This window comes from Amphibalanus amphitrite, unplaced genomic scaffold, assembly GCF_019059575.1.
Source record: "Amphibalanus amphitrite isolate SeventyFive unplaced genomic scaffold, NRLGWU_Aamphi_draft 001658F_arrow, whole genome shotgun sequence".
NCBI lineage: Eukaryota > Metazoa > Arthropoda > Thecostraca > Balanomorpha > Balanidae > Amphibalanus > Amphibalanus amphitrite.
In genome coordinates, this window is record NW_024883151.1 from 105 (window position 1) to 71,472 (window position 71,368).

The 71,368-nt window shown below is 47.6% G+C and overlaps 2 protein-coding genes and 4 non-coding genes across 11 annotated transcripts; 4 read left to right on the forward strand and 2 right to left on the reverse strand.

Annotated features, from left to right (window-relative positions):
- The first annotated feature begins 8,997 nt into the window (after positions 1-8,997).
- Trnam-cau lies at positions 8,998-9,070 on the forward strand. The gene has a single exon. It is a non-coding gene; the product is annotated as a tRNA-Met (tRNA).
- Positions 9,071-13,790: 4,720 nt separating this feature from the next.
- LOC122374444 (cyclin-dependent kinase 14-like) lies at positions 13,791-33,442 on the forward strand. The gene is made up of 10 exons (XM_043353211.1): positions 13,791-14,142; positions 15,972-16,058; positions 21,192-21,347; positions 26,188-26,378; positions 28,103-28,194; positions 30,416-30,590; positions 30,892-31,078; positions 31,393-31,488; positions 31,654-31,934; positions 32,237-33,442. Exons 1-10 carry the CDS (start codon positions 14,076-14,078, stop codon positions 32,432-32,434), a joined length of 1,530 nt encoding a protein of 509 aa, XP_043209146.1. The 5' UTR covers positions 13,791-14,075; the 3' UTR covers positions 32,435-33,442.
- Trnac-gca lies at positions 16,961-17,032 on the reverse strand. The gene has a single exon. It is a non-coding gene; the product is annotated as a tRNA-Cys (tRNA).
- Positions 33,443-38,181: 4,739 nt separating the features above from the next.
- Positions 38,182-38,254, forward strand: Trnam-cau. The gene has a single exon. It is a non-coding gene; the product is annotated as a tRNA-Met (tRNA).
- Positions 38,255-39,419: 1,165 nt separating this feature from the next.
- Positions 39,420-39,492, forward strand: Trnam-cau. The gene has a single exon. It is a non-coding gene; the product is annotated as a tRNA-Met (tRNA).
- A 22,338-nt stretch (positions 39,493-61,830) lies between these two features.
- On the reverse strand, positions 61,831-70,844 carry LOC122374447 (TAR DNA-binding protein 43-like). 6 transcript variants are annotated; one of them, XM_043353225.1, is made up of 6 exons: positions 70,482-70,844; positions 68,397-68,408; positions 66,829-66,998; positions 64,549-64,695; positions 63,336-63,987; positions 61,831-63,183 (listed from the first exon to the last, which is right to left on the reverse strand). In XM_043353225.1, exons 1-6 carry the CDS (start codon positions 70,714-70,716, stop codon positions 63,002-63,004), a joined length of 1,398 nt encoding a protein of 465 aa, XP_043209160.1. In that variant the 5' UTR covers positions 70,717-70,844; the 3' UTR covers positions 61,831-63,001. The 6 variants fall into 6 exon arrangements, with proteins under 6 accessions (XP_043209160.1, XP_043209158.1, XP_043209159.1 ...); XM_043353223.1 differs by having other exon boundaries at positions 68,364-68,408; XM_043353224.1 differs by having other exon boundaries at positions 63,336-63,999; positions 70,482-70,843.
- Between the last annotated feature and the right edge of the window lie 524 nt (positions 70,845-71,368).

A 71,368-nucleotide genomic window follows, 5' to 3' on the forward strand; every position in this document is an offset into this window, starting at 1 on the left:
TAAAAAAATGTTTTTGCCAGCGTCAGATGACCGACTCTTGTTACTAAATAACTACGAATTTAAATATTCTAGGAAGTGAAAAGTGAAATGTATCAAGTACGTAATTCATAGCTGCATCGGTCTACACATCCACTGTGTGTGCAACGCTTTTTGTACGACGCTTTATTAGTTTGGCCATAGATGACATGAATCGATGGCACTGGCCTACAGAGCAGACTTTTGTTAGATGCTTCCCCATGGTAGCTAATGCCATTCTCATTGAAAAGTTCCAATATTGTTCTGTGTCCACTGTCCAGCCTTTTGAGATAGCTGCTAGTGGGATGGAATTACCTCCACCCGTAATACGGGTTGAATATCGCAGTCGGCTTCCCTGCGATGGTAGACTGCACCGCATGTCCCGCCTGCTCCGCGGTACAGTCGCCCTGCAGGCACCGGCGGCCGCCAATCGCCGGAGAAAAACACGGAACAAATAGTGCATGGACGCGTTTCGATTATTAAATCTTCATCAGCATGACATAATCACAGAGAAAACAAGATATAGCACACAAACATTCAAGCTCGTCACAGTGCAATCGTCTTGATTTTAAAAATTTCTTGCATATGACATATTCACTACTAATCCACCTGTAGGAGAATATCCACGAAAAATGATAGCAAAATAGATCACTGACATACATATGACACATGAATAACAACAAATTTATACAGTACGATCATGAACAAGTAGGTACTTATACAAACTAATGACGCGTCTTCTTTAAACTATACATCGCCGCTGGTTTAGCCCATTTCATCGAACCCACCCTAATATTAATCGTTTCGTTCATTGCTATAAATGCCGCCTCTGTCGCCTTCCGATTGTCTTTGTTTTTACATAATGCTATAATTTCCGCCCCGCCCCATCTTGGTAAATGATGGGGCGGATGGGGCATCTTGGTAAATGATGGGCAGCACATCATGGCATCGTTCACGAAATTAAAGTACCCCAAAGGATTTCTAGTCAACTTGAAAAGAAAAGCTATCAATATTCGAAAGCGAAGCGCGACAACAAAGACGAAGAAAACCGAACGATATATAACACTTCCCAATTCGAAACCAGCCGAGATGATAGCGAAACAGATTGAAATGACTGGATTTAAAATAGCTTTCTCTTCGGGAACAAAGGTAGGGGATATACTGAAAAACCACGCAAAAAGAAATGGAGAAGAAAAAAGTTTAGTGTATAAGATTCCTTGTGGTTCTTGTGACAAATCATATATAGGGGAAACCGGGAGGGGCTTAGACGTTAGATTAAAGGAACATAAGCGGGACATGCGAAACAACGCGGAACATAGCGCGGTAGTAATTCATGCTCAGAAAACACATCATTTACCAAGATGGGGCGGGGCGGAAATTATAGCATTATGTAAAAACAAAGACAATCGGAAGGCGACAGAGGCGGCATTTATAGCAATGAACGAAACGATTAATATTAGGGTGGGTTCGATGAAATGGGCTAAACCAGCGGTGATGTATAGTTTAAAGAAGACGCGTCATTAGTTTGTATAAGTACCTACTTGTTCATGATCGTACTGTATAAATTTGTTGTTATTCATGTGTCATATGTATGTCAGTGATCTATTTTGCTATCATTTTTCGTGGATATTCTCCTACAGGTGGATTAGTAGTGAATATGTCATATGCAAGAAATTTTTAAAATCAAGACGATTGCACTGTGACGAGCTTGAATGTTTGTGTGCTATATCTTGTTTTCTCTGTGATTATGTCATGCTGATGAAGATTTAATAATCGAAACGCGTCCATGCACTATTTGTTCCGTGTTTTTCTACTTGTCTATATCAATATACAATCGCCGGAGAGTTACCTTACCAGTACCAAATGCCTAAAGGGAATACTGCACCCATCGGAGAACATGTTAGACAGTCGAGGGCGCAGGAACATTCTGCATTTGACAATTTTAACCCTCGCCGGCCGAGGGGGGGAGGGCGGGTGCCGCCCCCATAGGTTTTTCGCGATAGCCCCGAACACGCTGGCTATAGGAGCTGAAACTTGGCATACCTGACCTTTGATTCAAGCCGGATCTTTTGACACCAACCGCATTTTTGAGTCAGGTCAGGTCACTCACCTATGACGTCATAAGTGAACCTCTGCACGGTCTTCAGATGTCGCAACTTCGCAACGCCCTCACTGCCAGAGGAGATGTCACAGGGAAATGAAACTTGCAGGATCTAGTTTTTAATCGTTTGGATGGTTGGCATGAGTGAAGACGTTATAGTCAAAATTGATGTGAAAATGATCAATAACATGCCAAAAATTGTATTGGTATTGGTATTGATCATTTTCACATCAATTTTGACTATATTGCAGGATCTAGTATCCATTATGAGTCTCACAACTTGTATATCTCGGATTTTTCCTAGAAGTCATATGAGGTCAGGTCATTTTCGTGACCTCACCATTAGGTATAAGTCAATGGGAAAAAAATGAAAACTGCTATTCTGGCGCCGGGAACGATCTCCAACTATCTCAAGCACACAGAATCGTGATTTGATGCACTCTTTGCAAGGTTAGATGCGTCACTTTTGCAATGTTGACATTGCTCATCAAGGTCATATTAGGTTTTCGTCAATAACTCTTGATCAAATTGAGCTAGCGAGTCGGGAAAGCCACCAATGGACTCAGGAAGACCTGCCGAATCGAATGAAATGCGACATGACCTCTTTCGACCAACTTCGTGACCTGGGAGTGCTGACCTGACCTTGACCTGAGGTCAACACCCTAAGTTGACCTGACCCAAACAAAAAGTATATCATTCGACACGCCTAAGAGAGGCAAACACGATGCTGCCAAACTTGCGGCTCTGCGGCCGTTTTTTGCGAAGTTATTCACCAAAAACTGAACCGTACCTTGGGGCACTTGACCTGACCTCAGAGGTCCCCGGTTGACCTAGGACCTTAAAATCGGGTACCAATCTCTGCGTCTCGTAACGGCGCACACGCTCGTTTTTTTCCGCGACGCGCTAGCTCTACCAGGGGCGAAACGGCGAGGGGGGTCGTACCCGCCCCCCCCCCCCTCGGCCGGCGCGTATGTAGAAAACCAATAGGTCCGTCGAGGGTTAACTGTGATATAAACAATAAAAACTATGCGCATTGAACAATGAACATAGATTAGCATAGTAATTTGAAGAAACCATCGCACCGTACCTGACCTATAAATACATTGGAATGCATATAATTCGCTTTTCAATATTCAGCTTAGCTTGAAACTGCAGGTGCCATTTGCAGCCTTATTGGCCTCGATGGTGCTGTGAGCGGTGCATGGATTAATGGATATCATAATTTCAGTTTCAGAATTGTCAGTTCAATCCCCACTGTCCTCACGATCCTCACGAGTCAGCCCCCTCCCCCCCCCAAAAAAAGAAATCCTCACTTAGGCTGTGATTATTTGCTGTGATAAAATTTAGTCTCGAACAATGTGCATTGATCTGTGCAATGCGCATGCCACGCACAATGTTACGCAAAAACGAAGGATCCATGAACCGAATCAAATGCGAATAAAATTTTAAAGACCCAGCCATGAGTTTTAGGCCAGCTTAGCTAACAGAAGTATGTACCGCGTGGGTGTGTTCGATGCCGGAGCAGCCTCCCACACCATCGTCTGGCCCCGGCGCCACTGACCTCACCCGGCACCGAGCGCTGCCCACGTGCAGGCATTTCTGACAGAACGAGCGTACAGAGACCCCACCGCGGTGTCGAGCCGAGCGCCCATTCAGACTCGGCGAGGTGAAATGAAACGAGCCGACGTGCCAGAGCGCGAGAGCTGGGTAGGGTGTTCGGCGCACAAAACAATTTGTAAACGACATCGAAGTAGATACCTGGAGAATATGTTTGAATTATTTCATTTAGCAAAAATCCATGCGTAGTCAGGTATACCACTTAAGTTGCGTCTGCGGGGAGTGGTAGAAATTAAATGACTGGCCCTTGCATGGTGGAATGGCTGTTCTGTTGCTCATATGGGCTGTCCGCCGGGTCGCATAGCGTTATTCCCGCTCTTAGCCTTAGCTACCTCCATGCTCCCCTTCCATCACACAGAGCTGGCTGGGCTACATCCATATACCAGGCTCTTTTCCAGCACGCAGCTGATCGGTGAGCCCCATATTCGCAGAGCCAACACTCGTGGGACTTGACCCACATTTTGCCAACGATCTCTCTCCCCCAGCTACCACTGAATGGAACCCTTCAGCTGCCGACGAAACCAGTCCGCCTTATTGTCCCTCCTGCCGGCAACGGCGGCCGAAACAAGACGTTATTGAGCTCAATGGGCTGAGAAAGTGATTTCACGGCCCGCGAACGGGCCTGATAGAGTCGTTCCCGGTAACTACACGGCATCGTTTGGAGGTCGCACCGGTGCGCCGCAGACGACCCGGGCAGGTCACGTCCCCGGTCTCCGGAGTGGGGCGCGCTCAGACCGGTCCCAGCCCAGTGACCCAGCGCGCGGGCCGATCGATATCAGCCAGCCCAGAGCGGCGCACCCGCCGGCACCAGCATCAATTACCCGGCTATGGTTTATACCCTGCGCCGAGGGCAGAGAGACGTCACAGCCGGCCGACTGGTACTCGGTCGTACGTCTCATGTCCGGCTGCGCCGACTAGGGCTTTTGTGCGAGCTCTAGATCAAAAGGATTAAATGGAAACGGTCTAATGTACTGGACGGCCGCTGGTGGAACAGGTCATAAATACTGGTCAGAAATGCCAGAGATGTTAGCCTCAGCAATCCAACTCACAGAGGCCTACGTCAAAGGCGGATTCGGTTTCAGATTATATTGTTGGCGATGCGCAGAAGATACCGTGGGGACTCAGGGATGAGGGAGTTACTTAAATCCGCAATTTAATGAAGCTTTGCCAGGGCTCTTCCAGCAATAGAATATACAAGTGTATGTACAAATAAATGTGCTGTAAGTAAATGATGGAACCGTGTGAATCTTTTGCCAGTGGCAGTATGCATACACAACACCACTCTGCTAACCTGAAAATACCACGCAGCTGAGAGCAAAAGAAAAACTTCCAGAAACCTCACCATATCAACCGGTCTAGGAGCAACACAAGACTATTGCACAGAAGAGGGGCAATAAATCGCCTGGACTGCAAAGCGGCTCCTGCGAATGGCATTAGAACACGACCTGAATACTGGCGCGGGAGATACAAAAACGACGCGGAACTGGGTCGATCGATGACGCCGAGGCTGCGAACAGCTGATGTAAATGGTATTTAAGAGAGTCGTGACCGCCGACTGAAGGATCCCCAAGACAGCGCAGACGAAACAAACAACCCGGCCGGAGAACCGGGCGAGCCACTTCCGCGCCAGTGTTTGTGCAGCGACTAAACACTGAACAAACAAGAGCGGAATTGGCGCGGGCCACTGCGGGATTGTCTCCCAGTGGTAACATGCAAGGAGCTTCACGCGAACAACGATAAGACGCTGCACTACGACATAAACTTCAATGCGAGCTTGATAATAAAATCTAGTATCCATTTTCTGCAGGATTTTGGCAGCAACAGCTGATGTGAGGCATAAACTTCAAGCAAAATTGACAATATTTTTTCCTGCAGGAATTTGGGGACAAAAGCTGATGTGAGGTTTGTAAAAATATTTGCTTTTCACGTCGTTAGATATTCACATTGATTTAAGATTTAGGTATAACTACGTTTATGGCGATGTTTAATGCAGTTAACACGCAGTGAACATTTAACTGCATACTTTGGGTTCTGATTCGAGATATGCGCCACTAAAAGCACTGCTTTTAAGAAAAAGATTGAACAAAGCCAGCATGCACTGACTGAGATCGAGCTCACCCATAACTGAACGCGACGCAAACGACACGAATACCCGGTCGTTGCAGCAATGCCACTGTGCAGCACCGACACTGCATACATACTGTATGCACCCGGAAGTAGGATCGCGTGACGGTCTGTATCTAATCCCGACGAGTGAGAGGGTACTCTCAGGTGGGGGAGGGGGGGAGGTATGTCGGGGGATCGATCGCCAGTGGGCACAGACCGGGGTCGCGAGTCGAGGGCGTGGCTAATGCGAGTCGTCTGTACGGTAACCACACTAATTAGGATTACTTGTGATCGCTAGGGAGCTTGGGGTGAAGAAGTAGCGTTTTTATGCTAGAATAGAGGTGCTGATGATTACTGGTTTGTGTTTGTTTTATCAGTATGGGAAGAGGTAATCAAGATACTATGTGATATTGTAATGCCAGTGATATGTCTTTCTAATTGAAATGCATAAACACATTCAATCAGCATGCAACTCGTCATCGTTCATCAAAACCTATCACAGAATATAAGGCATTCTGACTTGAGTGTTCAGTGTTTAGTTTATGTTCTGAATCAAGGCAAGCAAACAACTATACACAATAATGCATTGTGCTGTGCATCAACTGTCAACTACCGATAAGCAGAGCCTCTCCCTACCGATTCTCTACTTCATGCCGTCCCGATATCTGCCTCCCCTCCTTCCCACTCCCATTCACCCCCTCCCCCCTTCACGTCCCCCCAGATCCAGCCACTCCCACACCATTTATCGTGCGTCGTGCGACAGGCTCACCACGACCACTCATGCGCGAATCACGCGTGACAGTGGGGCATGGGCGTCCTGCCAGCCCGCGGCAGAGCGGGGCTCTTTCAGACACCCAAGGACAGAGAGTGGAGGTGTGATGGAGATAACGTGCTGAGATTGCGGAGAGGGGAGAGAAGGAAGAGGAGGAGAGGGAGAGGAGGGATGGATGGAAGACGGTGTGCGTTGCGTATGATGAAATGCAGGACCGATGAGACGATGAGATCGACGGTCTTGTCATTTGTCGAATATCTTATATGTTCAAATCATGCTGTGACAAGAATCGAGGGCTCGAGGATCGATAAGCGTGTCTCAAGGACAGAGAAAAACGAACGCCTTTTTTCTGCCGCGACTTACATTTGCGATCTATGAAGAATGACTCAGATATCTGCTTATTCAATATTCACTCATAGCATGTGGTTCTTCAGGCATGCATCAAAAATTGAATCTTCAGCATCCTGATTTCTGTCAGCCCTAAAAAATCACTACATTCGCTGCTCTGTCTCTCATTGCGAGTCTCGAGCTCAGTTCTCTCCTCACAGCATCATCCCACCACAGATGCGACTGTCGGCTCGTAAACGATTGGCGTGTTGAATTGGACACCGACGACGCCTCGTAGGTCAGGTGACGGTGCTGGGGCCTGGCGAATGGTTACTGGCTAGGACGAGCACACCAGATGCGAACCATTGAAGAAACTTGAGAGGGGATGAGTAATCTGAGTGGGCTGGCCGCTGGGAGATGAGCTTCGCGGGAGAGAAGACTCAGGCGTTCGTTATGTCACGTGTCCCAAAGGGCCCGCGCCACGCTGAAGCTCTCGATCCGGGTCACTGGAGCGGAGGTCAGCGGTGGTGCCACACTGCATCTCCTGGGCGTCACATTCGGTCGTCTCCTGCACTTCGATGCCCACTGCAACGAGCAGCGTGAGAACGTGCGACCCCATACGGCCCAACTCCGTCGCATGACTGGTAGGAGCTGGGGTCTAACTGAGCGGCAACTGAGAGCTGTCGCGAGCGGCTATGTCCGAGGCAGACTTGAGTACGCGGCAGGGGCATGGCTACCTGCTTCGTCGGAGAGCCACCTCACACTGGTCGACCGGGAGCTGAGAGCGGCCGCCAGGGTGGTGACGGGCTGCCTGGCGTCGACCACGTCGCACGCTCTAATGGCGGAGGCGGGGCTCGCAGCCGAACACATGTGCCGTGACACCATAGCGGCACACCAGCTAGCTACTGGCGGCCTCTCTTCCTGTAGAAAACCCGATCAAGAGTCATGGCGGAGGCGTCACCGCCAAGACGTCTGGCGACAACCTTCAGCTTACGGGACAGAGGCCGAGGGAAGCCCGCCCGCATGCCATTGGAAGGTGAGCCTCTCGTCATGTCATCGAGGAACGGCTCCACGCCTCCGCTCCGCCATGGCAGGATGGTGAAAAGGTGTCCTTCCACCTGGAGGTGGGCCCCGACGGCTCCAGGGGCCGCCCGCCGGAGCTGAGAAGAAGGGCAGCGGAGGGGTGGTTGGCATCATTACCGGCGGACGCCACTTGGATTTGATTGGACGGCTCCGCCGAAGAGGGAGTGTTCCGCGGCGGAAGAAGAGCGCGACCAGGGCGCGCGCTATCGTCAGGGCGCGATTGCGACCCTGACGATACCACAAGAGAGGTTCAAGTGTCGCAGCCGGCCACTGCTCTGCTCAAGCACACGATGAGAGCTCTTTGCACTTACGGTCGCGCTGGAAGACCTGATCTCCATGCCAAACCGGGACACGACACTCCCTTTCATCATCTGCTTAGACTCTAAGGCGGCACTGGCCTTCCTGAAGAGCGGTCCTGCGGTGCAAGGGACGCCAGTGGCAGCCGACATCTGGAACATCCTGCAAGGTATCAGCGCTCCTGGCCAGCCCATCCAGCTGCAATGGGTACCGGCGCACTGCGGGCTGCCACTGAATGAGTTTGATGAATGAGGGCCGATGAGTTCGCCAAGGAGGCCAGTGTTCTTCAAGACGACACCCCGATCGACATCGCCACGGAGAATGGCTGCCCTACGCATTGGAAGGAGGCCTGGCCGGACGGGTGGCCCAAGGCCATCTGGGTTCCCGTCTCCCGGGCCCGGCGCGGTGGATGGAGAGGGCCGCCTCTCCGCAGTCGAGCGGACCGGCCACTGGTTCTGTACGGAGCCGCGCTCCACTGTACCGGTCGCCGATCGACGCCCGGCCGTATGCGACCAGTGCAGCTCCGTGGAGTGTCCGGTCGGGCAGCACTCTGCCGAGTGTGCCGAAAAGATGCGGAGACTCCGCGGACCGTCCTGCCGCGCTGCTCGGCGTTGGCGGGGCGACGGCTTTATTTATACTCTACCGTTTGTCCGACTGCGTCCACCGCGCGGCACCCCAGGCCTCGATGGCGCAGTAGGCAGCGCGTGAGTCTCATAATCTCAAGGTCGTGAGTTCGATCCTCACTCGGGGCAGAGTTTTGTTTGATGGCACAGAATCTCATATCTTCCTCTGACTTCAGAGCCGCTTGACTGTAAGCTGCGTGTAATCAACTTTAATCTCATAATGAATACGCAAGCAAACAAATGGAACTGTAAGATCAGCCTTATTCCTAGTATGATGCACTCAGCAGTAAACAGAGCTTTAGCTACCACGGTCATAAAGTAATAAAAAAATGGGCCAGGATTCCGCCAAGATGTGTGTTCTGATGCTACCGTAAAGTGGGGCTATTTGAGACAGTGGGGCTATTTGAGACGGTATTTAAAATCGCTATAAAATGAAGAGCGTTTGATTTTTATGTGATATTTTTGCTCAGGAAGGTGTGGAATCGAGCAGTAAATTCGCCTGAGCAAAAATTAAGCATAAATTTCAAACGGTTTTTATTTTATAACGATTTTAAATACTGTCTCAAATAGCCCCACTGTCTCAAATAGCCCCACCTTACGGTATTGTTTTTGCCTGTGTTTGAAGCTGGGCTCTTTGACACTAGACAGCCCACATTGTAGCAGACTAAGCTCGGCTACAGGCGCGGCAGTCTCCACTCAAAACCCCGTCTTAAATCAAATGTAAAAAAATCAAATGTTTACCTGTAATGAACAAGTCACTTGGCAGTTGGCACGCCGCACCAGCTGCCCGCCATCCTCCAAACTCGACCCTGAAGTATATCTTAAACTTCCCGGACAAAATGGTGAGTGTAGACTGTAGGTGGCTCGGTAGCAAATACGTTTGCATGAACTAAAATGTTGCAGGCTTTTCGACCTACATGTTTCGCTTATCACGGACGGCATCAGAGCCAGCATCAATGTCCTAAGGTCCGGTTTGGAGAGATGAGATGACAACTGCTAGCAGTCAACAGGGATCGTGCACGGCCACGGGATGGCAGCTGGTGCGGCGTGCCAGGTGACTTGTTCATTGCAGGTGCCTTTTTACATTTGACATTTGAGACGGAGTTTTGAGTGAAGACTGCCGCGCCTGTAGCCGATCTTACATAGTTAGTCTGCTAAAATGTGGGTTGCCTAAGAGTCCCCTCAAGACTCTGAATCCAACGATCTGAGCTCATAACTCGGCGTGACCTTTATTCTGACGCATTGTGTCACTGAACTGGAATGTTGGTGAATGCGCGATAAATGAGCGATAAATTCAGATAGATTACGCATCAAATTCAAATCAAAATAAACAAAATCGCGTAAGAGGCGCTAGACCCTAAGCAAACTCACCCATTTATTAGCACGTTGTTATGCTTTCAGCAACAGTCATCACACATGTCACATACCATATAAGCACTGGCGGATCCAGGGGGGGCCACGGGGGCCATGGCCCCCCCCCCAAAGGCCTAAAGTGGCCTGTTTGGCCCCCCCCCCAAAACGCCAGAAAAATTGCTAAGAAAATATACCTTGATGGAGGTTTTTAGCCACTTGGTGAAGTAAAGCTTTCCACAGCATAATATGAAAGCAATATAGTAGCAGTGAGGGTCAGTCAAAAGTTGCGCGAGCGGAGTCGACCTTAAAAAAAAGACTGTTGTTGGCACGTGTTTATGGCGCGGCAGCTGGTAGTTGGCGGTGTTTCGCGTGGTGTGGCATCACTGGCGGATCTGGGGGGGGGAGGGGGGGGGGGGCACGGGAGCCTGAGGTGCCCCTGACAGGCCCGTGGTGCCCTTGCTAGGCCTGTGGTGCCCCTGGACCCTGGCAGGCCTGTGGTACATACCTCTGGCGGGCCTAGGGTGCCCCTGCTAGGCTGCTGATGCCCCTGGGACCTGACAGGACTGTGGTGCCCCTGACAAGCCTAAAGTGCCCCCAACAGGCCCGTGATGCCCCCGACAGGCCCAAGGTGCCCCTGCGTGATGCCGTGATGCCTGCGAGGCCGGTGGTGCCCCCTGCGAGGCCGGTGGGGCCCCTGACAGGCCCATGGTGCCCCTGCTAGACCGGTGGTGCCCCTGGCAGGCCTGTGGTGCCCCTGCTAGGCCGCTGGTGCCCCTGGGCCCTGACAGGACTGTGGTGCCCCTGACAGGCCCAAGGTGCCCCTGCAAGGCCGGTGGTGCCCCTGTAAGGCCTGTGGTGTCCCTGACAGACCTGGGGTGCCCCTGACAGACCTGGGGTGCCCCTGACAAGCCTGTGGGGCCCCTCACAGGCCCGTGGTGCCCTTGCTAGGCCTGTGGTGCCCCTGGCGGGCTGGTGGTGCCCCTACTAGGCCGGTGGTGCCCCTGACAGGCCTGTGGTGCCCCCGGGCACCAAGGGGGTCATGACCCATGTGGCCCCCCTTGGATCTGCCACTGATGCATAATATATTGATTTGTAAAGGCGTTATGGCTTATGCAATATGCAATTGCAGGCACTTGGTATCCCTCACTTATCCCTCATTGGGGCTCTGGCGGGCTCCTGAGGGCCCACGTCTATCTCCGGGAGCCCATATAGACAGGCTCCTTTGGGTCCTTTCAGTACACTATAGCATAAGAGGTCTCCATGCGAGTCCTATACATACATCTGAGGGCGTACCCTGATGTCTGAGGTACCCAACTGCAGCTCCAATGGTCTCTTCTTACACTGGCGGATCCAGGGAGGGGGCATTTAGGGCCATGCCCCCTTCCCAGAGGCCTAAAGTGGCCCGTTTTCCCCCTCGCCCAAACGATAATGAAACATAGTTCAATCAGGGCGTGGCCCAGGAGCCGAGTTAGACAGGGCTGTTTTACCACCTCCCGGCCCGCAAAGGGACCCAAGCACTGACTCGAAGCGGGTTAAAGAGACCCTCCCACCTTCAAAAAAGTTAATAAATTGGCATGAAAGTGATGTCGCTAGGTTCAGAAAGGGCGAAAACGAATATCTACCAAATTTTATCGAAAAATATTCACCGGTTTTCAAGAGATTAGACTTTTATTTTTGTTTACTTTTTGGGATATCCGCTGCTGTTCCTAGCGACTTTATTTGAAAGTGCGGCATTTGTTGCGCGCAAAGCAGCCTATACCACCGCATGCTACCAAACGTTTTAGTAAAATATTAAAAAATCATTAGATCTCCGCTGACGTCACACATTCAGAGGGGTATCCAAAAGCATTAGCCCCTCTGAATCAAAATGCTGCAATTTTGAAATTCAATATTTCCGATTTAAGGCATTTCTCGATGTTGTGAGTGCGTGCCGAAACCGGTAATTGTGAGCCAGGGACCCCATTTTGGCTATCTCAGCTCAAATCTAATGTTAAGGTGGGAGGGTCCCTTTAACTGGTCGATAAAAACAATGGTAAGTGTTCACAAAGTAATATAAAGGCATGGGTCGGGTGGGTTACCATTTATATATTTTTCTTTTTAGTTAAAAAAATTCATAGTGTCAGGGCTGTGACGAAAAATAAGTGGCCTAAATCCGATGAGAAAACAGGATTTGGGGGTACCCTAGGTTTGGCTCCTGCATGAGTTGCCCCCCCCCCCCAAAACGCAAGCCTGGATCCGCCAGTGCATATAAGGTAGTTATTTCATCTGTTGCCTTCTTGAATAATGAACGCAATCATCGAAACCGTCATTAGCCCGCTGCCTAAATGTATCGTGAATGGTTTTAATGACCGCGGATAATGGAATGACGGTGAACCACGAATAGATGACAGGTTGGCAGTTATCAGACATCATACTTTGACGCACGTCGCTACTTAAGTGCCGCCTGACATAGTAACTTACATAATTTGCTTAGGAATTGGGAGGCCAATAACGTGTTTGTTTACTGGAGAGGGTGGGTCAAATTTGGTCAATACAGCTGCTAAGGGCACTTCGATTACGATACAGAGGGCAACATTGCAGCTCACAAAGTAACAAAAGCTACTAACTTATAAGAAATGGTAAAATTTTAGATAAATTACGTCGTTAACAATGCCATTGCACGCAATTTGCAGATCTCACCATAGGTCGGCTGATGACGCTATTTACGGTTGGCTATAAAACTCTTCGCCTGAGTCTTTTTACCTTGGATGCTCTCATCATTTTGACACCGTAAGCCAGTTAATTCTCCACTGTTTAGCTTCCAGGAGCCCATTTGCAGCTCAGCGCACAGCGCATTATGATAACATCACCCGGGGGCGCCATTCTCCCAACTCAACTCTCCCAACTCGGCAGGCTTCTCTCCCAACTCAACTCCAAGGATCCTATTCCGCACTTTGCCTGCAGTTTGTTCACAAACAGGAACATATCACCATAAACATGGGACACTTGATCGTATCTTTGTTTCTTTATTGGAATAGGATATTCATTCTATACATTTGCAAAACATTAGATAATAAAAGTGTACAACTGCAAAGGAGATAAATATGTGAACCGACTACAACAATCAACATACCATTCTTCATTTTCCTACGTCAATCAACTGGTCACTGTCGGTAGGCTTCTTAGGAATGGGCGTGATAAGCACTGACAGTAGACCTATGCGTAGTTATATGCCCGCTCCATGTTCCAACCTTCCCCACATTTTGATTGCAAGAGCATTTGAAAGCCTAAATAAACGCTAGACAATCTAGTCAATCTACATGAACCGCACAGTGTTATTAAACCGCGTTTCCAGTTTCAAGTTTCAACCAAAAGCAAACTGAAAACTGAGAACGGGCGCTCCAGAAAGCGTCGGCAGATATATAGCCGCGGGCAACGCTGGGTCGTCGGTGCTGGTTCTCGGTGTCGCCGCCAGAGGCGCTGTGTCCAGGACCGCCGTCGTCCGTTGGAGCAGCTCAGTGCGTGTCGGGCACGGTGGGGGCCATGTTGTGCGCAGATCTGTGCTGTCACTGAACACCTCGGTATGGTGGGTTGAACAGGATACAACATCAGGGAATCTCAAAGTAGTGCAAGAGCTAGTGACTAGTGCACAATACTAAAAAACAGCACTTTTCCAAGCATACATCAAGATGGTTAGATGATGTTTGCATTGTGATATAAAGAGCAGAAATTTCAGTAGCTAAGATTCAGGTCCAGTCGGAAAGTCTGAGCCCGGTGCAGATTGTGATGCCACTCTAGCAGTATGAGTGTCTGCTGCCGAATGGACGCCATGAAACTGGATTTTCCGACTTCTGGACAGTTCGGAGAGGGTAAGGAACGGAAATAGATTACGCCTTACAAGTTGGAACATATTACGTAGTCTTGAAGTTCAACCTGCTCATAGTCTCTATGTAATGTTAGCATTGTTTGTGTTTACTTGCATATGGTTTCTCGTGTAAGAGAGGTGAAATTTTGATTATGCAAAATGTGTTCATGAAATGTTGTCATGTTTACGGATTTTGAAGTCAAGGTACGTCGACTTTGATGACCAAGGTTGTCAGCTCTTCTTTGATATTGTACCTAATAATATTTAGTCGTTGCTCTGCAATTGTTTCATGTTATGTGAAGCTTCTGCTGGATAATGGACTGATCGAGTTAGTCGAAGGTTAGAGTGTGCCCTCATCTTGCTGGCGTTATGATCAAAAGTAGCCAGTTGATGTTAACCAAATTTTCCAAGTTAAAAGTGAAAATTAAGTAATTTATTTTTTCATAGTTTAACTCGAGAACACTTCTAACTCTAATCGTGAAACTTTAACTCAATAATCGTTCATCCTTCTATTGCCCTCTTTTTTATGTCGATGGGCTTTTTATTTCCGCGAATAAAATTGCACAACAACAAGCACACATAATACTCCAAAAGTGCCTCCCGTATTAACCCTCGCCAGGCGAGGGCCTTTTCCATAACACGGATGGCGAAGGGGGGGGGGGGTACGACCCCCCTCGCGATTGGCTCCTATGGCACTTAGAAACGCCAAATTTACAGAGTAGGTGGGTACATAGGAGATCTCGCTCCTGTGACCGTTTGGTGACCTTAAGTCAATATTTAGGGGGGTTTTAGGGGGTATGAGTGCAAAAATTTTGCTAAGACATGTCAAACGTTTTTCGCTTATAACTTTTTACCTAGTGAAGATAGAGCAAAAATAAAAGGACCAGTGAACTCAGGACGTCCGTGCGCATCGAATGATATATATTTTCTTTTTTACCAATTTAAATGAACTCTGGAATTCAGTTGCCGCTAAGCAAGTCCAATTTTCCCCTGACCTTGTACCGGTTTTTGTGACCTGGTGACCTGACCTGAAAAGACTGGGACTTCAAATTTTCAGGAAAGGTGCGAAAATGTTGCCCCAGAGGGTATGCCAAATTTGGCGGCGCTTCGCGCCGCCGTTTTTACGTTATTTGCGAAAAACCTTAGGGGGGTTGATGCCCCCCCTCGCCGGGCGAGGGTTAACCGTCTCCGTGGCCCATGTGACCCAGCCGCTATTCTAAATCACCAACACCTAACCTGCACCGGCACCGCTGCAGCACCGCCATATAGACACCACCATCACCATCATCTCACCACTGGCAGCACCACTGCAGCAATAACTGCCATAACCAGCAGCTGCCGTCGTACCTACCTGGCCGGCTGTGGCACCTGACCCCAGCCGGTTCGATACCTGACCCCAGCTGTCCACCAGACCAGACCAGACCAGACCAGACCAGACCTGACCAGACCAGACCAGACATTGACCATTGGAGGTGCTCGATCGGCACACCTCTCGCCATTTCTCCCAGCCGCCACCGACCCCGCTATCCCAAAACGGCGCACCGACCGCGGCCGATGGTCGACCCCCCCCCCTCCGAACGCTCCCGATCTGCATATTCGAGCCGAGCGATCGGGAGGGTAGCCGTAAACTGGCGTCGAATTGGTGGCCGAATAGCGCTGAGGCCGCCGACGGTCCCGACGATATGGTGACTGTTGGAAACTTGGAGTGTGCTGCGGTGACGGACATCTATTCGGGGGAGCGTCTGCGTCGTCAAGTTGTGTGGAATTGACGATCGAGCCGTCGCCATTTGCATGTGAGTAGGCAGATGAGTCAGAGATTGTTTCTGCCCGCAGGCATGGTGATGCGACAGAAGCCAGAGGTGCGGCTGGGCCGGGTCCAGAGACTCAAACGAAGAATCAGCTCCAGTTTCAGGCGACTCGGTAAGTGGTACTTTACGATACCTTACTTTATAAGTGATACGATACGATACATAGCTCGGTAAGTGATACGATGTGCCATGTGGTATATGACTCTAGCAGAAAAGTTTGAGGGATAAGACAAAAATTACTCGGTAAGTGACAGCTTGGTTATGATAACACGATAAACACAATATTACTTAGGCATAAATGATTGAATCAGCTATGCAACATTCCCAAGTGAACTCAGCTGATTATCCTCCAATACTGAGCTGATTATTGGATTTCACGACTGAGGTAAGCTTTGTTCGAAATCAGGCGCCATTTTGGGTTGTTAGACTCGGTTCTTCCACTAAACCATTAGCGACTAATCCTTGTTGGAAGCTGCTCGTCGTGCCTGCGGTTGTCTGGCTAATTCCGTTAGAGACTGATCGACAAGAGGTCTGGGAGAGCGGGCTATTTCTGCAGCTAGCCGAGCGTCTGAGCGCAGAGACACTTCCCCAGGTGATGTATAGGGAGAGCGAGCCGGCAGCCCTAAAGGCATGGGAATGGGTGGCAATGGGAGGCCACTGGGGACCCCAGTTCCGAGAATGGTACACCATTTGGCGCAGCTGGGGTGATGGAAAACTTGGAAAAGAAAAGAAAACATGGCGTGGTGTACATATAATTGGAACCTTATATGACGTCTTATTTCTGTGAACATGTCATGTGTTGTCAGCGAATTTTTGGGTCACTGATCATTCCAACAAGGAACGAAAACAAGAAATCCGTAACCAGTATTCAATGGACTTATTTACCCAAACTGAGTCAGAACGTCAACTTCAATTCCTATTGACCTTGTTCATGCCAAAACACGCCAATTCGTGCAGTACCCTATTAGCCAACCACTCTTGAGCAGGTGTATTTGTGGGGGGGGGGGGCTAAAGAGGGGGCACCCGGATTTGAACCGGGGACCTCTCGATCTGCAGTCGAATGCTCTACCACTGAGCTATACCCCCTGCGAATGTATCCTGAATGTCAAATGGTTTGTATAAATGCACTCTGTCAGATACGCCCGATAGCTCTATTACGTCATAGCACCTGTGACACCAGTCGATAAATGTCACCTGTGCTAAAGGTCACCGCAGGATCAGTGTAGACGGACTCGACAGGGCTGGCAGATTAAATGCCATATTGCTTGGTACAGAGATAGAGCTGTACAGTTGCTGCTTGCTAGCAACAGACACATAAAACTTGAAAGCTAAACGTACTTAGGATTACATGTGTCAGCATTTTAGGTGGCTAGCAGCGGCCAGCGGGCTTACCTTTGAAGGAAGCCTCACGCAATATAAGTGGTTAATGTTTGCGCACCCTTCCAGCTGTCTGTCGCGAGCTGATCGCAGCCTGAGTGACTTTGCTTTGCAATTGCAGCTGAACAACTCTGTAGAATAATTGTTAATGACCCTTTCATTTGTTCATATCAGTTCATTACCAATTATTCTACAATACCACAAAAAGATGTTCCTTGCGGAACACTCAACAACATATCTTCTGAACAACTCTGTTTTAGACTGAAGCGTCAATCGTCGCGGGGATAATGTTCTGTCGAGTTTCTTACATATATGTGGATGTTTTAGGCTTCAGAGTGAAGGTACTCAGGGAATGCTATTTTTAAGTTGGTGCGGTATTAATGAAAGGTAACTAACTAACCCAAATAATGCATCAGTTAAACCAGTGGAAGGTAAAAGTATTGATACGTTTTAAAGACAAAAGGCAAAAGCTGGAGAAAGAATGCAACTGCCCTGCAAACGGGTCATGCTCGGTCTCTCGGAAAAGCTGACGGAAATAATTGCCAAAACACCGTTCAATTCCTCAAAATTTGTGACAAAAATATATTTCAACGGTGTTTATGAATGCCTAGCCATAGAGCCTGCGTCAGGCTGATTTCGTGTCCAGTCTACATAGATTCATATTATCTGTGACATAACCTATCCCACTTTCAGTTATTTCATCACGCATGCGAAACAGATCATTAGTCAGGAGTGTAGTATGAACTGCACATTTTACCGTGTTCTCTTCCATCTATACCAGACCAAAACGCAGCTCTCTCGGACCCTTTCACATATCTTGTTTGGAATCATTACACGGGAGTCTCGCCGCCCTTCTCACTCCGTGGTAGGGTAGCATCATATGTTGCTCACCCGGGTCCTGGTTAAAATCCGGCGCAGCCGTCTGACAAAAGTGGTTCTCTAGCTACTACTTATAGCAGTAATGCAAACTTGCACCGACTTATTGTCGCTGATGCCAGGCCTGCATTGATAAATTCCCCCTTTTCTGCAACTCATTCTTCATCATTTTTTTCTGCAGGTGATTAATTCCGTTAGCTCATGAAGTATGAACACACTGTATGAAAGAAACTATTTAAGTTTAGTAAATGAAATTACAAAATTGTTATCGTATAAGTATGCGGTTGCAAAAGGCCGGATTACTTTTGCAAACTGTTTTATCGGTTACGTGATAATCCACGCCTCATGACCGTATTTTTCGTTGACGGAGTGTTCTGGTTTACCGCGCGCCTTTTGATGCATACCCGCTTATCATCCGATATATCAACCGTTCAGTCTCGGTCTGACGGCTTCTTCCGACAGCGGAATGAATGCCTTGAAAGCGAGCCAAGACGAGCTAGTACGCTCATCGACCGGCCTTCCGATAGTGGCCGCGCCAATATGACCCGACGAGACGGTAGCCGGCAGATAAAAGCTCGCAGCGCAGAATGTCGTACTCGTAAACCTTACGCCATGGCATGGGTCAATGTGATTCCTTTCTTCTCTGCAAACTGCGTTGGTCTTATCTTAGATTGGCGACGTCATGAGATGTGGTAGCTCTGAAAGGATGTAAATGAAATGCTAATGTAAATAAAGATGATCTCCAGCTGTAATGATCTAAGTTTTACGTGAGAAACTTAAATCCAGCGGTAAATCCACTTCTAAAATTGAAATGAAAATGTCATTCACTTTTGGCCTCTGCTCGCTTTTACAACTTCCGAAATCCCTCGCCTTGTAAGAATACAAAGTAGCCAAGTCACACCGAGGCTTGGATGTTTTTCTCTCAGAGCACAATCCCACCGAGGGCGGCACCCTGGTCTAGCTGCGACCTGGCCAGACTGCTAGGAGTCTGGGTCGATTGGACCGCCTCGATCACCGGCGACAAACAACTCGGTAGCTGCGTCCGAGCGGCCGACCGCCGGCGACGGTCGCCCGCGAGCGTGGCGTTGGTCCGCTCCGTAATCGGTCGTTACTGGCGCGCCTGGCGTTTGACCTGAAAGGGTCTGACGGGTCTGGTGGAGGGAGGGGAGGGGAAGGAAGGTGGTCTGTCTGTCGGATTCTGGACGCTGGGCGGGCGGAAGAGATGTGGACGAGAAGTGATAAACTCAAAACAGGAGAAGAGGCAAGATTTGTTTTTGGATTTGAACAGAAAAAAATAATGGCTGTCATCAAAGAAGCATTTGAAAAAGAAATAATTTCTCAAATTTCTGGTTGCTTTAGCAAAGAGTTATTTTGGTAGTAGCCTGATGCAAGTGCTTGTATGTGTTGAATGCAGCTACATCGACCACGCAATGCCAGAAATCATGACCGTTGAGGTGACCAGACTGTAACGGTCATTGGGTGCGGTTGTCTGGATCCAACACCGTATGCAATTAATTCAGAGGATTGGCAGATAGCCCTGAGTAGATAACCGCAGCTCAGCGGGCACATTGGCGGAGATTGGCTGCCATTATCAGCCGATAATTGGCTGATTTCGGTGATATATTATATGCTGGCTGGACGACCAGATCGCCTCATGATATCAATCACAAATTCTGTTATCGGAGGCTGCTGTAGCCGGGCGGACATTATTTCTTAACTGGCCGGCGACCTTCAAATATCACGATTTTTTCTCTCAACAGTACTAGATTAAAACGGTATTGAATTGATGCAGCAGTGAGCACTATCTTCAACTATCTTCAACACGTAAAATTACCCAACAGGAATACATGCCATGAATTCCAATGTTCACTGTATCTGAACCAAAGTAACCAGAAGATATCAGATGCATGCATGCCATTAAGTCCACTATCTTATAGACCATGGGTGTGGGAACCAGAGAGCTAGCGACCAACTGAACACTCCAGTGAGTATTCCAGACAGAAGAGGTAAGGAAAAAGAGAAAAAGAAAGAGAAAAGAAAAGGAAACGGAAAGAAAAGGTAGAGGGAAGTGAAATAGAGAGAGAGAGAGTGAGCAAGATAAAAAAATGAGAGCCAGAGAGAGGGAGAGAGAGAAAGATAGAGGAGAAAGAGAAGAGAGAGGAGAGAGAAAGAGAGAGAGAGAGAGAAAGAGAAAGAGAAAGAGAGAAAGAGAAAGAGAGAGAGAAAGAAAGAAAGAAAGAAAGAAAGAAAGAAAGAAAGAAAGAAAGAAAGAAAGAAAGAAAGAAAGAGAAAGAGAGAGAAGAGAGAGGTCAGAAAGGGTCAGGTGCGTCTGACCGGTTGGCCTTTAACCCGGTTCCCTTGGGGAGAGTCAGACGGTGGAAAGAGCCCACGAGCCCGCCTGGAATGGTGCTCCGGATACCAATTGGATGGTGCACGGGGCTCCGTTGAACGCCCACGTGTCGCTGATGAGATCTAAAACTTTCATAGGACGCCTAACTGACATAGCAGTTGGAGCGTGAATTGATGTGAATTAGATGTGAATACGAGGCTTCATAGCACTTCATAGCACAAGAAGCGCTGAAACTCGACTGCTCTAACTATGGGGAATAACCATGCTAACTATTCTAACTATCTAACTAGTGAATAACTGTGCTCTCGGTGACAGGCTTAGTTATTCATTTTTTAAATCAGGATGAGAACGACATTGGCCACAAATATTAAAATATAACATTTGGAATTTATTGTCATTTTTGTAGGGAAAACTGACCACAGAACCTATTAAAGCTATCCTTCGTTACATTTACGGTACAAAAATATCTGTGAATGTAGAAAAAAACGCATGTCATGTATGATGTATTCTGTCATCCAATCGGTCATTTCATAATGGCGTCATTAGTTCCCCAGGCCCTATCACAGAGGGCAGTCGCTATGGATGGGGGCGCCGGCCAGGATGACTGATGGCGTCATAATGACATCACACCGTCCGTTTCAGCGCTATCGAAGAGCACAGATGCGGTGGACGAGGGCGCTCAGCTGAGCGCTGATGACGTCACTGTCGGTTGTCTGCGGAGCGGCGGCTACTCGGAGGAGTTTCTGGACAGACTGGAGCCCAATGGAAACATTCCCAAACACGGCTCACTCTACAGAGGTAAGAAAGGCTTAGCCCGGCAGTTGCTGGGGTATTTCGCCACCCACCGTTTGCTGGGGGGGGGGGGGGGCGTTAAACGCCCCCAGCCGATAACTCGAGAACCAATAGGCGCAGCGAAACGCCGCACGAGGCGGCAAACGAAAGAACGCGACGAGACGCTTCAGATGAGTACTTTAAAGTTGAATTTTGAGGTCACAGGTCGGGTCAAGGTCAGGTTAAACATCTGAAATCGGGCTTTCAGTAGCATGGACTTCAGGACTTCGCAATGGACGCCTCTCGTCATAAACTCTGTCAAAACGGTGCACAATCCATCATATAAGGCCTACAAGAGTGTCAGCTCCATGTAGGGGTCAGTCAAGCATAGGTCAGGGTCAAGGTCAGGTCAACCGGGTAGGCACATTTCCCCGAAAATCAAAACTGATATTCGCAGCCTGTGACACATGTTTTATGGGTTATTTGGGGCGTAGAACACGATGGTGACATTCATTTTATCATATGTGTACGTGTTTGGCTCAAAAAGTTCAATTTAAGAAATGCAAGTATCATGGTCGTGAAGTAGTCACGTGAAATTGCCAATATTCAGTTCAAGATTTTGGAAAATGCGGAACGATAATCAATAATCGAAGATGGCCATTTGATTGTTCATGGTATTGGCAATCTAATGGCGTTTACGGCATGTCTGTATGTCTATTCTGTGATTTTATATGATTTTTTGAACATATGCCGTTTTTGGTCGAAAACTCAGAAATCATGACGTCACTAAAACCTCGATATCTCAAAAATTTCCGACCGATTTTTTTGACACTTTGTCACAATAAACTTCAATCAATTCCCTACAAGTACCCAAAATTTGGCGCGCCTGCGGCGCGCCGTTTCTATGCTATGGCCCGGCGAAAAAAGTGGGGGCTTTAAACGCCCCCCCCAGCAACTCGCGGGTTAAAATCCCACAGTTTATATAAATATGAAACGGCCGACTCGAGCCGAAAGGAAACTACATCGAACTACTTTCTTGACCCACGGCTCTGCGACACTTCTGTCTGTGTATGCGGCAGATACCTAATTTTCTAAAGAAAAAGTTATGTAATGTGCGTTGAAATAACGTCACAAATCGTGATTATTTCCGATTATTATGTTTCGCCTTCTACCAAAGTGACAAGTGTCTTACATGATCAGCTTGTGTAGATTATCAGATCTCACTTGTTTTGCCATTTTAGCCAAGCATATGTAGATGTATGCCTTCTATGTTGCTGGTTTTATCATTGTAAACCATAGATAACATGATTCATGTTATCTATGTTGTAAACAAAAACAGAACGCAATTTACCACGGAGCCCAAGGCCCATAAAAATCGTATCACTGAATCAAATCCGATGCTAAATTAAATCTTCCGCCCAACTCCATTGCGGTATCCAATACCACACCAGCCATTTCGACCAAGTTTTGTCCTGTTTGTGTCTCGCAGTATATCGGTCAGCAGACCCGTGAGATTTCTGTCCAATAATCTCAGCCACGGTTTCTTCGGTGCCTGTCTCCCTCCCTCTCCTCCCCTCTCTCCCTCTCTCTCTCTCTCTCTCTCTGGGGATCTGGCTGCCCGCCAGAGCGGCCAACCGTCACATATCACGCACAGGGGGCGTCGCAACATTCGCAGCTCCGCCCGGAAGAAAGTGATGAATCACAGGGGCGTGACGGGGCGTGGCGTGACGTCGCGTGTGTGACGTCGCGTGACGGGCGACGTTACGGATAGACGGAGCGTCAGGAGCACGGCTGTGGTATAAAGCATTACAATGGGCGGCAAAAACCGAACGTAGTCGAAATATGTATGATCGTTGTTAGAGAGTATGTGCACTCAAACATAATTTGATAAATACCGTTTTTACTCAAATGAACTAACGTTGTTGCTTCTCAACGATTGGACGAAAAATATCTGTTCTTTTCTTATGTTTTTTATGGATCCGATAGCGGGAAGTTAAAAGCCAGGCACGGAACAATAAATCGTATTTTTTATTTGTATACGTTTCGCCATAGCAGTAAACTAATTCGGTGAACTCTCTTTTTGTCGCTATCAAGATACGTCCCACCCCTATCTCTCTTTTGATATTTTCCTTAATTGCCCATTCGTCATTCCCTTACGTCAATATTTTTTTCCACATCATGTGCCCAGTCTTCTGTTTCCTTTTCCCACAGCTCATCTATGGGGCACTCGGGAACGCATCCCTTCCACACACAATGCCTGTCCATATGCACACAATTGGGGGGGGGGGGGGCATAGCGTTCGTCAGGAAGATATACAGTCTCTTCCTGTCTGTAATCGCCACCGTACTCTGTTGTCATGGCAACAGAGCGTAAAGTTTGGTCTGGTGAGGCATAGCAACCGTCTAGATTGGTAATGATAAGCAGCAACACATGGCAACAGCTCTTTGGATGAGGATCAGCGCAAGCGATGGATGTGGTATGTAGAAAGAAAGAAAGAGAGGAGAGAGTGAGAGAGAGAGAGAGAGAGAGAGAGAGAGAGAGAGAGAGAGAGAGAGAGAGAGAGAGAGAGAGAGAGAGAGAGAAAGAGCGAGAGAGAGAAGAGCGAGAGAGGGAGAGAGAGAGATTGAGATCGGGAGAGATAAAAATAAAGAACAGATGGAAATGACAAAAGTGTTTATTATTGAATAGAACTTTTAGTCACTTTTCTGCGCTCTATGTATAGCCGTTTTTTTTTTGTGCAGCCGTTTCATAACACAAAAGTCCTTATGCTGTGCCGCTCCAGCGCACGTATATACTAAGTGAAGAGGCGTCTAACGGCGTTGTTTGTCACAACTGAGACCTCGGGTAATTTGGCAAAGAACTTCGTTCAGTTTAACGTCCAACTTCATTAGCTTTGGTGCCTTCATCCTCGCGGCGCTGTTTCACTTTTGTGTTTGGTGGCTACTGTAGGAGCTATGTCAGGCCGTCAAAGCAATTTGTCAAATCAGGGATGCAAATGCACTTTATTGCTTTCTGAAAAGCTGACCATAGTCACGAAATAATGTAAGAGCTAGCATAAATTTGGGTTATCAGGAGCACGCAGCACTGTGTGCCGTTGAAATGTTCATGCATGTTAAGATGAACGACCCGGTGCCGTTTGATTTCTCTGGGTACACTGCCTTCCGAAGTGCAATAGTCTGGAAATACTGTCTGGGTCCCTGAGGGGCCAGTGTATCTTCAGTGCCGAGCGCGGCAAATGTCAATAGTCCCGTCATTGCATCCCGTCTGCATGGCAACGTCGAATAGCGAACATCTGCATAGTAAATACGTCTGGGATGTGATTATTTGCCCGACGTTGGCACGACTTCATTTTACTGATAGTTGCTTCAATATCTGTGAGCTATGATTAAAGTGTCTTATTCTTCCCTTTGTTGAAATGAGTTACACGCTTTCCATTTTCCGTCCAACTCCTGTGTTTTCCTAAATAGAGCAGCTTCAATTATTAAAAAACTGCGCTCTGAAAGGTTGTAGACCTACCACTCTTGCCCAGGAAAGCCCAGAAAAGATGGAACACTTGTATGGCAACCAAAAGTGCGTTGAGTGGCAAGGAGCGGGAGAAAAGAGTTCGGGCGGTGTTTGAATACGACTGGAAAGAAAGGAGAACAAAAAGTGCGGAACACAAGAAGAAGAAGAGGAGAAATGGGGCACTGCTAGAAGGGACAAATGCGGTTGAGGAGAGGAGCAGTCGCCAGTCACGTCATCTGATGCTGAGGAGAAACGAAGCACTTACTACTTATCATGGATGTATGGATGGATGCATCACTGAAGAGGAACGGGCACCACTTAAGAGGGACAGACACGACCAAGGAGGGACGGACACCAGTGAGGAAGGGGCAGGGCAGACACCACTGAGGAGGGACAGACATAGCCGAGTGTTCCCAGTCGCGCTGGATAATGCACGGTCTGTCGCGCCACGGAACGCGTCTGGTATCGATCACCTCACCACGGTACCTCTCGGCGGAAGAGCGATGGATACGGCCTCCACTGCCAGAGAACGAGGTTAAATGGGAAGTGGGAGGCTGATCTGGGACGTCTGGCAAGCGTGTTAATGAGGGTATATGAAACAAGCTGAAAGTGTAAGTGCAAAGCACAGAGCTTTAGCAAGAAATGTTGGCATGCAACTAAGGTATGCAGCTGCATTCCTCAGGATCATGTACATGTGATTAATGTGATGCTTTTAGCACAAATCCGTCAGGAAGCACTTCGATTGAAAGTTGAAACTGTTTTTGTATATTCAGCTCCCCCAAGAGCGCAGTTTTTCTGATTTCTGTGGACTCCCCAGGAAAATAAAGCTTCATCGTCTAGCAAATATGCCAACATATAGGCCAAGCACGCCGGCTGTTGGCACAGACAACGCCGATCCTAATGACGTGGTGTTTGTATGTGTGTGTGTCTGGTGGATCGGCACATATTGCCACTTAACGCGCTCGCTCGGCGGGGAAAGGAAAATGCCGATCACAGCATTGGCTGAGTGCCACGGTCAGCAGAGGCCAACTCACTGCGTTCACCCTAAATGGCGGTCATCAAGATGCTTTCAGAGATTGAAAATAAGAAACGAAACTAAAAACCAGTTCATTGGGTGACTCACTTCCGCGTTAATACACGGTGATTTGTACGCTTTGTGAATGGTAGCTATGTCTACGTGCAGTTTTCTCGTGACAAACTAACTTTATACTAAGGCGAGCCTTTATTTCCGTCGACATTTCCGTTTGACCTGCCTGGACGATCACGGCTTCGTTCGGAGTCAGAAGCGTCTACCGGACACCGGTAGCCAATTCAGAGAGCTATCATTACCTGTCCTGACCATTACGCCTCACCTCTGCTCCAGGGTGGGATCGACTGGTGGACCACGATGTCGTCAGTCGCCAGCTGTCCATCTCATCCGACAGCAAACTTCTTGACGATGACGTCAGAGAGGAGGCCAACGTCATCATGAGACCCAAGCGGCCTCCGAGACCCAAGTCAGAGGCCTACCTCTGCGAGGAAAGCAAAACTTCAAAACGATATTCAGCGTTTGGCGTAAGTTAGCGTAACATTTGCTTTCGCATTGGTACATGCGTTAGATAATTCCGCATTTGCATGTCTTTATTTACTTTATCCATGTACAATCCGCACCCAATTTCGGCAATCACTGCCTCGCTGCCGGCGTTATCCGTGGTATTTGCAGCGGAGTCTGTCGGTCATTCCACCACTCAGCGAGGTCCGGCGGCGGCTCAGAGCTGTCAGGGTCTCCCATCAGCCGCCCCCGCTACCCGACATTATACATGCATAACGGTGGAGCCCAGCTGATGGATTGGATGGGAGAAAACGCGCCTTGGGAACAGGGTTATGGGAGACATATACAACCTTGAAAAGACGAGTGAGGCAGCATAGTTCTTTTCCGTGGAAGACGTAAGTGTTTTGGGGGCTGTATTGCGATGGGATATTCCACCATTCTGTAGTTATGTGTTTTCCGGTAGGGGTGTACGATGTGGGCGCAAGTTGAACATTTTAGACTCCCCAGAATAATGGAAGACTCTCTGGAGATGAGTTGCCAGTTTTATGGCGCTCTCGTCATTGGTGACGGCTTTCAAGCGTTAACAACTTTCATTGATGAGTAGACCGAAAATAGCTGGAGCGAAAGAACATAAAACTACCGGATCGATGTTTCGCTGAGGTCGCTCAAACGACTTTTGCTTCCAGAATCCATTCCAGGCCACAAGCTGCTCTTTTTACTGTCGGCTATTAGTGCACCGCGGTCCCTACTGAAAACATCCGTGAGCCAGTTTAATCCGGAAATGGCCAGAAGAGCACCCACAGGTCAGCGTTCATTGACCTGGCCACCGGGCCGGTCGACGGAGGCTCACGTTGCACAGTAACGTGGCTGAGGGAGAGAGCAGGCATCGATCCGGGCGAACTCGCGCAATGGCGACCCGCCCGGTAAATGGCGGTCAGGGAGGTATATGACCGTCAGTCTACAGAGTTGTTAGTCCGAGCTGACCTTTGACCCCGCAAATGGAGGTCATCACACCACCGATTGATCGACCATCTATCTGCGCGGGATTGAGCTGATGGAAGTCGGAAATGACACACGTGAGGACAACGATATGACGCTCTAAATATAGACCTCACGGTGAAAGTCGTGCGCCTTCATTGGGATGTGTCATATTATATTTTTGGGCGCAGCTAACTGAACCTATATTTGCCGGCCGGATTCATGCGTACGTCGGGTCGTGAAATGTGTGTAAAGAATGCACTGGATTCCACATAGATGAAAGGCCCTTTTAAAAACGTTTTCGGACCGCAAAGAAAATTGTCTAGCTCAATAAGACACAACTGAGCAGCAACAGTTGAAAATAGAACAGAAAAAAATAATACCAACGCCATGACAGGAATAGCCACGAAGCACTCTTACCGCTCAGCACACAAAGGGACACATGCCTGTTTTGCCCGCATGAATTCCTGCCAGCTAACTCGATCAAATCGACCCGAACGGACCGCATTTCACCGTCATGATGCGGGCGTTTTTCAATGTCGATCGATGGCTCGTTTGAAGGCTGACCCACAGCTCCTCTAAAAGATGAACTTGAACTGCTCGTAAATTGTGAGCGACGTGGCTCACAAACAGGCATATTTTTCATCCATGCTGACGTGAAGAAATGAAAATTGTAGTCATCGCAAAAATGTGACGGAATATTGTAAACTCTCAACTGAAGACACGATTCCATGTGTGCCTGTTAAGCATCCATGGTTCTCCTTTGCAGGGCGATTCTCCTTTTGGTCGACAGGAGGCTTACTTGAAACTGAACCAGCTTGGAGAAGGCTCATACGCCACTGTCTTCAAGGGATACAGCAAGTGAGTTGAAAATATGTCCACATTTTTAACCCGCGCCCCAGTGGCGGTCTCAGCCAACTTCGCCCTAGTGAGGGGGGGCATATGTTACCACCCACCTCTAACTCAAAAACTAAGAGGGCTAGAAAGACGCGGTAAAAAGCAGCCGATAGCTCTCAATGCGTACGTTTGAAAGTATTTCAGTCATTTTTCACCTTAGAGCAATATTGGGGTCACCAGAGGTCATCAAAGGTCAAAATTTGCCAATTGTCATTATGTTTTTCAGAAAACATGCCGCTATCTCAGGAACTATGGTAGCTAGAAAAACGCATGAAAGAGCAATCGATAGCTTTTGAACTGTTCTTTTGAAAAAGTCATTATCAATATTGACCTCAGGTCAACGGTTTAGCCTCCAGAGGGCAAAAACTCCAAAAATAGCTGTTTTTACGAAAAGTGTTTTTCGACAATAACTTTCGACTACAAAAAGCCACGACATTTATAATGCCAGAATCGTGTTCCCCTCGGCGAGACGCGTGGAATGAACTATAATTTGACCTTGAAAGGTCAACTTGAAAATTTGACCTCAGGTCAAGGTCATGACCTGACCGGAAAAGGTCATGTTGCATATCAGTCGATGCGTCTTAATGAGACAAACACAATGAGACCATCCCCAGCGTTCTATCTCTTTCCAATCGCGAGTTATTGGCAAAAAACTGTTTGTAGCCTCAAATGACCTCGGATGACCTTTCTAGAGGCTATCAGCAAAAATGACACCTTGGTCATCACGAGTGGACTAAATCATTGTGATTCTGAAATATTTGGACTGTTCCTATGCGTACACACGGATCTAGAGGCATTTTCATTTTTCTCCATTGACTTGTAATGGAAAGGTCACGCCACTGACCTGACCTTAGGTCACGGATATAAAAAATCCGAGATATACAAATTGTAGGTGCCCATAACAGCATGCAATCCACGAAGTTTAAAACCTTTCTGACAAACACTGCAGGCTGGACATGATTGCAAACGTTTTTTAGGCTTGGTCAGTTAACTTGACCTGGTGACCTGACCTGACATGACCTGGGGTCAAAAATTTCACACATTGTCCAAAATTGATGTATCAAAAGCTACCCCAAGCGGCGCGGCGCTACGCGCCGCGGTTTTTTATTCACACGTGAAAAACGCGACAGGGTGGTAACATATGCCCCCCCCCCCCCACTGGGGCGAAGGTTAATTGATTCTGTCTAAAAACACAAACTCTTTATCAGCTTCTAACTCATCATACTTTTAGGTGAAACGCAATGTTGTCATGTACTTACCATTACTCAATACTCAGTAACTCGATAGTCAGACTGAATAGGAAGATTACACTATAGAAGATATGGGAATTGAAATATAGAAGAATATAGAGGATATAAATAGGCAGATGCCAGATACCTATACCAGGAAAATCAATGGCAAGGACGGAGAAGAAAAGCTTTTATGTCACACACACATGTCACATAACCTAAACCTAACCCTATACTGAAAACAAAAACAGTCAAGCGCGGCACTGCAGACCACACACGTTCCTGGGATGGTAGACTGTCCCGCCCGACACGTGGGTACTGCGGCACAGCCGTCGGCCGGTTGAACGGACGACAGAGCGTCTCGGGAGCTGGCGCTGTGCACGCTTATGCACGGCGTCTGTCGTCAGTTCGTCATTTCGCAGGTGTTGCCTTTCAAATACTGAAGTAGTTCTTACTTATGGCATATGAGCCCTTCCGGTACTAAAACATAGGTCGATACGAATATGTCAAAATGCTTTTCGGTTTTATTTTCACGTTCGTTCACCTTCAGACCGAAAAGGACGATACAACCGGGACATATTAGGCATTGCATTTCATTGCTTCCGTCATCTATATATCAATTGTAACTGCCTGAGCTGGCACAAGAAAAACAACTCATTTTCTCCTTGAAGTGAGGCATCGAATGAAAAGAAGAGCCCAGAAATGCCTAAGAGATACAGCACTGTCCCGAGTTTGAAGCTTTCGGTGTTGTTGGTGATGCTGCGCCTGCAGCCCTAAAGCATATGCCGTTCTATAGCAAAGCCCACGTTTGTTTTTAAAAAAAATCACAGAGGAGTACAGGATCCGACGGAATGATTGAGAAACCTTCACACCAGATTCACTTTCAGAATGAACTCCGACTATAAGCTGGCATTTTGGCATGTCTTCATTCCTCTTTCTGTCCCTTCCTCCGTCAGCCTGACTCAGCAGACGGTGGCGCTGAAGGAGATTCGTCTCCAGGAGGAGGAGGGAGCGCCCTTCACCGCTATCCGAGAGGCCAGTCTGCTCAAGGAGCTCAAACACGCCAACATTGTCACCCTGCACGACATCGTGCACGTCAGAAATGCGCTCACCTTTGTCTTCGAATATGTGGTGAGTGACTCGTTTATGGTAAGGATGCGTTGTGGTCACTGCTCCATGCTCGTGATACTTACGTATATATAATGTGATACTGTGTATGATTCATCAGTGGTATAAGTGATTTACGTCAATACTTATCAGTGGAAAGGGACCAAACATGAGTTTGCTCTGTTCTGAATCCAATAACACTACATCCATTTGAAAATATTATCGAGTACTTTTTCAGACATTATTTTTGGCCGATATAAAACTTTTGGAATCTGGCCGGCTCCCCTTACAGAGAGCCTATTCAAATATCTCCCGGCTGTTACAGCACACGGACCTGGCACAGTACTTGGACCGTCACCCGGGCGGTCTTCACGCCAAGAACGTACAACTGTTCCTGTACCAGTTGCTGCGCGGCCTCAGCTACTGCCACGCACGGCGCATCCTTCACCGGGACGTCAAGCCACAGAACCTGCTCATATCGCAGATCGGAGAGCTCAAGCTGGCCGACTTCGGTGAGAGAAGGAGGGAGAGGGAGAGGGAAACGTAAATGAGAGGGAATGTAAAGGAGAAAGGGGGAGGGAGAGAGGCAGAGAGAGAGAGAGAGAGAGGCAGAGAGAGAGAGAGAGGGAAAGAGAGAGAGAGAGAGAGAGAGAGAGAGAAAGAGAGAGGGGAAGAAAGGGAAATAGAGAGGGGACATTGGCAGAGTTGCATTTGCATAAATTGTACTTGAGGATTGTCCCGAAATTATCAGCATAGTGTTTCATAAATCCAAAAGCTCGTGTATCGTTGTGTGAGCGTCGCATCCATAGTGCGTGTCTTGTTTCAGGTCTGGCACGAGCCAAGTCGGTACCGAGTCATACCTACTCACATGAAGTTGTCACACTGTGGTACCGACCTCCAGACGTACTGCTAGGGTCCACAGGTATGGACTGATGTAATCAGTAATTAAATGATTTAATGTATTGAACTGGCATTTACTACGTAGCAATCCCTTTACATATCTGTCTGGCTCTGCTAGTGCGATAAAACTTGCTATTTATCAAGCAGGATAACACCTCCCTAAACTCACGAGATACTCCTGCGACAGAGTACACCACGTCTCTGGACATGTGGGGCGTCGGCTGCATCTTCATAGAGATGATCGCCGGCGTGCCCGCCTTCCCCGGCGTGCGCGACGTCTCCGACCAGCTGGACAAGATTTTCCGTGTGATGGGCACTCCGGACCCGCGCTCGTGGCCCGACCTGGAGACGCTGCCGCACTACCGACCGGAGAAGCTGAAGGAGCACCGAGCGCGCCGGCTTTCGGCCGTGTTCCCCAGACTGGGCGAGCTGCCGTACGCGGAACTGCTGGCAGTCAGAATGCTGCATGTGAGTGGAGGGAAGAGGGACTAGGTTGTGGGAAATAGATGCTGGATAAGATCAGATGAAGATTAAAGATCTACACTTACACACAGGCTATATTTATTGGTTTAGAAGTTAACTCTACAATGGTAAGGCTTGTTGCGCTCCCGTTGGCATTCATGTTTATTCCATGTGTATTTTATGTCCCTTTAAATGCACAGCTTCGCATTCTGTTGTTGATTCAATGAAAATTAGCATCACCCCACCTGGCGCTGTTAGGCAATGACGACGGTGATGATGACGATGACGATGTTGATGTGCGTTTCCAGCTGGTTCCGGAGCGGCGGATCACCGCAGAGCAGGCGCTGCGGCACTGCTACCTGGCCAGTCTTCCGCCCGGTCTAGCCGACCTCTCGCCCCGGCAGAGTGTCTTCTCTGTGCCGGGAGTGCGGCTACACGGCGAGCTGCGCCAGTTCGCGCCGGCGCCACTACCCAAGGCCGCCCACGAACGGCGCCTCAGGCACTAGCGGGTCGCCTGACCAGTGCGCCGTTTCGCCACCAGAGGCGTTGGTGTCTGCCAGAGGCGCGGCGAGGTTTAGCGAAAGGGGAGATCACGTGCCGTTTCCTACTGCAGGTTTTAAGTGACTGGAACTAAGTGGCGACGTACCGAGCGATAAAACTTGGCGAAGACATGTGAATATGTCCAAAGACTCATGCGAAGTTAAAAGCGAAAACAGCAGACTAGAGTGATCGAAAAGATAGTGAGATGAATTTTATATGGTGTGTTAGGTATATATGTGATCTCTTTATAGTTGCGACAACTCCAGTATATTAGTGAAAATGATGGTCATGCTTGTACATTTGTCTTATTTGTCCATTGTTGTTTGTTTGTCCGTTCTTCATGGCGAGGTGAAACCGTGAAATGAAAGTTTCTTTTTGTCATTATTGCCTTGTGAATGATACAGGCTTGTGAATCTGCATATACATTGAGACATCGCGTAAACCGTCGTTGACGCGAACCGTCGTTGACATCATATACCAGAACAATGTTTGTTTATGTCACAATGACACCCAACTATTTACTTTCGATTAGAAAGTATGTTCCTTTTATTGACTTGTGTCCGAAACATCTGTAAAATATGTACTATTGACTGTTCATCTGGGTCACTGTATTGATATACAATTATTTCACTGTTGCTACTTTATCGATTGTTATAGCTTCTAGCCTTGCCAGGGATGTGAACACATGATATGAGAGTGTGAGTTACGAGTGTGTATGCTTTTCAATCATCGTGCTATTTGCTAAAGACTGAAGTGTAGCTTACCTGTCTCGCACTGCCACAAACGCTCACTGCATCTCGAAAGAAATGAAACTCTTGTATGTATGCTCGAGAGGAAGTTGCACGAGTGGAATGTAGGTACTCGGAGTGCTTTATTGAATGAAAGAATTGAATGCATGTGAAATGTAGTGATTGTGTTTTACTCGCTGTTACCAAATGACAATAGAATGTCGGAACAGCCATTTGATGGCAAAAGTGTGTCTTTATCATGGATGGTCTTTATGATGACGTTGAAAATCCAAAAGCCTTTAAAATATTCGAAATCCTTTAAAAACCTTCCAAAAACAATAAACAAGCATATTGATGATGATGGCATGCAAAAATGGTACTATGAAGAGATGAACTATGAAAGCTTGCGCAGTATCCTGCAGTTTTGAACGCCCTCGTGTACCTAGATTAGCACACAAGTACCCAATCCTGACGCTTGGGAGCAAAATAATTGCGCGAACATGTCGCCTGTAATTAAATCAATCAACCTCGCCCGTTCAGTGACCATGCTTTTGGTGGGAAATTTTTAACTACATCCCAACTTGCCACGATGAAACTTGCTCAGTTTCAGCGACGTGTGCATGAGAGCGAACTTTAAAACAGTTCATCTCCGTACCAGAGCCATTTAACGGCGTGGGTCGTAGATCATGGTAAGTTGAACGGCTGCAGTGAACTTGAGACTTGCGCGTGGGCCGTGCTGGGTGCCTGCCGGAGTGACGTTAAGTGTCTGAGAAAGCGACATGGCAGAAACGGCATTATCTATTTATTTGTAACTGAAAGCCAGTTCACTTGCTCACGGTGCAAACTCTGGCAACAAGCGTCATTATTCACGGCATGTCATGTGGCGTCTTCAGCCACGGGTCTGGTGTAGCTCGTATGCACTATTCACTAAAGTAATCAGCATTCACTGTACTTGTCACACATTCTTATCGACTAAAGCAGTTCATGCCGTAAACACAGTTCTTGTATTTCCTCTCTATCTGATAGAATGCTGTGAAACGCTGCCAAACTTTAATCTTGTCGCTCAAATGCCCGGTGGGCGGTGAATGTCAAGTGACAACTGGTCAAATGTCAATGCTTGGCTGGTTTACCAGCCTAGCTGCACTTTACCAAATAACGTAATTAAATCGTTATTTGTCTGCACTAAACAGCAATGGTAACTGTAGCACTTTGATATACGCTAGTCAGGCACCATTAAAAGTTGCGAACAATGACGCCCTGCAGTATATTCTCATTACACTGAGCAGCGCCTATGTAGATTAGCCGTCTGACCCAGTCACCTTCTCCAGCATCCCACACCAACAGCAACCCTATCCAGGGCCGATTCCCCCGAGACCAGGACCGATCACGGCCATCCCGTGGTCCGACAGCGGCCATTTGGGCCTGAGTGGCTGGTGGGGCTGGTTTGTTGTGGGCTAGTTGTTACTGGGGCTGAAGAACAGATTTAGAGGTAGGACAGCCGATGCATTTTACTCAGAGCAACCAAACAGACAGACAAGTAGCCAAACAGATAGACAGCAAAAAAGACGCCTCAATTGAAATCGACACGCCTGCAAGTTCGATTCACGAATTTTGAAAGATGCCCTCAAATATACCACGGTTGGTAAGCTTCCTAAATCTCGAATTGAAACAGGCTAGGAACAAGGAAGTGAGGTGCAACTGTTATGTAGAGGTGATTGCAACGCTAATTTCTTAAGAATAGGTATTCAGCTGTAAAAAGCATTCATTCATCACGAGTCACATAAAACTCATGCCAAAGCACAGCACCATAGGGTAGTGGCCAATTGATTCTCCATTGCTGATTTCCATGCGTTTAGGTAGACAAACAAATTGACGGCAGCAGTTAGCTCAGCAATAAAAGCCCTCGGCATCCATCGCCGGCCTCCTTATCTGCCCGCTGCCGTCTCGTCGGGTCATATTGGCGCGGCCACTATCGGAGGGCCGGTCGATGAGCGTACTAGCTCGTCTTGGCTCGCTTTCAAGGCATTCATTCCGCTGTCGGAAGAGGTCACCAGAGCGAGACTGAACGGTTGATACATGTGTCCGTGAGGTAAGCAATAAGCATCTATTCATCAAATGATGTTACAACCTTGACCTGACGTTTGCTGTATTCAGCTGGTGTTGGCCTCAAACTGCATAGACCATATTCGAGCAAATTTTGCAGCAGAAAAAAAACATGATGCCATTAACACCCACCAAAAGGAGACGTTGGACGTAACACTAGGAAGTAGGTATCGAGTATTTCCTGCATTGCTAAAAAACTGTATTTGAGATGGTAATGTAATGACAGATTTTCGAATTGTCATGCTTTGAATGATTTCAAACCACATTTTGATGTTAACACGCGCACCGACGGGGGGGGCGGATGACCGCCCCCCCTGAGATCTCGAGAACGAAGCAAGATAGTGACAAGCGGTAAACGGCATCGGATATTTTCAGGTCAGGTCAAAGATGACGTCACAGGGGTCAAAAAAGTCAAAATGGCGGCGCTAGATATGGAGAGTTTTTCTCGAATAACTTTCGAATTAGTCAAGATAGGAGCAAACTAGGGGCATCATCGTGATCCTCTCGTCAATCCGCATCGAATGATATATATGTTGACCTCGAAAGGTCAAGGTCAACGGTTGACCTCAGGTCACGTGACCTCGAGGTCATCATGTATATCATTCGATGCATCTTGACGAGCTGAACACAATGAGACTATCCGCGCGGCTGTATCTTGTTCCTGTACGGAGTTATTGGCAAAAAACCTTTGGTGACCTTTGATGACGTCATATGACCTTACAGCTGCCCAACAGCAAAACTGACCTCAAGATAGTGAACGTTGATTGTATATGAAGTCATGTATGGTATATGGGGCCATTCCGACCCGTTTTAGTGGTAAAAACAGGGAGTTGATTTTTCACCCATTGACTTATAATGGGGAGGTCGAGAAATTGACCTGACCTTAGATCACCGATATCAAAATTCCGAGATAAGCAAATTGTAGCTTGTAATGACCTAATAACATCCTGCGACTTTCAAAGACCTCCGACATCTACTGTAGCTCTGGCACGGTGACAAAGTTGCAAAAAAGTGACTTGAGGCTGGGTCATTCAAAGTGACCTGGTGACCTGACCTTATAAGTTAGGAGGTTCAAATTTGCACACCATGTGTAAAATTGATGAGAGAATAGTCATACCAAATTTCGCGGTGCTACGTGCCGCGGTTTTCCCGCTATTTGCGAAAAACCTCAGGGGGGCGGATATCCGCCCCCCCCCCCAGTCGGTGCGCGTGTTAACCCGCGCCCCGTAGGGCTATCGGCGGACCCTACCACCCGTAGGGGGGGGGGGGCCGTTTCGGCCCCCCCTAAGATCTCGGAAATTTACCGGCCGATTTTCAAAATTCAAACGGTGTTCGATAGCCCCACCCGGGAACTACCTTGTGACCAAATTTCATTGACCTAGGTCAAACCGATGACGTCACAGGTCAGGTCAAAGGTCGGATTTTCACCATTGACAGGCATTTCAAGAAATGTGTTGTGAAATCGAGTAAATTGGTAATTTATTGAAGACCATCGATGGTACATTGTTCGTCAAACACATACTTTGCTATCTGAGGTCACTGATACCAGGTCAGGTCACAGCGAGGTCAGGTCACCGGGGTCACAATATTGAAGTGTCGTGTGATACATGTTTTATGGTTCATTTTACATGACAAATGCGATTATGTGGGTTAGGCAGCCTTTGGGGCCAGCCCAGGTCACGTTTTGGTGAAGGTCAGGTCAAGGTCAGGTCAAACTAGGTCAAATTTCAAAGTTGATATTTTTGCATAAAATGGGTATCAATTCGATGCAGCTCGTCACGGGGAGTCTAATGGTGGTCTTTGTTTTGCTCTACGAAGTCTAGAACTGCCAAAAATTGAGTTTGAAAATTTGACGTCATCATTTTTGAACAGTTTTTTCGCTATAACTTGGCCAAAAAACGAGGTATCGATCTGAAATTTGGTATGTAGATAGGAGACGGTAGGTACTATCACATATATTCCGGTTTTTTCGAACTTCAAAAAACTTTTTGGATTTTTTGGGTAATATATCCAAAAAAATGCTTTTTTGATTTTTGGGGGTCAAAACTCAAAAATGTCAAAAATCCGAGATAGCAGTTTTGTAGCCCTGTCAATTCTACACCTTTTATGTTTTGATCATTTTTCTGTATCTTCAAAGCTGTAGGCCTGACAGGTCTTCTCGCGAAGGTCTTTTTTCGGTCGAAAATGACAGAACATGACGTCATTCTGACGTCATTTGTGGCCAACCTATCATAGCCTCTGGAAAAATTTTTGTCACAATGTGTAAAATTGATGCCCGGAGGGGTCCTGAAAGTTTGGTGGCGATATCTCCAGCCGTTTAGGAGATATCGACGGAAAAGGACAGGGAGGGGCCGTTTCGGCCCCCCCCTACGGGGCGCGGGTTAAGAGCACTTTCAAAGTCCGATATATTGAGCCTCATCCTGTTGAAAAAGTTGCGGGATGTGTCATGTTTACCATGTGTTTCTTTTCATTTCTGACTAGCGCCTATAGTGTGGTTTGCACTTTGAAGTAGTGCTGTATGATATACTGTGCCGGAACACAACGGAGCCTTGCGGGACAGTCTACAGAGACCTGTGAGCTGCCGTTCGCTTTAGGGCTGCAGCTCATAGAACGGAGATGGTGAAGAAATGAAGACAGAAAGTAATACTGTATGATATACTGTGCCGGAACACAACGGAGCCTTGCGGGACAGTCTACAGAGACCTGTGAGCTGCCGCTCGCTTTAGGGCTACAGCTCATAGAACGGAGGTGGCAAAGAAACAAAGAAAGAAAGAGGGAGAGAGAGGTAAAAAGAGAGTGAGAGGGAGAGAGAGAGGGGGAGAGATAAGAGGAATATACAGAAATATCGTGATAAAGTGTACCTCCATTTATATTCCTACCAGGCCTCGATGGCGCAGTAGGCAGCGCGTGAGTCTCATAATCTCAAGGTCGTGAGTTCGATCCTCACTCGGGGCAGGATTTTGTTCACAGCGTTGTCGCACTAATATACATAAATGCTAACATCATCAACATACACAATGTCCATTTCAATTTCCTCTATAACGCAAAAAAAGACGGGTGAAGGTCAAAATTGCATATTAATACAGAGGAAGGAACAACTAAAGGCTAGGCGATGACTTTCTCCATTTTTATTTTTTACAGTTACGATCAAATACAATACATTTACAAAGGGGTCAGGATATCGTTGAACTGATGAGCTTTGTGACATCATTAAACTGTGGCGTAAAATGAACAACCAGTAAAAAAAATACCAGCTTCATTTGTATTTATTTCCTAACATACAAAGGCCATTACAGAACAAAACCCAGTACCCACACATTTAGGTACACCGGGTATTTAAGTACCTAAGCCTTTACGATGAATATGTCCATTTTCATTCTTGGAAACCAATACCGACATGGTATTGGTTTCCATGGTATATGGTAATGATCATAAATACGATAGGTACTATAGCAGGAGCACCAAGCATCAGCGCACTTCTGAATAGGCCAGCCGTTTGGTAGAATCGAGGAATTGAAATGGCATGATGGTGAACATGCGTAAAGGAAAACACATTTCCTCATCAAGATCGATTTCACAACAGGTGCTTATCCCGAGTGAAATACCTTTGGTGTAACGGCCTCTGGCCACACTTTAGCACTAAGCGGCCTTCAGTGGTGACTGCAGTGACTGGGAGGGTATACTGTGCCGCAGCACATAGCTGCTTTGCGGGACAGTCTATAGAGACATTTGCAGCCTGAGCTGTCGTCCGCTAGGCTGTAGCTGTGGACCGGAAACAGCGCAGAGAGAGAGAGAGAGAGAGAGAGAGAGAGAGAGAGAGAGAGAGAGAGAGAGAGAGAGAGAGAGAGAGAGAGAGAGAGAGAGAGAGAGAGAGAGAGACAGAGAGAGATCAGAGAGAGAGAGAGAGAGATCAGAGAGAGAGAGAGAGAGAGAGAGAGAGAGAGAGAGAGAGAGAGAGAGAGAAAGAAAGAGAAGAGGAGGAAGAGAGGATCAAAGTATATATTTCAAGATGCCGTGACTTTGCATGGCATCAATATGCACTTATAACGTATATAGGTCATTGGCACTGCATTTTAAAGGCACAAGTTTGAAGATACGCGTCCGATTACACTTAAAACAGGCCTCGATGGCGCAGTAGGCAGCGCGTGAGTCTCATAATCTCAAGGTCGTGAGTTCGATCCTCACTCGGGGCATAGTTTTGTTCGATGCATCGCCCAACAAAACAAATTCATTCATTTATTATCTGCATTATGATCCCATAACATGTCATCTATGATCAAAAGTCAATACAATGCAACAGAACCACTCGAATAAACTTGAGTTCGCCGTAAAAAGTCGGTACCGTAAACCGGGGTGAGTTGATATGGGGTGGTGAGTTGATATAAATTGCTCGAAAAATGTTAAAATGTGTGCTGCTCATCCATTTGTAAACCAATTTTTAGTTTTATTTTTTTGTGAAGTGAAGCAACCAATAAGTGATGCATATAGCTGAGAAAGGCATGCATGTGGTGCATTGCCTTCTTAACACATTACTTTTTTCAAAGTCCTTTTTTTCTTCTGATTTTGAAACTAAGGAAAAGTCCCCACCCTACAGCAAAGACGGTGGATATTCATGGAACAACATGCACTGGGAAAGAAACTACCATCAATTTACTGTTGATCCCAGGTAGTTTTGGGTTTCACCTATAACAACGCTTTTTTATAATTTTAAGAAAAGTGACAGGTGGTGAGTTGATATGCCATCAAGGGGTGAGTTGATATGCATGATAAAAGCCGATACCAGGCTGGTATGCATGCAAATTAGCATGAAATATGGGTCTGCAAGTAAGACAAAGTCAATTAGACCAACTCTTCTCCTTTTCTCTCCCCACATCATTCCATCAACCGCCAAAAGCTTTAGTTTTTTTTCTGAATGCTTGAGACGAGGCCTGTTAGTATCACTGTTGTTAGTTGTCTGACTTTCGTCCCCGTCTTGAGTTGAGATATTAGTTTCACAACGTTTCAGCAAGTAACTTCTCCGGCCATAGTCAAATCTGCCTCGATAGTGGAGTGGTTAGAACCGTGGACCATCACCGGGGAAACTCGAGTTCGATTCCCGCTGACTAGGAGCTTTCGAACGGTTGGACGCGTACGGCGCAACGCCACCAACATCCAGGTTCCTTCTGAGGGTCAAAGAACATCTGACGGGTAACGACGGCCAACTGGCCCAAACGTTTGAAACTAACATCTCAATTCTCAACTCAAGACGGGGACGAAGGTCCGACAACTAACATCAGTGACCCCAAAGTTCTTTTTTTTCTGTGGACATACCTAACATGCAAAAGGCACAGCACAACTCCCTGCCAAGTCTCAAGATGGCTCCCTACAAGCTACAAAGGAACACTATAGAACACCTATATACATACAGATTTAAAAAAAATGTTATAATTATTCGTGGTTTCGAAAATGACAGAACTGTCGTTTCTGTATGGCTAACAGCGCGGGAATTCCGATCTCGTGAAACTGATAGTTTTCCTGCTTGGCAGTTGCCAACCGAGAATGAGTGACAAAATGAAATGGAACAAACAAAATAAAGAAATTGGTGTTTTAGCCCTCGCCCGTATTCGTGTTTTGCCAGCGTTTAACGTATGGGGGGGGGGGGTCCGTTGGAATCCCATCGTCGTTTGGCCCCTGGTGGAGCTAGAGCTTCGAGGAGAAAAACGAGCGTGTTGCCCGAGACGCGAGGAAGCCGATGATAACCAACTTTAAGGTCCTAGGTCATTGGTTAACCTTCCAGGCCAGGTCAATTACCCAGAAGTCGGGAAAATAAAGGGTTATTTGAAGTTCGTAAAGCGAGGTTATTATTTTTTGGCTGTTGCTGATCACGAATGTCATGTTTGTTTTGATCACATGTGTCTTCGTACATTTAGGCCAGGTCAGGTCAGGTCAGGTCAACCAGTAGGTGTCCTGCCGGCTATCCATAGGGAGTGTCAAGTGTCAACTACCACTGACGGTGTCGTAACATGTTACGAAGGCACTAAAACTACTTCGTAAATGATCAAATGCATGTTAAATTCGACATCGGCCCGAAAAACTACCCTAGAAACATGTAAAACTCCAAAAGTGAGCCGAGGTCACCAAAGGTCAATGACCTGACCTGACCTTCAGGTGACCTTGACAGTTGACACCCACAATGCTGCATGGGACCAACATCATTTACATGTTTGGACGTTACAATCACAAAAAGACTGGAAATGCGCGGATAATGTGAGCCGACTACGCCAAATCGCGATTCCGGCCAAGCATGGTCTCGAGAATCAGGTCACAAGTCAAAAACCATTTGAGTCAGGGTCATGAAATCTTTAGAACATGTGTAAAATTGATAAACTCGAGAGGCACTGAAAGTTTCGTCGCGATCGGCCGCTTTTTGCGCGAGTTAGGTATGTGCGAAAAGCCGAGGTGGTCCGTTCGCCCGCCTATAAGTGCGAGGGTTAATTTTGGCTTTTGATGCCGAATTCTGTTTTATGTCGCTTATTTCACCTGATAGAATACAGTCCGAATTAGATTCGCTTCACTTCACTTCATAAATATTGTGTTGACTACCAGTCCACAAAAGCTCAGAAGTATATGTATTCTTTCATTTCAATCCATTATATCTGTCAGAGGCATATCAACCTTGACCCGCAACTGACAATGTGTTTTAATTACAAGAAAATACACTTGTAATTCCAAAATATACTGCCAGTTTTGATACCGTTGGCTTGAGGACACGTGACTAGCCAAGTTCAGAATGTTCTAAGTAAAACGAAGTATCATAAAGCGAAAAAATGATGCTGCTAAAATCAAGCCATTTTGATAGCGCTGTATTGGACATGATTGCGTTTTCATGAATGTGAGGTCTGCTGCCAAACTACTATCATTTTTCTAATGGTTTCTTTCAGGATGTGTTCTCTCATCCTTTTTTTCAACACTGGCATTTTATCAACTCACCTCTGAGCTTCTTTAGCCGAGAAATTTTGAAAAATCCAAAATCATATCAACTCACCCCCTGGGGGGTGGTGAGTTGATATGAACTTTGGCGTTTTAAAAAAGGGGCTTAATATATACATTTTTTATTCATTTTTGCTGATTGCCTCCCCAAGGCATGTGCCATGAAACTGGCACAAAAAGAATTCCGTAAATGAATGTGGCTTTTAAAGAAATCTAGAATAACCTCAAAATCCGTATCAACTCACCCCGGTTTACGGTAAGTAACTAAGATAAATCCCTAAACCACAGGCCTACCCAGTACACACACTTATTCATCAACATGCAAATGCGGCTATAGAATAAAAGCCACGCATTTACAGATGGTATAACTAAGCCTTAACGGTGATTCAGCTCATTTGATTAAGCATTTGAGACAATTTCCGGCATGATTTATGAATTATGACAACAATATCTAGCTACAGGAGCACCGAGCATCATTGTATGTACACTGTATGTATGTACAGTCCACAGCAGAAGTAATGTGCTGTTTCAGTCATGGCCCATGGGTATGTTCTGCTTCTGAAGTAATCGACTCTGCACCCCTGCTGCCGAGCGTCAAGAGTCGCATTATTACCAGGCAATAATTTTGTCGAATTAAAGAGGTGGCGAAGATACGTGAAGGAAACACTATCATCAAGGTCGTGGTTACTGAAGAGTATACTGTGCCGGAATACACGGGTGTCCTGCGGGACAGTCTATACTACAGAAACCTCTGTGCTCTGCGGCTGTCGTCCGCTAGGCTAAAAAGAGGTGGAGAGGTGAGGGAGAAAGAGGAACATAAGAGAGAGGAAGAGAAAAAGAGAGAGAAATGAGAGAGAATAGAGAGAGAGAGAGAGAGAGAGAGAGAGAGAGAGAGAGAGAGAGAGAGAGAGAGAGAGAGAGAGAGAGAGAGAGAGAGAGAGAGAGAGAGAGAGAGAGAGAGAGAGAGAGAGAGAGAGAGAGAGAGAGAGAGAGAAGAAGAAGAAGTAATATTTATTTTGTTGCCAATGCAATGTAGACTTAGTTGAGCCCATGCAAGCCGAAGTAAAAATATCAGCTCCTCTGGCAGCCGGACATAAAACTCCTTTCACCACCGGTACCGCCCAATAGCAGAGTCTGTGGACTGTGGAGTGCTGAGTCCAGAGCTGAGTTCTGCTGAGTTCGGCATTCTGCGCTCGACACGTAACAGCGAGCGGTCAATAGAAGCAGAGCCGAAAATCGTCGGTGGTGAGGCAAAAAGCGGAAGAAGATCTCGGCTCAGAATGACTGGGAATTGATACGGAAGATGGAAGGGAGATAGGAAATTGAACCATATGCAGGAGGAAATGGTAGATTAAAAATTGGGCTAGTCTACTGCCGGATAAGGAAGCAATCTGCTCGCTTTTGTGCTTCCAGATAGACGACAACTTAACTTGATTTATTGTGCCAATCATACTCAGATTTGCATTTTTATTTGGCGATCCAATGGGTTCCATTTGAAGAATGGTTCGGTCGAGCGATTAGATCGCATTAGATTGACTTTAGATTGGGATCACATTAGATTGGGATCCCTTTCATATTCTTCATATAATACTGATGACCTAACTATGAGTTCAGACTCATAGTTTTAAAATATGGCAAAAATATAAACATAAAACATAATGCGTGTTTTAGTTCTACCAAAAGCTAATCAACATCACGCTGCTTTTCTAAAAACGGTTGATTACATGAGTATGGTTTTGATTGAAGCCTTAAAAGTCTGCAAAAAAATCATATGTCGCAATATAACACACATATTTTTTATGACAACATGATTTAGACTTCAATAAAGAAACTTCTAGTAACATTACGTACAAAAGCAGGGATTGGATCATTGCTAACCTACGCAGCGTTTGAAGAGCATGTTTATCTCCACTATTCTTCCTTCATCCAGTGAGCGGTTAGGCCTTAGCCTAAGCGCTCAGTAGTTCAGCGCGTAACAAAGCTTGCCTTGCGTATCACTCAAAAGCGCTGTTGCTAAGACCAACACTTCTAGAAACTTCGGTCACTCAATCAACCGGACCAGACCAGCCTATGCCACCGTGGAGAGCTGACTTGCTTCATTCAGCGTCAATGGGGCAGGGCGGACAACAGTGGATAAATGAGCAATCGATTGAACAAACTCGCCAGTCCGGTGAAATAAGCCGCCGCAGTCCAGACGACGCTGGGCACCAGGGCTCAGCATTCAACGCCGAGTTTGCTCTTATTGAATTTGTAAATCACGCAATGCCGTACTTAAACATTATTCGTTTATTTGCATTTGGACTTGGCAGTAGTCTAGACGATAACAAAGGGAATCAGTGTAAGTTGTAACGTTAGCGAACGGGACCGCATTGCCACAAAGGGCCTCATCAACTTCCCTTACTTCATTGTCACCGCTGAAGCTGCCTCTAATTTGGAAGCATTCAATTCTCTTCCAAACGAGTCTAATCTGCTTCATTTTGAGAGCGTGCTTTATCGTCCACGCGCTTCAACAACTTGGAGCTAAATGACACATTTATGCGGCTAACACAATAGTGTCACAAATTACTGGAAACTGTGTCACTTTCCAGTGGATAAACAAAACAAATGACAGTCATTAACAGCTCGCCCGTTAACGGAAGGATCCTGCTTTACGGGAGTTAAAACCAACAAGGAGGTATCTATCTCAATTATTAGGTTATCAAAAAGTATGACACATTTGGCGTTAGAGTTTGCGTGGCCGGCACCAAAGTATTCGAGTTGTGTTCGAAACGAATAAGGGCATTGTCCTAAGGTCTCGAATACAAGGTTCAGTTAAATCTTCAATGATTTTTTTCAGTTCATGATATGTTTTTAATAGTCGCCTAACCGTGTTAGCCAAACACCAACTTTACAATCCCATAATTCGGCGTTACCGTAGTTACTATGCATAAAACTAACTTTTACTGTTAAGGCAGGATATATAACATTTTAACGTTAAAAAACTTATATATGTCTTATAGAAAAAAGACAGCATATCATACCCGGATCGCATAATTTGCCTCTTCAATATTATGTCGTTGATCAGACATTAGAGTGGCTGATATAGGTATATTGCCCAGAAAGAATAAAAGTTTTTGCTACTTGCACCTCAAATCATGCTTACGCACAGACTTAGCTGTTTTTGTATGCCAGTAATCGACAACAAAACTGAATAAAGGCACAATGTTTCAGCAGTTTTCGAGTGCATACTTGGCTTACAAGAGCCCCAGGACTCACTGACGCACGACGCCCACACAGGTCTGGTATTCTTACCGTTTAACCCCACCATGGTCAGCGTTCGCGTTCCAAGTTCATTTTCGGGCTTCCAGACGGACGTTTGGTCATGAAGTCGGCTTTGAGAGACATTCCACGAGTCTAACAAGGCAATGGCCGGCTGTTGACCTTCAAAGACCAATGGGGACGTGCAGGACTTTTGCCGGACGGATCGATGCTAACTGAATTAGGCCCGTCGCCCGCTGGCGCGAAGGTTCGGCGCCAGTAATTATGATGAAATCACCGGTCATGAGCACGAGCGCGGTTCTCGTGAATTCAGGCACAAATCTGACAGATGGAGATTTGTCAATGCAGCTGGATTTAATGCGGACTAATGGCATCGGATCGCATTCCATTGAATTATAATTCATACCACTCATCTCCTGTCGTATACCGTTCCGTGGCCGGTTTCATGTAGGCTTCATGTAGTGCCTCACAATTCGACAAATTAAACTCAATGCTCAGCTGATATGTATTGTGCATCGGTTCACACTGGAGTGTGATAGCCAGAACTACCAAGCGACAGAAATGTGTGCCCAACATCCACCGCAAACTACCCATGGTTAGATATTACGGCGTTCGTCGCAGTCCGGTGGGGAAGATCGATGATCCTGTGGTGCCTGTCTGCTTAGTTCCGGCACGTACTGGTTCACAGGCAGCTCGATCGCGACACACCATGGTATCTGGCAGTGAAAAGAGCAACAATGCACCCCGTGACCCGAACTGGAGGGTAGAGCCCGTTGAGCCGACATCAGCGGAAGATCGATCAGCATCGTTTCCAGTATGCTTCAGAGGCATTCATTATTCAGCCCATAATGAAAGCTGTTAACGATTGAAAGCCGTATCCATTGACGTTACATCTGAGCCGTAAAAGCTAAATGACTTCCCAAAAAAGCCCATTCGTCTTTCTTTTTAGGTGCGACTTTCGTGATCTGCACCACACGTCGCATTCCATCTTCCCGTGCAAACACATTTCGTATGAAACGATGATGCCCTCCACACCAACACAGCCCACAAGGCACCTGCGTCGTCCACATAAAAACAACAAAGGCTCAGCCGTCTACTCAAGTTTGCATCTGTCTCCCATAACCCAGTTCCCGAGGCGCGTTTTCTCCCATCCAATCCATCAGAGCGGCTCCACCGTTATGCATGTATAATGTCGGGTAGCAGGGGCGGCTGATGGGAGACCCTGACAGCTCTGAGCCGCCGCCGGACCTCGCTGAGTGGTGGAATGACCGACGGTCTCCGTTGCAAATACCACGGATAACGCCGGCAGCGAGGTAGTGATTGACGAAACTGGGTGTATATTTGGCATTTACAGAGCCTGCCAGAACCCACATCAAAAGCAGGCAGTGCAATTTTTTGCAAGATTAGAACCTTGCATGCAAAGGATCCGTCACGAATTTAAAATGACGAATGGGAAACAAGTGTGACATACGTAACCAGGGTGTTTCCATTGGTTGGTTATCTCTTACTTCATCCCTAAATGATAGGTACGATAAAAGATAATATGCAACGCATTTTCTAAGTTCCGTGCTTGTCAAAATCCAATTTTATGTTCTAAGATAAAAACGTCAGAGAAGAACCCTAATGCACTAGCAGGTATTGATAATCGTAATAAAGGACGACAGACAGCAAGTGACGACGCAGTCCATGTCTCCACGCGACCCCGGACAAACACATTCTCATTAGGCTCAGTATTGTCAGAGCCAACATTGCTCAGACCTGACCGTTCCCGTCTCTTCTGTGTCCGAGACTGGCACTGCGTGGTGAAGGGAAAGTGCTGCTCGTGATGTCAGAGTCTGAGAGCGCAGAAAGCGTTTCGGGAGAACACCTTATATGTCGAAAGAGAACGGCCTGATGGGAGGCACGCATCATCAAACTAACGACAATTGTGAAGAGAGAATGATAGGAACAGGCGATGGGAGATGGCGACTATGACTGACAGCAGACGTCTAGGAAAACATGCCGACAAAGATAGACATAGGAAAATACGCCGGAATAAACATATGAAAATAAACCGACATGAGCTGTAGCTATAAGCTGCCTCAAGCTCTGACGGAGGTCATGATATAGAGAACTGCGAGCCTCTGGTCAATCGCTGGAGTTCATGTCTGCATTATCCAGGCACCGAGCCGACGGCTCAGATAGTCGATACATGATGGTCTGCGGTGCGGTGCGACGGTCCGCAGCCGGAGGAATGACGAGCCAATGCCTGTAGCGCGACGGTGCATGCATTATCTAGTGTTTCACGCTCTCATGGTGTCCGTCTTTCCTCATTGATGTTCGTCCGTTCTCACTAGCGTCCCGCTTCCAGTGGTGCCCGTCCCGCCCAGTGGTTAGTAACTTCTCAGTCGTGTCCGTCCCTCCTGAGAAGTGCCCGTCCATGCCCATCGAGGTCTGTCCCTCTTCATCCTCGTTAGAACCTGTCCTTCCTCAGTCGTATAAATGATATATCCCTCCTCTAGTGTATGCCCCTCCTCTAGTATCTGTCCCTCCTTTGCCATGTCTGTCCCTCCTCACATATTGTCCGTCCCTTTGTAGGTAGTGTCTGTCACTCGTCAGTAGTTCCGTCTTCGTCCCTCCTGAGACGAGACAAAGTTTTGGACCCGAATAATGTTATTTTGCTGGACCAATGAAATCAGAAACACCACAATGACATATATTTTCTGATACTCAGGTTACTAATGGCAGGAGCTGCCTGCTGGCTTTTTGAACAACCAGCTCGCTCCGACGCTCCACTCGCCAGTGAAACAGGTCAAGTGGAACAATCATTCCAAAACAGCTCGCTCGCCGCGAACGGCATTCCAAGTGGCGCCGGCGGTCGTATCCGAAATGTCCTCGGGCCATTGAGCCCGAGATGATATGGACTCCCCGACCACCGAGGCAGCGGTCGTTCACAGCGTCGCCGAGAAAATAGAATAGTCGACACAAACTGAGGTGCGCCGAAAGGGGGACTGGGTTTCTTCAGTTTCCAGGAACTGGTTACGCGATGCCTGTTGGTGAGTTCAGAAATGCAGAAGTTGTTTTACGTGTTGTGGTATACTTTTCCGCAACAGCCCGACAGCACACAGCACCTGACATGCTTTGGTGTTGCTGCGATGACTTTATTGTGCTGGGCCGTTGTGATACTCGTATACAGACAGTGAAACAAAGATTCTAGCACAGTTCAGCATAGTGCATGCCAGCCCTCTTTCAGCCCGTGAACTTTGTCCCCGATAACACTAAACAAATTTTAACGTATGTACAAAGTACCAGAATTCCTCAAATCAATCTTGACAGTCATAAATGATTAAGTAAATCAATCAATCAATTGAATAATTATTGCATGAGAGAGTAGGCGTCGCCTTTACAAATTCAACATTTATTAATTATTCATCAATGACGTGGTTTGACATGAAAAATGTAACGAAATGCTATTTAATGCAATAAAAAAGCGCATAAGCAAAAAGATGTGCTTGGCTGAGTAGCACTGCCTAAATAACGAACTCAACTTCAGAGACTCGGTTTATGTGAATCCGATTTCATCCAGAGTCACAGGACATCACAGGCTGGAGTAGTGGGTCTAACGGAGCAAAAACCGCGCAGAACTGGGTCGATCGATGCTTCATAACGCAGGGCGGAGGACGAAAATGGAATGGAGATGTTTCAACTTTTTACTGCGGATGCATCCAGTGGGAGTCTGAAGGAAAACGGGGTGGAGTTGAAAGCGAACTGGTCACTTTTCAAGGCACTTTAAATGACAAGTAGTTTTAGCCGCTGGCTTCCCTCCGTCAGCTGAAATTGAAAGTGATGTAGCTAAAGATTGTTTTGATAAAGGCGACGTACACGTAATTACAATAAGGATAAAATACTGTAATGCTAGATGTTTTTCCTTGAGGTAAAAATCCACATCCAACAGTTAATTAACAAAACTAAAAGGGATAAGTAAATAATGCAACGGTAAAGATACTCAGTAAACGTGAAACGGGCAAACGACAAGCCAATGAATTATTGTAAGAAGCTGCAGTGACAGCGATATTTCAGCCGGCCAAGGTTGCTGTGCCATGCGATGGGAGTGAGGACCGATTCGGTTGGCACGGCAAACGATTGCCCGGGGCGTCCAAGTGGCGAAGGATTGAGGCGTTAGGGCAGACGGCGTGGCTGAATGGCGGTATAAAGTCGCCGAATATCTGGAGCCGAACGAGGAAATGAAAACCCAGACAGGGCCTGAATCACTCGGCCAGCCCATTAGGAGCGAATTATTCCAGCGCCGACACGGTCGGCTGTCGGCCGGAAAAGGAACTGAAAGACGCCAAATTCAGCTCGTTTTCATGTCATGAGATATATATGAATATGTATACTTGACAATATGAAAATGATATTAAGTGTCTTTTTCTGAGAGCCCTGCTTCTCCTCAGTCCGTAAAGATTCTCCGATAGCCACCTACTCCCGGCAGCAAATAGCGTTGCGGAAGATATCGACTATCGCCGGCTCAGCCGGACAGCCCAGCAGGGGCAGTGATACATCGCCAGTGTCCACTACCGTTTACGGTAATTAGAGGTGTCTGAGACATACACCGAGGAGATTATGCACCGTGAGGAGTATCGGTAATCGATCGCAGTTGTGGAGAAAATTCTTCCTAAACGGTGGCGTATTGTGAAAGGCGTATAAACCAGCTTATCGACTAAACCAGCCACCTATCATTGCTCGAAACACATTGTCATTTGCAAGAAAACAGTCATGACTGCTTTTGTAACACATGACAGTCTTACGCTGACTCTCATCTACATAAGCATACGAATATTTTATATTCCCTTTTGAGCAGAAAATTCGGCTTCATTTCTTCACATCTATCGTGATGGTGTTTCCACAATGCTTTGCACTAGCCCCGAAAGCAAAGGAGCACCACCTCACCACCACCACAATGGAGTGGCCATGTCCGCTGTCCTACTCCCGTCAGCGCTCGACAGCACCGCCGCAATAGTGCCGTGTCGTGGCACTGCAGCCCTCCTATATGACTCATTACTTCCCGTGGCGGCGCGGTGGTTTCAGCGTCACTACACCGCTGTGCGTGTGTGCGTGAGGCGTGCCGGTCAACGGTCCTAGCATGCGGGAAATAGCCCTCCCCAGCTCTCCTTAGAGAGGAGGGAGGAGGGGGATACAGAGGGAGGAAAACGCACCGTGATAGCAGAAACCCAAATACCGATGGAGGGAATCGCAACGGAATGAAAAAGTGCGCGGCAAAGCAGCTTATGGGTGATGTCTTGCAGTTTATTTAAAAAAAAACAGCAACAACAACAACGGTGGGCATATCAGATAAATGAAGCAATGCTGAGTGCAAAAAGTTCGATAGAGCTCTGTGCATACAAATTCGTCATGAAGCACTTGCACAAACAAGAGCATAACATCAACCAAAAGGTGTGAACTTTAGTTAAACCTTAAACGCAACATTTAACCCATTTCGTAGGAGCAGGTAGTATGTCTGAATGATAAGTAAGTGCCACTTTATCAGGCAAATTTGGCGAACGCTAATGGAGCTCGGAACCCACTTTTTATGGCGTGTGAACAGCGTGATAAGGTGACTTCACACAACGCCCACGCTGGTGACGCAATAACGAGTGGGTGGTTATCGCACCAAATGACCATGAAGATTTTTCGTGACCTTGCTCGAAATGAACTTTTTTTGTTTTCAAAATGGCTGGTGCCAGGCGAAATGCAAAAAAAGATGTAGCTGTAGAAAATTGTATATACTTTGCTGACAAGACAGCAGCTTGATTTCCCAGTGTGTGCAGCATACCACTACCCACCACCATCTTAAAATTGACACTCGTTTGCCCATTTCGGGCACCGAATTCTGGATTCGTGAGCCATATACAAGCCCTTACATTATATAACGACGAGATCCTGTTTCGTATTTCACGGTCGCCGGCCGTGAAACCGAGCCGGGAGGCGGCACGGTCGAATGGGTCCCACGTCGGAGCCAGTTACCACCTGATCCCCGGCCGCCGAGTGTGGCCAGACGGCGGCAGACCGCCTCTGAAAGGTCAGGTGGCGCCGCTCCCCGTGACACGTCTGTGACCACTAAACCGGACCACGTCCTGACGCAACCAGGGAAAAGATAAAAATCGACTTTTAGATTCGTTACTTCGTGAAAAAACAACAAAACAAAACAAACTTCGGAATGAGGGAATAAAAAGCCCATGAAGTCATGTGTGACACAATCGACGCGAATAACACTGAAGGTCAACTAACTATCTGGAGTGCAATGCGTCATTCTTCTTTTCATTTTGCTGACTCGTGGCAAGCCATTACGAGTCGGGGTCAAATTTCACGACAGCGCGACCGAGCCCACTTCCAGAGCATTTATTTCGCCGTCGGAAGCGTGCTGTCAGGGAGTGATCGAGCGTTCCACGTATCGCACGATAATGATGACTTACGACGTGCTTGGAAACCAGAGCGGCGCCCCCACACTCTCAGGTCGACGAGTGCTTTTGTCGGTTTACTAAAAGATCACGGCAAAAGGCAGGCTAGCTGCTCAATATCGCAGGGATTTGTTGAAAATTACGCCATGGATTGCGCACGACAGTAAACCGAAGCCGATGCAGTATGATATTCATATGATAATACAGATGAAAATAGTTAAAAACAAACATTACGATTTACACGATGAGTTTTCCGCTTCCGTTGACCACAAGGCCTTCTTTTAAACAAATCAACACACCGAACGGATAGAAAATTTCAGGGATTTCCGGTTTTATTTCGGAAACGTCCTGCAAAGCGTTTGAGTGCCGCCGCCACCGTCACGGTCACGACTGTTTTACGACCGCCCGACAAACTGCTGCGCAAATCCGCTCCATTTCTGCATGGGATGCCATTTGTAGGCATGGAAAATACGAACCAGAGCGTATAGCGAGCGAGGATTGTCGGGTTCACCGCTCAACTGAGTTAATAGTGGTTGGCTAGACAACAATAAAGTACGGTGTTTACAAAAATTAGATTGAGACGCTTCGGCCTCCCTTTATGTAATAGATTTTTTCGACACGTCTCTGCTTAAATAATTATACGATCTCAGTGGATCTTTCGACAAAATGAAGATGTGGGTCAGCTGCTCGATCTTATCCAATCCAAGGTTGGATGAGATACCAAATCATTGTCTTCTATTCATGCACATCTCTCGTGAGTAACAACAAATATCCAAGAAAATGTATCGACATGTTCGTTTTTATAACCTGGTCTTGTGACTCTTGGGATGAAACAGGAAGATATTAAAAATAGCTGTTTCTTTGATTTTTTTTTTTTTAAACATAAATGATTTCAACTTTTCGTTCGGACTCGGGGAAGAAAATCAGCGGCTAGTATCGCTGCATTTATTTCACACATTTCATTTGAAGCTCTCCGTAGCCGTGCTTTTGTTCACTGACGTACCCCACCTCACCACTGATCGTCGGACGTCCGGAGAGCGGTCGAACGCACCCGACACCCCCGACGGAACCCGCCCCCCCCCCCGTCCCTATCGAACACACCCTCCGGAAACGTCCGACACCGCAGAGCAGGGCAAAGTTTCCCGACTTGTGATACGAGCCCGGCCCAATCTCTGCTCACTGCGGCCACGGTTGAGCGAGCCCGATGGATAGCGGGGCCGATCGCCGCGCCGGCCCAGAGCACTCCGTTTGGGAAACAAATAGTGGCCCCACTCGCCGGGCTTAGAGATTTAGCTCGGACGAAACGCGACAGGCGAAAAAGGGTAGGGTAGGATGTCATTAGAAAAAGTATGGCGAATAGGGCACATGTGCGTGACAGAGAAGTCAGTCTCGACCAGAACGTTTTATGAGTCGGTGTTCCTTGTTATATTGTTTTTGCTTGTAACAAAATCGCCCTTATTTCCATGTCACAAAATGACACTTTGAACACTTTGAATAAGCAAATGTTAGTTTCATGTGATGCCAAACTACCACGATAATGCTATGATTGAAAACTTTTCCAATCCTAGCCGAAGTTTTCACACTCGAGACTTTTGATCAAACAAAAGTGACGGTTTACACATTACCGACAATAGCTGACACTCAGCTATCAAACGATGCCTGACCCCGATCACCTGAGCACCAGGTCGTTAAATAGAGCCAGACACCACATCCTGGGCAAGTTTTATCTCCTCGAGGGAGATCGATCTCATTTACCGGCTCGCGGACAAAGCATTCGAGGCGTCTAACGCGCCCCTGGGGAGGACGAACGGAACAGGTGACTCAGTCGCCGGCGCGCCGCTGCGGAATGAAAACACTTCAGGAGCGCCGTCCAGGAACAAGGCCGACGTCTGGGCCGCGAGCTGGTCCGGTCCAGTTAATTTTACCCTCGCATGTGTGCGGCGTTTGCCAGCTTGTAATGTGTAGGGGGGGGGTCGGTTGGACCCCCCCCTTGCCGTTTGGCCCCTGATCGAGATAGAGCTTCGCGGAAAAAACGAGCGTGTTGCCCGTGACGAGAGGAAGCCGATGATACCCAATTTTAAGGTCCTAGGTCATTGGGTGACCTTCCAGGTCAGGTCAATGACCCAAAGTCGGGAAAATCGGGACCTGTTAGAAAGTCATAAAGTGTGTCTGCTAAGGGGTTTTTCGGGGTGCTGATCACGAATATCGTGTTAGTTTTGATCACAGATGATGTCTTTAAGCATTTAGACCAGGTCGGGTCAGGTCAGGTCAGGTCAACCAGTAGGCATCGTGACGGGTATTCGTAGTACGTGTCAACCGCCTCTGACAGCTTCGTAACATGTTACGAAGGCACCAAAAATACTTCGTAAATGTTCAAACGGTTGCTAAATTCGAATTCAGCTCCAAAAACTAGCCTAGAAACATGTACAGCTCGAAAAAGTGAGCCGAGGTCACCCGAGGTCACCAAAGGTCAATGACCTGACCTGACCTTCAGGTGACCTTGACACCCACCCTAATGAATGGAAGCAACATCAAATCACATGTTTGAACGTTTGAAACCACGAAATGCTTGCAAACGCGCGGCTAATGCGAGCCGACATACGCAGAATCGCGATTCCGGCCAAACATGGTCTCGGAAAAGAGGTCACCGGTCAAAGGTCATTTGGGTCAGGGTCATGAAATTTTCAGGGTAGGTGTAAAATTGATCAATGTGAGGGTACTGAAATTTTCGTCGCGATCGGCCGCTTTTTACGCGAGTTATTCGCGAAAAACCATGGGGGGGGGTCCATCCGACCCCCCCCCCCCTACACATGCGAGGGTTTATTTATTCAGCGAGATCACCAACGGGCGATCTCGCTTTTGATTTCGCCCACTTATGTATGTTCAGGCGAAATCAAAATGACAATGTCAGACCTTTATGACCTATATGTTGGCATCGTTGCAAAGAATGTTTTATTTTCCATCGACGAAATGTCTCCAATTTATAAAGGCAATAAAGGCTTAAAGGCAATAAATGCAATTTATAAAGGCTTACGATTGCAGGACTGATCGGGACAGCGTTTGTTTTATGACACATCTAAGGCGTTTCCATCGCTCTATGTAGCATATGCCTCTATCAGAAGTTATTAGCGAAAAACTGTTGGATACTTTTCGTGACCTAAGACGACCTCAGGGACATAACGATGGGTCACGGGTGCCATTGTCCGGTTCAGTGTGTCATGCTTTCTTGAAATCCGGCGTTTTAAAGTGCTTAGAATGACGTTCGTCCAAACGAGGCGCCTTTCAATTTTCTCTAGTCGCTTATGATTTTCTCTAGTCGCTTATGATGGATAGGTCACATAATTGACCACACCTTAGGTCACCGATATAAAAATTCCGAGATTCATATTGTACATGTTGCTGCTCTTATCAACTGCTGAAAAACGATCGGTCACTCGTAGCTATTGTAGGCATTGAAACTTTTTAGGTGAGGTCACTTGACGTGACCTGGTGACCTGACCTTCAGTGACCTTGGTCTGAAATTTTCACAGCATCTGTAGAAACGATGTGGATATTCGCGAAAAATCGCAGGGGGTGTTCAACCCCCCCCCCCCCTTGCAGGATGCGGGTTAAGAAGCGTAAGACCGGTAGCACTAACCAAAACTGGGGGGATAAGCCCCTCACTCCATGGACTATACATAGGGGTCGGGATTCCTCCGACCCTCGTCCTCCTGTGGCGCCTCCTTTGCGTACCGGACTCTACCGGGTCCGGATATTTCACAAGCTGCTCAATTTCATTTACGTTCAGCATTAACATTCTTTTGTTAACATTCTTTTAAAAGTTTATTTCTCTTTACATGGCTCCATTACAAATGACTGTTGCAAAAAGTCACTTAAAATATTCACTTTTTAAAGGAAAAGGGCCACCTTTAACATGGGGATTGAAACTGAGATAGCCATCTTGTAGCCCGTGTCCGAAAACCTGTCTGACTACCTCCTTACGGCCGATTTCGGCCTCCATTCGTAGTTATCGGCAATTTTAAAAGAAAATACGCCAGGAATGCGTCCTTATCCCAGGAATGCGTTCTTATCCGACAATACAGCCACCCGCGGCGAGGCTTTGGTTTTTTACCAATCAGCTCCAACCAGCTCAGCTTTAACCAATCAGCTTACCTGACACAATCCGACGAGTCTGTCTTCTGAACGCTGATTGGCTTGAGTGTGACGTCATCGCTATGCCATCATATAGTAGGTGCCGTAGAGAGCAGGGTATATAGAACAACGGGTACACCAACGACGCGGAAAGCGCCCATTTTACCTGGATAAGTTACATGGAAGGCGATATATTTTTTGAATATGGAATAAATAGAGTATTCCATTCTGACGAGAAAAGCCAAATTCATAAAGCAGTTATTTTTAAATTATATGAACCAGAAATAACATACTAACCATAGTTTAAAACTTAGCATAAAGTTAGTTGAAAAGCCTATAGTTGATACTAAGATGGAAGGAATCTATGGGAGGCGGAAATGGCGCAGCTGTTTCATTCTTAAAATGTGTTCGCAAACAGGATTTACGTGCTGCTAGCGACATCTATTAATTTAATCAGGGACGCTCATTGGCTGATCGCGTCCGTGAGCAGTATCACTAACTGACGCTTGTACAGGGTTGAGGCAATGTGCGCATGCGCAGGAACTAGTGCTCTCATGAAGGGGCTTTTGGTACCTCGGGCAGCGCCCAATGCTTTTTGGACCTGTTATGGCCTCCGCATCGAAAAACGCTAGATAAAAAGGTTGTAGAGGAAGCTTGAGGCTACCTTTCCCCACAATAATATTGGCACTTTATCTTTTTACTTACGTATGGGGCTCGCTTGAAAAAGGTCGATTTAACATGCAAACCCTATGGGGTAGTAGTTTTTGAGCGCCCATTTGGCCTAATGCTACCAACTGTTACTGGCTACCCCTGGTAGAGAGTATCAACATAGTACCAATATGTTAAATAGTTTTAAATACTTTTTCGCGAATTGTGCACTTCTGGCACCAGTTTTAAAAAGAAAATGAAAAATAATAATGTCAAAATGAAAAACAACGATATCTTCATATTTCACGAAGGTGGCCCTTTTCCTTTAAAGGAAATAGTTCACTTTTTAACATGGGTTTTGAACTGGAATAGCAGTTCCGTAGCTTGGGCTGAGACGAGCATAAATCAGGAGCTTTTACAGCCCAACGATCACCCTAGGCAAAGATATTCTATTTCTCGTCCCGAAAAAGGTGTCTTGCGTTGAGGATGTGTGCCTTGCATATATTTCCATCCAGTATGAAAAGAGCATGGGTCCCGAAAATTATTCAGAAACTAGAGAAATTATCTACGAGAACTCTAGAGAAATTCTCGTTCTGATCAATTAGGACATTCAGGGGAACATTATCAGATCGAGCAGTTCGCCCAAATGCCGGTGGCTGCGATAATTTCTCTGTTTCTGAAGAATTTTCGGGACCCATGCTCTTTTCATACTGGATCGCTTGTGCCTTACAGAAACTGAAAAGTTCTTCCTATATCAAAAGATAGAAAAAAATCTTTTGTTATAAAAAGGTTTTATTTTCTTTGCTGATTATTTTGAACATAAAAAATAATAAATCGTTGCAAAAAAAAAAATAATTTCGTGAAAGTGAACTATTTCCTTTAAGGGGACGTCCCTCAAATTCCTTCCTTGACTTGAGGGGACGCGTCCCCCTGTCCCTTGCTTCCGACAACCATTTCTACAGCCTCTGAGCGTTTAGAGCGTATTTGTTGGTCTAATTTTCATTGTGGTGGCGTTCAAACTGTAGTAGCCTTTCCAGGCCCACCACGAGACGGTTGTATAGCTTGTTGATCCGGGAATGTACCTTCCGTTCAGGTTGGAGTCGCAGCAGGCATAATACCACCAGGCTCCTTGGTCCACGCCCGAGCAGTTACGAGCGTCATCGATGTCATTATCTCTGTCATAAGTTGAGAACATCATACCGTTGTGAGGGCCGAGACTGTCCCCAGCGTCTCCGGCGTAGTCGGTAAGATCGATTCGGTAGTTGTCGGCCTCGGACGCGATGGTGAACTTCCGGTAGGTGGCGTACCTACCTCGTCTGTTCGTCCCAATCCCAGAGGTCGACCCGTAGCTCGTAAACGCGGTCCAGTTGGGAGGTCAGCTGCCAGAGGTAGTGAAGCCCCCACCAGAACTCGCCAACGAAAATTCCCAGACCCCACTTGTAGGTCTCCCAGTTCTGGAAGAAGTCTTGCCTGGGTGACATATCGGTTCTTTTTTGGATGACAGTCCATCCCTTGCCATCGTCCATGTCACAGAAGGCCGGGGTCAGAGTCAAGCGATCAGGTTTGATTAGATAAGCCCCGCTGGGAGATCCTAAGGGCAGGTCACTGCAGTCGCGCACAATCGTATCGTCCTGCGGCGCACCGTTGTTGTCAGAGGTCAGCCCAGAGGTCAGCCCAGAGGTCAGCCCAGAGGTCAGCCCAGAGGTCAGCCCAGAGCTCAGCTCAGCGGCAGAGCCAGCGGCGTATGCAGGACGCAGACCACCTCTCGGAGACGCGGCGGCAGCTTCATAGTGTTGCAGAAGGAAGTTTTCGGTGCTCTGAGAGGTGAGTCGTCTCTTCTGGAGGTGTGCCCGGTGCGGCCCGTTTTTTACCGCCTCACATATGGGCTGGTTCACATCCACTCACGTCATACCGTGCACGACAGTAACTGTCACAGCATTATCTGTCCGCCATGAGATGCACAGGGATGCAGCACTGTGAAATTCAACAGATGTGAAGCCCTATCAGTGACGACCGCACCAAAATTCGTGAAAGTAAAGCGAAATCACGTTGCAGCGGGAGTGGTCTCAGAAATTGTAAGACGCAATATTTCAAGTACGAGTAATACCAAATGTGCAATAGTAATAATTGTACGCGTAATATCTCGTATTGATCCCTTCAGTGACGCCGTGGGTAGATGGTGTAGTGACAGGTTAGTAGTTAGGTACACACACAAAATACGAACCCCTGTCTCTCTCTCTCTCACTCTCTCTCTCTCCCTCCCTCCCTCTCTCTCTCTAACCTAACTCTAACCTAACCTAACCTAACATAACCTCTCTGTCTGTCTGTCTGTCTGTCTGTCTGTCTGTCTGTCTGTCTGTCTGTCTGTCTGTCTGTCTGCTATCTGTCTGTCTGTCTGTCTGTCTGTCTGTCTGTCTGTCTCTCTATCTCTCTGTCTCTGTCTCTCTCTGTCTCTCTGCCTCTCTCTCTCTCTCTCTCTCTCTCTCTCTCTCTCTCTCTCTCTCTCTCTCTCTCTCTCTCGCTCTCGCTCACCCACCCACCTAGTCGAATTGGGATAAGAGAAGAGACCGAGGCCATGGTCAGGTGACAGTTCAGATGTTGAACGACAAACTTAAAGGGACCCTCCCACCTTCAAAAAAGTTTATGAATTGGCATGAAAGTGATGTCGCTCGGTTCAGAAAGAGCGAAAACGAATATCTACCAAATTTCACCGAAAAATATTCACCGGTTTTCAAGATATTAGACTTTTACTTTTGTTTACTTTTTTTGGGATCTCCGCTGTTTCTAGCGACTTTATTTTAGAAGTGCGGCGTTTGCGGCAGATTTTGCGCGCAAATAGCATATACCACCACGTGCTACAAAACGTTTTAGTCAAACATTTAAAAATCGTTAGATATTTGCGCTGACGTCACACATTCAGAGGGGTATTCCTAAGCATTAGCCCCTCTGAATCAAAATGCTGCAATTTTGAAATTTAATATTTCCGATTTAAGGCATTTCTCGATGTTGTGAGTGCCGAAACCGGTAATTGTGAGCCAGGGATCCCATTTTGGCTATCTCAACTCAAATCTTATGTTAAGGTGGGAGGGTCCCTTTAATGGCTGAAAATATCCGCCATGTAGCTTCCAGGCACTCCAGCTGGTAATGTCACACGCGGTGGCATTTCAATCCTCTCAAACCAATGCTTGAGCAATACGGTGTGCCGTGCTTCTGACAGTGAGGTTATGGTGAAACGTCCACCTCTCTCATCCGCAATATAGAACGACCGGCCATGTCGCAACCAGCATTTAACGATAAATGATTGGCTATCGCGCGACATGCATCATGCATAGCTTGATCATTTGCATACATTTGCACAAGCCACAAATCGTTTACGATGTGCAGTCTAGAAAAAGATCAAACGATAATCTTATCGGACCTATCCGATTATGTTTGAAGGACAGTGGCTACTGGCTAGGCTGGCGCCATTCGCCCACCGCCGAGAACTCAGAAGTTAACCACACTCCATCTCAATACTTTGACGGACGACAAGTGACCGGCTCGGTCGTACCGGCATGTGGTTATAACTGGTGAGTCCGATAAATTTGGACTGGCTAGTGGCCAGTGGCCATCGAAGTCGAAATGGTCGGTACTGACTGGCTAGTGGTTATAACAGGGCACTAGAAATTAGAATTACATGCTGTCTGGACTTCCAAAATAGCTCTCGAAAGCAGTGGAATGGAACTGAAATGGGCGAGAGGCGAGGACCTGCAGCCGATGAATTGAAATTCATCAGAGGCTGAAGGCACAATTTATACCCATCCACGCTGAAATTCTAAACCGAGCACGCTGGGGAGAAAATCTATGGCAGACGATCGAGTTAATTCGTAATGTAGTGCCATTTCATTTTATCCATCAGCTTGGGATTGTCCATCGAACACCTTCTTTCATTGTTCCTGCGTTCTCGTTCCGCCGTCTAATCGACCTCAGGAGCAGGCTGTTGTATCGCGAGGCTGACGGCGAAACTGAAAGACGAGTGGAGTCCGGCGTCTCACTTTCATTCTGTTTTCAGTTTGTCCCTTTTCTTAACGTTTCGTATTTCTTCTGTATTCCAGCCCTTTTCCTGCGCTTTTCTCCTTGTTCAGGTTCCTTTGAGATGCACGGTTGTGACCCGCCGGTCTCCCGAGCCTATTTTCTCTCGTCCTCTCTCTCCCCCTCTCCGCACTGAGAGATCAAGTAACTGGCCAGTGACGTCACGACATACCGCCCTCTCGGATAATACCGGCGGATCACGGTCAGATCACGGTCTGACCGCAGTCGCCACAGGTCGGGGTCAGTCAGACGCCCCTGGAGAAATCTGCTCTCCGACCAGCGTATATTGGCACTGACCGAGACCAGGCCGTATGGGACTGGGCGAAACGACCGGGCGGTGCCGGCGAGCCAGACAGGGGAAATGGGCAGACCGCAGAAAGGTAGGATGGTGGGACTAGGAGGGTGGATTGAGCGGCCATGGACTGGGGATGGGATGGAGAGGACACAGGCGTAGACTGAGGCCGATGGTCGGGGTGAGCAGGGTCGGGGACAGGACGAGTATAAGTGGAGGTGAGTTCAGACTTCAGAAGCAGAGACGAAAAGTGAAAAGACGAAATAAAATATGAAATAATAAAGGCTGAAAAAAAGATCATGAATGACTGCCTGTCATAAAGGAAATGTCAAGTAGCCGTATGCTTGCAATAGTGACCTGTCATTGCTTCAGTGGTTCAGCGACGATCGTAGTGGGTTAGGTGAGGAACAAGCCCAGCACACCTAGAGACTGAAAATGACCCTGAAATCCGAAAAGTGGCCCAAATCATGTGCTCCAGTTAAACACAGGTCAGCAACAAACAAACGAAAAGCAAGCGGCTTCCCTACATACAACACCGACCAATTCCAGAGCCTTTCATCCCTTCCAGTTTGTCCAGCCAATAACAGCGGCGGCAGTAGCTGGTCAATGGAACCTCTGTCAGACTGCCCAAGCGAGCCTCTTTCGAGTAGCTACCGCCACCTACCGCCAGCCAGGTGGCGTGACACTCCCATACCCGCCCGGCCCGACGCCAACCAAACACCGGCTATGTTCTGCGTGGGAGATATATTGGATCCTTTTTATAAACGTTCTGACAGCAACTTAGTGCCCGCTGCTCGGACATTGGGCCAGGCCCAAAACGTTCAACAGATTAGAGTCACGTTTTCCACCACCACACCGGGTCGTTGGGTGTCGGGGGCGGCCGGTATAGACCGCGCCCGCCCGGGACACCACCAGACGCATGCGCACCACGCTCCATCCTGCTCAAATTTCTCGCTTTGTACTTGGTCCGAACATGTAAAATCCGCCGGCCACGTGGCCGCCGGCCTGACGCCGCCAATCGCCGAAGCCATTCACAGACATTCCCGATCAGGTATTCCCAGTCTACAATTCCGTGCGGTTGCCACCGCATCCTCCCAGAGAGATTGTATGTACACAGTAGTTCGCGCGCGGCCTAAGGACTTTCCAAGCAAAATTGACTTCAGGACACTCGCCACACAGACCATATTTACGCAGAAAGGCATGGTGGCGCCCGACCGCCGCTTGCAGCGCCCTCCAGCGGGGCGACTGGTGACCAGCCGCGGGAGGCAGAGTGACCGCCACCACACGACGGCTGCGGACGGTCGGGTGCCGCCGCCACTATTCTAGCTAGGCACACGCACACAGGCACACGCGCACACCAACTAACGCACGCAGACAGGAAGGTGAGCGGCCGGCCGGTGGTCGGCGCGCCTACCCCTGCCGGGTATCTGAGCTCGCCGACCGCCGACCCGCCGCAGCGCGCCTGACGAGAGACGCCGCAGTCGCCGGTGGATAGAAATAGGGGAGAGAACAAGATAGAGTGTGGAGCTACGACCGCTAAGCGCGGCGGCGCTTACCTAGAACACCGAGGGGACAGTCACAACTACCGAAGACGCCGCGCGCGCGTCAGCGGCCGCGCAACCGTGAGCGCCGCGCCCCACAGACCTACAACCGGGGTTATATTATACGCCACCGCATACCAAAAATAAGAGACGAGTCACCTCTACCGCCCTGAGGCGCTACCCGAGCGGCGGCGAGCGGCCGCCGGCCGCCGCCGCCCGCGTGGAGGGCCGCGCGCGACGCCCCGCGCGTCCAACACAACATGAAGAACTCTAAAAGCGACAACGGAGAGACGGAGCCGCGTGTCGCCGCCCATACCATCCAGCACACCAGTAACAATAACAAAAGCCAAGACAGCTACAACACCCAGGATGCGCCCAAATGGAGGGTTAGTGCTGGCGCAGGCGCGCGCGCGCGGCCTCCGCCGCTATGTACAGGGTGGTCGCCGCGGTACGGGCCGCCGCTCAGACGTAGTCGGGGTTGCGGCCGTAGCCTGGCCCGGCGCCGGCTGATTGCTTCTGATCGGAGCGCTGCGGCCAGCCAGCGGCAGCGCCGGCCGGCGGCTGGCTGCCCGGCGGCTGCGGCATCGCGCTGCCGCCGCCGCCGCCGCCACCGTCGCCGGCGCCCTGGTTCATCCAGTTGAGGAAGCTGCCGCCGGCCGGTCCGCCGCCCGGCTGGCCGCTGGCTGCCATCGACGGCGGGCCCTGCGCCTGGCTGGCCGGCGCCGGCCCCGCCTGGCTGTAGGCCATCGGTGTGTCGGGCGACTGGCCGGGCAGATTGCTGAGCAGGCCCCAGCCGGCCTGGTTGAGCGCCGCCGCCACCGCCAGCGGGTTAAGACCGAGGTTCATCGGTCCGACGCCCATCTGGGCTGGGTTCGGGCCCTGGCTGTTGGGGTGCTGGTGTCCGCCCTGACCGCCGATACCCAGCGAGGTGCCCAGCGCCGCCAGATTGGGCATCTCTGTGCCGCGACCGCTCTGGTGCTGGCCGCCCCAGCCGCCGTTCATGCCCTGACTGCCGTAGCCGTGCTGCGCCGGTCCGTATCCACCCATTCCCGGGCGGCCGGCGTCACGCGGATGGCCGCGTCCGAACCCATGACGTGCCGCGTGGTCCGTCTTGGGCGCCGCGTTACTGACGTGCACCGACGTGTTCTTGATGATGTGATCCTCTCCGCAGAGACTCTGCGCTATGTCAGGGTCCAGGAAGGTAACAAAAGAGAACGCCCGGAACGGCTTGGGGATGAAGACGTCTGTGACCTCGCCGAACTGGGAGAAGTAGTCGCGCAGATCTTCCTGGGTGATGTCGTCTGAGCAGCGGCCCACGAACACCTTGCAGGGCACCTGGTTCTGTTGTCCCTCCTGCCAGGAAGGACGCGTTAGACTGGGGGCTGTGGTCGTCGCTACAATCCCGACACGGCCGAAGTCGATGTTCGGGTCGGGTGACAGACTCAGGTCGGGAGATGCGTGAGAAAATGACATTGCGAGACATAGTCAGAACGATAACCGTATCCCCACTAGTAGTAGTTACGACGGATTGAGCAACAAAACACGCAGGACAGACGGCGAGCAACCGACAACAGCCAATAGGTGGCAGCTCTGTGGGCCCTACAGAACTGCAAGACACAAAGAGCAGATTTCTTTCAGAAATGGAGACGAACTGATGTTGCGTACATAGTTAACGTTGAAAAGCCAAAATGCGTGGCCCAACCAAACACTACATTTTTGAACATTCATAAAAATCATATGTACCAAAGCACTTGTTCAACGTAAATGAAATGGCAAAAAAGACATGTGAAATGACTCCTAAGGCAATGGCACAGTGAGTGGCATAATCAGCCTAACCCTCGCGGGGACGAGTCCCATATTCCCTCGGGATGACCCCACTTTAAGCCGGTTCGGATCACTCACGCCGCTCCTCGAGTTGGGGATCTTGACGTCGCACCAGCGTCCGTCGATCATATGCCGCTGGCTCAGCACGCGCATCTGAGACTCGAACGTGCCGAAACGGATGAAGCCGAAGCCTTTACTCTGTCCCGACTTGGGGTCCTTCTTCACCTGTGGAGGAAAGATGATAGGCGGTCAATGTCTGACATTCATTGGCGAAGTGAAGACTTTCACGAGGTGGGTTTCAGAAATCGGCTTAGCGTAGACAAAAACGTAAATAATGGAGCAGAAGTTGCACGGCTTCATATGAGCGTACAAAAGTGCTCCCGATGCGTCGTTCCACCTAGTTACGCTATGCGTTTGATGGAATAGGAATGCCAAATATATCTGTGCCATGAACTCAATAGAGTAAAATTTAGGTAAATTAATATGCGGTTATCAAATGACTTGACAAGAAACCACGTCAAATATTCTCAAATATGAATCATTTGACTTTTTCATCCGAACACTGGCCATTTTCAATCTCCAATAAAGCATCACCGACCCGTAAAAATAGCCCAATAGTCCAGGTTCGAACAGTTCCCGCATACTTCAATCCACCTTATGACCTCAGGGGCAACATTCGTGCACCCTGACCCTGGCACACGCCCCGCGCGTTCAGGGACACTATCGACTGTCCTCAATACCGCCGGCGAGCGTCCTCTACCACCCAGACACGTCCTCGACGGCGGCGGCGGCGGCGGCGGTGGCGCGTGTGGGCGGTACCCAAGGTCGCGACGAGGCCGGCCGGCCGCCGATCGATGTTCGCTGGACTCCAGTAAACAGAGCCGGCGGCACCGAGCCGCCGACAGCCCGCCCGGCCGCCCGCTGCCGGGTGGCCAGGTGCCATGGAAGCCACGGCGTGTGAGAGGTCGCCGCGTGGGGACGAGTGGTTGTAGCTCGGCAAATGGACGCTAAGCAGCGGAGTGATGCATGGAAGCCAGAGCGGCGGCCATGTTGCGCATCGTTGGCTTAGATGGCGGCTAATGGAAGGTCGTTTCGCTAAAGTCGTAGCTACAAGGATCTTCTGGATATAGCTATAGGCAAAACAGCACGCAGGAAAGTCATAACGATCGTAAAACGTCAAATAACAAAAAGACGATTATTAGGAAATGATACATTCGAACGGAGTGCTATCCAGTCCCGTAAGTCCCACAAACTCAACCAATGTAATCTCACATATTCCCTTGCCATTACATCAGCCCACACCACCTAACCCGGTTACCAAAACTTGCCCTATCGAGACTCCCAGACAGCGACGGGGGTTCCAGCGCTTCTCCGAACGCCGAATCATCCATATGCAAGCAGCCGACGGCGTCTAAACAGGACATCCCTGCGGAGACGGTGGCTGCCAGCGTCACCGACATCCGACGCCCGTGCGCCCTTCAGGACACCAACACCGAAGTCCGTGGGATTGACAATGATTTCAGATGGTCGTGGCAGCACCCTCAGGCGCCAATTGTGCTCAATCATAGCCATCCGACTATCTGCAGCGCCCTTCAGCAGATTTTAAATGAGCCGAATTGTGTATAGATGTAAATAAACCGCTATGACATATCACGAAACATGCCATGCAACAAAACATTTGCGAGTTCTTTATGTTTTGCTTTGACATAATTATATCCATTGGTTAGTCAGACACCGAAAAGAGAAGATAAGTTCATTGACATCAGCTGTGCTTACAATACCGTTGAACGTTTGGTCATTGAACCGTGGGGCCGACCTTTGGACACAGTGTTGATAACGAGTGTTTGCCTTTGATGGCGACATTACCCATTTGCATCCCATATCTTGCCACGTGTTTATTCAACCAAGAAGGACTACTTGAAGCCAACGACAGTACCGATGAGATAACCAGATAGCTTCGTAGGATGATGAAAACGGAATAAACAAATTAATGATGGGTGATAACCTATCTAAGAACGACGGCCTTACACGCGTTCTCAAGGTAGAATCGTGAGTGATAACGGTCCAAATTTACACCAGCTAAGGAGCAGTGTATGTTTGTGATGCTGACGCCTTGATGAGCATAACGACACTGACGCAGCGAGCAGCCTGCGTCCAGACTCCTGAGCAACCACAGGCCCGAAAGTTGGAACAAAGCAGAGCTCCTGAGTAAATGGTAAACGTTACAAAATTAATCTAACAGCACTTTGACGATGAACGATTTAATGAAACTCAGTGCTATACTCAAACTTGCAATCCTGTGATATTTTACAGCCAGACCGAACTCCACCCCATCTCTTTTTGCCACCAGATACGTACCTGTGCCATGAGGACCTCTCCAAACGACTCGAAGTACTCGCGCAGCTCCTGTTCGGTGGTTTTCCACGGCAGACCGAGCACGATCAGGTCGGAGCACTTCTGTTTGAGCTCCAGCCGCTTCGTCTTGGCCAGGCTGGCCTCCAGCTGGTCATCGTTTTTGCGTTTGTTCTCTGCGAAGGCGTCGAACGGGGCCGTGAGGGGAGGGAGCGCGCGCGGCGCGGGCCCGCCGGTCGCATGCAGGGCGCTCGCCGACGCCGGCCGCACCCACCACCCGCACATCAGACAGTCTCTCTCGCACGGATACACCTCTCTCGCGGGCTCTCAGAACCTCGGGCAGACGCGCGGCCGGTGAAGCGCAGGACCAGGCGTGTAAGGAGGGCAGCTACAACATATGTTAAACGAGCATCCATCGCCCATTGCTACAGCAGCGGAAAGGGCTGAACCACGTAAGGACATTGCGAGATAAGAGTTAGCCACGCCTGGTCGACACACAATTAGGACAGACAACTGGCATCCACGACCAGACCAAACCAAAAGGTAGCCATTTGCAAGCCCACACACCTAGCAGACATATGCCAGTGTACAAAGATGAAGTGCAATTGCATGAACTGAAAGCAATCGCCTCATTTCTATATATACGAGACCAATTGTGAACTGCATTCTGGCAAATGCCTGTCGCAAACACCCCCGCGACTCTCTCTTTCTCTCTCGTCCAGGCAGTCGTGTTAGCCACACATCTCACTCTCACTGTGCGCCAGCTTCCGCTCTGTCTCGTTCTCTCTCGACCCACTCGACATTCGCTCAGCGCACCGGCCAGCCACCTGCAGCGCTCCACCGCACAAGGGCCCAAATTCCAATAGAAAAAGAAAAACACCGCAAAAGGGCCCCAGTCGCGCGGACAGGCAACACAAGGGCGGAAATAAGGAGTGTATGGTACAAAAAGATTTAAGCAGCTACAGAGAATACAGAGATAAATGGCATGCAAAAATTGAAGGTAAGTGTAATAGAGGACATAATATGTTACATTGGATACCCACACTTCAAGTTATATATATATATATATATATATATATAACATATATGCAAAATGCATTTGTTTTAAGTGAAAGTAGTATTCAAAATTAGTAAAACCAGACACAAAAGCTAACAATTCAACATGCAAAACTGAATGAAAGTAAGATGGTAATTAACTGTGCCACATGTATCAAGTTAATGTAATGATGCTGATTGAAAACTTCTACCATTTACTAGTTAAATAATTTTGTTTATTACATGGAAAAAAATATACTAAATTCAATGCAAAAATGAGAGCAGAAAGATTAAACTAAAGCAAAGCGGCGAGTATGGATCACTGACAGCAGTGGCCAGCCCTCAGGGTAAGACAGGGGACCTGTCCGCGGCAGAGCTGCGCAGGTGGCCAGCCGGCGCGGACTCGCGACGGTTTCAAGACTAGACTGGTTGAGACTGCTCGCGCCTGACCTGTGACCCGTGTGACCTGTGGCTGACCGACACCTGACCATGTGGTTACAACCGACCTGAGCCCCTGCTGGCTGCCGAGCGTCCCTCACCTTCTGGAGTTTCTGTAACAGAACACAGGTACAGTCATCAGCTCACCAAAGCCAGCCAAAATTGGTCAGAAGTTGGCTAGGCTGAATCACAGACCTCTGTCCACCTTCTACAGAGGTCTTTGGTTGAATTAAAATGAGGATAATTGTCCGCCAAACAAACACAATACATATTTGATGGGAAACATGGCAGAAAACCTGCATTACCTAAAAATGGTGGTGACGAAAATGCAAGCGATTACAGGTATTCGAATTCAGGCAGCAGCTTTGTATCTTAAGCTGAAAATAACACTTTTCAGGAGCTTTCACTGTCCAACAGATGGCTAACTGAACACAGAATCATCTAATCAACAAATGTTTGGAAACAAAATTCAAATCTGGCTAGTGAAAGTCTGGTCACCAATTGCTGACAGCAGTGCAAATAAATCAAAGAGAAAAGTTTGCTCAGAAATAGACTGAAATGAAACACAATGTGAGACCAAATTTCCTTTTGTCAACCATAGCCTATCTACATTCACATTATTATGTCATGAGCTCTCTCAAAAATGCAGTCTAAATGCATTATGGCCAAGAGGAATATTTCACCTAATATAATTCAGCAGCTTATCATTGCTTGGTTGAAACAAACACCCTAGCAAGACAAATTACCTACTTATAAGTTTGATTAAGAGCTGGGAGTCATTAATTGCCAACACACCAACAGTCAACTTGAAGCCAGATGATTTGGGGAATAAAAATATAGGTTGCATAATGTGAAATTACTTTGTCCAATTGTTAGAACAGGATGCAGGATTGGATATCATCCAAATTGAAATGAATTGTTGATTGAAGAAATTGATAACTTTACACTTGCCATGGAAAAAAACTTCTGAAGAACTAATGTCCATACAATTTCATCCAAAATGATACAAATTTATCAAAGGATGTGAAAATGTCTTGTTTTTCCAAAATGTAAAGATGCAACAGGTCTGGTCAAATACTGTTCAATAAAAATGGAAATCTTTGAAACTAGCAAGCTGGGCTGATAAATTTAACTGTACTCTTCATATCACAATAAATCAAGTGCACCTACATTTTACATTAATTCTACACAATGCTACTCTTGAAAGCAAAGGGATTTAACGATTTTTAAGTTCAAATTTATCAGTTTTGTTTATGGCACTATTTTGCATGGAACATCTCTGATCAATATTCCAAGGGTCTGTCATCCACACATATTATAGATCATTGTTAGTTTCTTGCAGGATGCTATGACATCATTGTTCCAAGAGACTTTAACACCAGATATGATCCAATAGGATCATAAACCCTATCTTGTCTACAGTTTGTTTTCAATAAAAGCACTAAGATCATGCATATACTTAGCACTAAGATGCATGCAAGTTGTCCTGAAAGTCTATGACAATCAATTGCAAGCTGGTATTATGCTAAAACCCCTAAAGAATTACTTTTAAGTAACTTTCTTATTTCCTGAGTAAATTTAATTCCACCTTTCTGAAAAAAAAAAACAGGAATAATCCACCAGATCTAGTAGTAAGTAAACCAATCTAATTAGGCTGCTTCCTTTGACCATATGTCCCTTTAAAAAATTAAAACCGTAAAACGCACCACATAATGCGCCCCAATCAAAAGCTGGGTCAGTGCATCAGAAATTAAGATCCAGAAATCAGTTAAATATTGACCATCAAAGATCTTGTGAAGCCTGGTCGTCACCACTGGCAAGCCACTGCGACTGCACCCAGTTTTGAAATGACAAAAATTTGATGAGTATTCAATTTGGATGATGTGGTCGGTAGCGGCGGAACACCTTCGATTAGGGAGGGGGCACTGCCGACTTTTGGTCCCATTCTTTCCATGCAACGCCCATAGGGCTAATGTTAAAATGCCAAAATCAAAGGGGGGCACGGTGCCCCGGTGCCCTCCCCGTTCCGCCGCCTATGGATGTGGTAGGAACAAAGTTACAAATATCAGGAATGGAGCAATGCATCATAGACTTCAAACCGACATAAATAAGTGCAGAAAAAGCAACTCCAGTGCGCCACTTTTGCACCAGTTACACGACCTTGAAATTAAAATGTTGCTACTGACCTTTTGGGAACACACACAGATATACAGCATTTCCCCATCCATTCTCTGGAGGACGAAGTTTTCCGTCCAACAGACGCACACCTCTCAAACTTCTTGTTTCAGACCGATATTTCAATCCACAAGCACCCGGGAACTGCGCCGCTAGTGTCGACAGCAGCAGCGTCCCATCTTCCTCAACGGGAATCTCAATGGGTTCCTCATTCTCTTCATCCGCCACTTGTATAAAACAACTCATTTTTCAATCACTAAATGAGGAAACCAAACAAATCTCACTCAAACACACACTCACACAAACACTATCACTACGTTACCACCACGCCATCCACCATCGCAATCTGCGCGCAATGCGACATGGCGCGGGAATATTTTCGCAGACGGTATCTGACAAAAGCTGAGAAAACAGAGAGTTCATGCTTAAAAGTCCCTATAAATTTTCTAAATCTCTCTAGAATGGAGCGGGCTACAAATTTATTTCGCAATGCCCTTTAGTCAAATATCAATGACCATCACCTATTTCTTGCTAACGCGAATCTAATGCCAGTACCTATAACACGGCAAAATTCGCACAAAATGTGCCCAGTCATCCTTGTTACACACTGCTCTCGCTGGCTATAGCTCTTTATAACTTACACATCGAATGTGATATTCAAGCACTTTTCATCTTTTCTTTTTCAATCTTTCATGCATGTTTACATGTCACATCAGGTCAGCTTGGGTCAACTAGTCCTTGTTAGATCACAATTTTCGTTTGGCGATTTGTTCCGGGTTAACCTCTTGGAAACAAATAATTAAAACACCCTCTTCAATGACTTTCACTGCAGTTTACCTATTCAGCCATCTTCGGCTGTAATGGCCACCCTCAGTGACTTTCACTGTCTTTAGCGAAT

What these genes read in the sequence shown, in the direction of transcription:
- LOC122374444 (XM_043353211.1), top strand. Translation starts at nt 14,076, where the DNA reads ATGAGTGTCTGCTGCCGAATGGACGCCATGAAACTGGATTTTCCGACT. An exon ending in TTCTGGACAGTTCGGAGAGG is followed by an intron (nt 14,143 to 15,971) that starts GTAAGGAACGGA and finishes TTCTGCCCGCAG; the next exon opens with GCATGGTGATGCGACAGAAG. An exon ending in CCTTTGTCTTCGAATATGTG is followed by an intron (nt 30,591 to 30,891) that starts GTGAGTGACTCG and finishes CGGCTGTTACAG; the next exon opens with CACACGGACCTGGCACAGTA.
- LOC122374447 (XM_043353219.1), bottom strand. Translation starts at nt 70,716, where the DNA reads ATGAGTTGTTTTATACAAGTGGCGGATGAAGAGAATGAGGAACCCATT. An exon ending in TCTGTGTGTGTTCCCAAAAG is followed by an intron (nt 68,409 to 70,481) that starts GTCAGTAGCAAC and finishes GTTCTGTTACAG; the next exon opens with AAACTCCAGAAGGTGAGGGA. An exon ending in GGCAGCCAGCAGGGGCTCAG is followed by an intron (nt 66,999 to 68,363) that starts GTCGGTTGTAAC and finishes ACGCCTTCGCAG; the next exon opens with AGAACAAACGCAAAAACGAT.